This window comes from Bidens hawaiensis, unplaced genomic scaffold (genome assembly GCF_021521415.1).
Source record: "Bidens hawaiensis isolate Kalapana, Puna unplaced genomic scaffold, B.hawaiensis_p1.1 tig00020780_1, whole genome shotgun sequence".
In the NCBI taxonomy this organism is placed as follows: domain Eukaryota; kingdom Viridiplantae; phylum Streptophyta; class Magnoliopsida; order Asterales; family Asteraceae; genus Bidens; species Bidens hawaiensis.
The window spans coordinates 103,431-175,519 of record NW_027493197.1 but is presented as its reverse complement, the minus strand read 5'-3'; the positions used below and the strand labels follow the sequence as shown (position 1 = coordinate 175,519).

The following is a 72,089-nucleotide window of genomic DNA, read 5'->3' as shown; positions in this document are numbered from 1 at the left end:
GGACTCTTAACTAATCAGTCCGTGTAGCGAACCAGTCCAAGTAGCGAATTGGACCTTCTAATTCCTTATCTCCTTTAACGAACTGGTCATAACGAATCAAGGGTGATTCGTTACCCTTTTCCCTTAACGAATTGGATACGAACTACAGCTAGTTCGTTAATATTTCCTTAGCGAATCAGCTGGCGAATTACCTCTAATTCGCTAGTTATTCCTTAGCAAATTAGCTGGCGAATTACCTCTAATTCGCTAGTTATTCCTTAGCGAACTAGGGTTAGGTCAGATTTGTCAGAACATTCCCTGACAACCTCGTACACGTTTTTCCGGCGCCGCCATTGCCGGAAAACTCACCGGAAAAACGTATCTTCACCGTTTTACACCATTTTTCATCGTTTTTCGTCCCGTTCGATCCAGATCTGAGCTAGGGTGACCCCTAAGCTCATATTAGGTTCGGTTTATACCCGATTCCACCCGGATCTCATGACTTAAACGGTTTAACGATGTCGGCTCGTCGTTTCATGATTATATCTAATGGATTTAAGCTCATACGACAAGATACTATCATACCTTGGGTTGGGATCCGTTTCCTCCTCGATATTTCGGCTAGAGAGAGACTAGAGAGAGAGAGCTTAAGTGTGTGTGTTTTGGGAGGTGTATGGAATGTGTGAAATGAATGATTAAAGGTCATTTAATGACTTATATAATTATGGATCATGGGCTTAAGCCCATGGACCTTTCCTCTTTCTTTCAAAGCCCAAGTCCATAACCCATATCCATTTAACCCAACACTAATCCGACTCATAATAACTTGTATTTTAATTTATTAACCGAAAACCCGAAAAACGGGATGTTACACTTTGTACAGTATGTGTAAATCCCACCAATTTCCTTCCCTGAAACATTAATATGCTTCAATCTGTGGTAGACTTAGTTACCACTTATTGCTAAAACCTACCCAATCTCAACGCTATTCACCCATCTGCAAGACCTGTACCTAATCATTTGTCTCAATCACATGTTGACCTCATGCTTCAAGCCTACTATCATTGTGGTGACCCTAGCACACCCGTTATACTTTGGAAGGCCTAACTTGTTTCCGCCATGCAATACCCTAACCCCGCCTCCTTTGTCGACCTTATACAATTTTCCGGTTTCAATACTTAGATTTTTACAAAACTCATCAAACTCGTCTATATTTCTTTTGCATACTTTCCTACATTTTATTTCTTTTACTAGCGCCTCGCGCCTAATCCCAAATCCTCATATATTTTTTAATTTTCAGTCAAATGGATTTTCTTTAGAAAGAATTTATTATCTCAATTATTATTACTATTATTATTATTAATTAAGTTATTAATATTATCATTATTACTAATATTACAACTACTATTGTTATTAGTACCATCACCATCATCATTATTATTATCATTACTGTTATTATCAGTATTATTATTATTAAAAAGTATTATTATTATTGTTAATATTTTTATTATTATTGATATTAGTAATTTTATTATTACTAGTATCATCATCACTACTATTAATATAATAATATTTAAAGTAAAATATTTGCTTCAAACAAGTTTTGAGCCCTTTTGAAACTATTTTTTATTCAATAATATTTTTATTATTATTATGATTAGTAATATTATTATTACTAGTATTATTGTCCCCACTAATAATAATGTAATTATTATTTCAAACCACATTTAAAGTAAACCTTTTTGTGTCAAACAAATCTTAAGCCCTTTAAGGCTATTTTTCATTCGACAAGTCGGATAGCTTGACAATTATTTCTTTGCTTTCTACCTAGGTCGCGGGCCAAAAGAAAACATTTGTTTTTATGTGAAAGTTTCATAAAATTTGCAAGTCTTTGCGATAGCTAAAAAAAACATTTTGTTTAAATAAATTTTATTTCACAATTAGATTTAAAAGCATCACGATTTACAACCGATTTTCGTAAGATTAAAGTTCTCTTTTCATTCCCCTTCTGTAGCATCCTACTTTTGGTTATAATAATAAAATAAATTTCGTCTATTTTATAGTGGGTCGTTATCGGTTTAGGTAAATAGAATATGAGTTGGGCTAGTGTTGGGTTAAATGGATATGGGTTATGTACTTGGGTTATGAAAGAAAGAAGGAAAGACCATGGGCTTAAGCCCATGATCCCATAAATATATAAACCATAATCACCACTTAATCCTTCATTTCACATATTCCATACACCATCCAAAATACACACTTAAGCTTTCTCTCTAGTCCTCTCCTTACCTAAGCCGAAACCAAGAAGGAAACCGAGCACCGACCTGAGGTAATGATAGTATGATATTGTATAAACCATAACCCGTTAGTTATGGTCACGAAACGATGAGCCGACACCGTTAAACCGTTTGAGTCATGAGATCCGAATGGAATCGGGTATAAACCGAACCTAACATGGGCTTAGGGATCACCCTAGCTCAGATCTGGATTGAACGGGGAGAAAAACGGTGAAAAACGAGTCAAAACTCATTTTTCCAGCGAAACCGCGTTTTTCCAGCGACGACGCCGGAAAGGCGCGCCAGAAAAGATACGAGGTTAAGGTAATGTCAGAGAATGTTCTGACATTCTCTGACCTAACCCTAGTTCGTTAACGGAGGATTAACGAACTAGAGGCAATTCATCATCTAATTCGTTAAGGAAAGATTAACGAACTAGCTTTAGTTCGTATCCAATTCGTTAGGGGAAAAAGATAACGAATTACCCTTGATTCGTTATAGTCATTCGTTAACAAAGATAACGAATTAGAAGGCCCAATTCGTTACATAGACTGATTCGTTAAGAAGTCTAGTTCGTTATAGGGTTCAATTCGTTATAAGGACCAGTTCGTTATGAACCCAATTCATTAAGAACCAAGTAACGAACCAGACCTTGTTGAAAGATAACGAATTAGACAACGAATCAGGCTTAATTCGTTAGGGCAAATGAGTTAGCGAATTAGAAAATAATTTAAAATTCTAATGAAAAATGTGATAAGACAGTTAATGGAAATAAAATTTTTCCAAGCTGACCTGGCAGCTCGACCCCAGCCAGGGGCTCTGCCCCTTGGACCCTGCTAGGGGCGTTTCCCCCGGACCCCCGTTCGTTGAGGGTTATACTTAAGACTAGAAACGCGAGATGAGTAGTGATAGTTAATTGACGCATATAATTATTATACAGTTAGTCATGCCCAACTGAAGAAAGGAATAACTATTAACGGTGAACGTAACCGACTTAAGGTGAGTTTCTAGCCCCACTTCCTTGTTATGTTTTCGGGGTTGTGTGCATACTCGATGTGATAGTTAATACACATACCTTAAGTGGTAAGTGTAAGCCTTATATGAATTATGTATGATGATTGCTTGACGGTGCATGAACGATCTTCGGATTGGCATGGACCGTCAGGTGGTAACTAAAGGTATGAATGATATATATGGTGTATGATTGATGTTTGAATGGAGTATGTATGATGTATGAGTTATATATGTATGGTATGTAAATAGTACATGAACGATCTTCGGATATTGCATGTACTACCAGGTAAAGGTTTGATGATAAAATTATTATATATGAAGAATGAATGATGTATGTATGTATGAAACATACAATTATGTACATAGAAATGTATGGTATGAAGGTATGGAAGAAAGGGTGACCGGACCCTAATAATATCTGAAGATGGAGGCTACCGGACCCTAATAATATCCGAGGATGAAGGGAGACCGGACCCTAATAATATCCGAGGATGAAGGGAGACCGGACCCTAATAATATTCGAGGATGGAGGGTACCGTACCCTAATAATATCCGAGGTTTGTAGGGTGAAATGCCCTTTATAATATAAGGTTAGCTATAGATGTGTATGGACGAATGAAGTACAGGTTATGTATGTAATGCGTACCTTTGGGCACGTATATGTGTATGTAAAGTAAGTTATGTGATTAACTAGAACTCACTCAGCGTAGCTGACTTTTAGTATGCACGCAGGCAAATAGGTTGAGGCAGCTGGCGTGATTGAAGACACATGGCATGGAATCGAAGATACTGGCATCTCGAAGAAATGTTGTGATGTTTTAAAGACTATGTTTTGCTTTAAATGACTATGAATGTTTTATAAGACAAGATTTGATGGTTATGTAAAATGTTATGGTTGAAGTTTTATTATTCCGCGAAAGTTTTAATTAACTCTGATATTTAGAACTGCGTTTATGAGTAAATCCAACACTAAAGTAGGGCTACCGGTAACGGGGCCTTACACCTACATTAACGCCAATGAGTTTTGGCTAAGAAATCATGGCACCACCTCCCACGTCAACCTCTCATACCCAAAATAAACCGACATTCGAGAAGATAAGCGTCACAAGCAACATTTTCGTTTCTTTAACTTCTCCATAACGTATTTTATTTTTCGGACATACCCAAAGTGATTTTACATCCACGTCTTTAGAATATTGTTTACGAAGTTTATTTTGATTGTTCATTGATCTTCGATCCATATTCGTTTGTATTTTTACGAAACGTAAATTCGTACATTATTCTTATTCGCTTTATTAAATCCGTTTACGTTTGTTATTTCGAATTCTGTGATCTATGACCAATTTCCCATCAACATAACCGTTAAGTGGAAATTGGGACTACGAACATGTATGTGTACATACTTCCCTAATAGAAACCGTATTTTCATTTTATTTCGACATTTTACTATCGGTGACCGGTTCTCTCCTAACGAATTCGTTTACTTAGAACCGGGACTTGCCCCATGTACATTTTGAGTTTATTTGATGTTATATTTTTACACAAATTTTTTTTGTTTATTCGTGTACTTCTCTTTCATTCGATGTTTTAATTAAACCATTTTGTTGTTCTTGATTTCATTAGTCTGGAACAAATACTTTATTTGATTTCGAAATTTCAATTGTTTACTTTGACAAACTCAAGGTTACTACTGGAATTTTTCTTTTCACAAACTTAATATGTTTCAATATTTTAATATTAAATTTTTTTGTTTATCCATTTCATTTCAAGTTATTATCAACTTACATGTTTGTAAGATATAATTGTTTATTCATCTCAACGTTGCCATTTGTCACGTCGATGTTCTATTGGAGATTTTCATTTTTTTTAAACATTATGATATTTTGATACTTAAAAGTTTCGTTCATTTAAGCTATTCTCGAACCCAGTGCGTTATCAATTTACATGTTCATATTTCGTTGGTTAAATGCTACGTTTACTTACCACGTTATTCTCGACCCCAGTATTTAAATTACATATTACGATGATCATAGTTATAATGTTCTCATTCTTTAATTTCTTTACCTCGTTTATTTCGTTTTCAAACATCTTTTACTTGGTTTAGACACGATGATTTTATTTACTTGACTTAGTGTTTTCGCGTTGTCCTTGGCTGAATGGTCTATCATTGTGTTTTGTAATGTTTTTATCCATTAAATTCATTAATTTTTATTTTCAACGTTATGTATGAGAATTTTATTTCCTATTTGCGGTGTTATTTCGGGTCATTTAAATATCGGCGTTATCTTATTTTAATACATAAAATTGTTAGAACTTCTAACAACTCCGTATATTAGTTGTTCTCTTTTAAATTTTAATTTTATTTTAATTTCAGGACGAAATTTCTAAAAGTTGCAAGTCCTGTAACATTCGTTACTTTTCAAACCCGAAAACCCGACCCATTTTAAATTTTCGGTTTTATTTATAACTATATATATATATATATATATATATATATATATATTTCAAGTTTCATCTTACGTATTCCTTTTATGTTCGCCGACCGAGACGTTTTGATGCCTCGATGTGTTTGTAGTTTTTGTTACGTATTTATATAATATTTTCGATAATTATAATTTTGACATTTTATAATCATTATTCATTCACGTTCTATATCGTGTAATTCATTAACAAAATTTTAAGCTTTAACATGTTATTTAATCGAGTCCCGAACTATCCAAGTTTAATACGAGAATAATCCAAGTTATAAATATTTTATTACATTTACGTAGCATTGAAAAGTACAAGGTTCGAATTGTAAACATTCTTTAAATTCGATTTTAATATAAAATGAAAGTGTAGGGGCTAAAGGTGAAAATTTTCATTTAAATTAGATTATTATAATAAAAATAACCCAGCCCATCGCCCCCTTTCCCCTGTTCGTTTTTCCGACCGAAGTCCGGCCGCCGGAATTCCGGCGCCGGCAATCACTAATATACACATAATAACACTCGTTTGATCCGTTAATTCACCCCAAACGTCATCTCCATTAATTTTAAGCAATAATACGTGATTTATGCCGCCATTAATGATCCATTTAACTCGTTTTAATCTCCACCCGTCGGACTTTAATTAGAACTTCAATAACGCGAATTAATCATTAATCGTTCAAATTAGTAGTATAAATAGAACATCAATCATCAACTAAAGTTGTACTAACAATTTTTTTAACCTCAAACACTCTCTAAACCTCATAAATTGTTCGTCAAATCTGTTTCCGGTCACCTCGCCATTCACCGTCATTCCAAAGTTGTTACAGGTAATGATTATATGGAATTGATTCGTTTTTAGCAATTTAACAAAACCTCTAAATTAGTTTTAGCAAACATAGAGCCAATTTGCAGATTTGGATTCTAGGGTTTGTGAGGAAGAAGATGAACAAGAGAATATGTTTTTAAATAATAATTCCCATCTTTTAACAAGAAACTGATTTGGTCCAGTGGTTGTGTATGTTCACTGTGGTCATGAAGACCCGGGTTCGAACCTGGGTCACTGCAGATCCAGATTATATTTTTGCTACAAATTGGTTAAATAGTTTTAATAAATCAAGTATAGATTTATAAATAAATAAAATCATTTTCTTTTTTAAAATAACAATTGTTTATATTGTTTTTAATCATTTTATCCAAAAATACAACTTTTACAAACCCGAACCCTTTATTAAAACTCGTAAAATATGTATATATAATATAAAATCGTTATAACTTTATAGAAACTAAACCGCCAAATGTTATACTAAGTTATACTTATAACGCTAAAACCCCGTAAACATTATATACAATTTAATGGTAAACTTATAAATAATATTCATAGCGAATCGTTAAATCCGTTAACCTTAAACATTATTATACTTTAAAAGGTGTAAAAGTATATAAATATATATACAAATAATAATACATGAACTTTAAGACCGACATGTTAATTCCATTATTTAGTTAGTAATTATCATGTTTATTATTTTAGCTCACGAGATTCGATCCTTCGGTTTCATATAAACGCGCTTTCCGTTTATTTTCTAAGTTGTCATCCAATCTCAAAGGTGAGTTTCTCACACCCCCTTTTACTTCTTTTAACTATTTTGGGGGTAGCATATATATCCTATCCAAATTACAATTTCGTTTATACATTATTTACAAACTACAATTCGCTACATGGACTTGGGTGTTTACTTGTTACTTGCTACAAATTACTTGCTCATGGATTACTTCAAGATAGTATGATCATACGCCCCCCCTTTGCGCTCATTAAATTTGTTGTTATGAGTGGAAAAGGGCCTCATTATCCGAGTTCGTTGGTGCACAATCCCAACTGGGAAGGATCTTACTTGCGCTTATCTGAGTACGTTGGTGCACAATCCCAGTTGGAAAGGTCCTTACTTGCTCATTTACACTTGTTCATGGAATTGTATGATTTTTATGTACGTATATCAAAAATTTGTGTGAACTCACCAACTATTCAATTAGTTGACTTTATTTTATATATATGCTACAGGTACTTTCGTTAGAGGATGATGAATTGACGAAGACACTATAACTTAGGTTATATTAATAAATGGACAAGTTGTTAATTGTTCTTGTATTTTCCTTGTATTTTCCTTGTATTTCTTGTTACAAACTTGTGTACTTGATGTTTAAATTAATTAATGATAATATTGTCACTCAATAGTGTCACATGTGTTTTGGGCAATCTGTATGCCATACTCGGGCGTATTCCGCTTTAGCCGGGGTGTTACAAATGGGCCTAAGGTCCATGGGCTTAAGGGAGTATAAATAACCCTTAAAACCCTAATCATTTCAATTATCATACATCTCCACACCATAGCCTACACCATCAAAACACACACTTAACTCAATTCCCGTTTTTGAGAAAACCACCCACAAAGACACAAAGATCTAGCCGTCGGATTGGTCTCAAATTTTAACTGAGTGTTCATGGTATATTAATGAAGATTTCCAACGAACAGATTTTCGATCAGAGGTCGGGAAGTCCAGGTTTTATTAGCAAAACCGTAGCAGCTAAAAAATGAAGATTTCCGGTGACTGTTCAGCTTTTCCGGCGACTGTAGCAGCGATTTCCGGCAAAAGTGAGCTATTGGGTTTGTAGATCGGGCCAAGACGGTTCTGTGGCCGCTTGAATCACTCAAATCCGAGTTCGTTTGATATGGTTTTGGTCTATTCGAGTGATTCGAACAAAAACACCAAAGGTACATTTTTGTTAAAAATGTATACTTTTCGTGTACGGATTTACATGAAAATTGATATAATGATAGATCGGGTCATGATTATTTATAAAGTTATGAACTTGATTGTACACGGGTTAGTTGGCTCATTTCGGGTAAAACGAGTAGTGTTCGGTTTTCAAAAAGGACGGGTAAACGAAGTCGGTTTTTCATGAAACTTGGTAGGATAGTAAATCGGACCCTATTATGTGAGGAAGATGTAAACTTTAACATAAATAAGTAGTTTGGAATGACAAACGGGTAAATGGGGTAAGATCCCGGTTTTCCGGCGATGACGGCGCTGGAAAAGCGTACATAAGGATTAAAAGAATATTAAAACCCTAACCCTAATTCGTTATGTGAAACTAACGGACTAAAGTAATTCGTTAACGGACTAGCCTTAACTCGTGAACTGATTCGTTAATGAAGGAATGACGAACTAGCTCTGATTCGTTAAATAATTCGTTATGATGATTCGTTAAGGAAGAACAACGAACTAGCTTCAATTCAGTTAAGCCAGTTCGTTATAAAAGATCAGTTCGTTATAAAGAGTCCAGTTTGCTATAAGGGTTAATTCGTTATAAAGGCCAATTCGTTATGTGGCCGTTCGTTAAAGACTAGGATAACGAATCAGATAATGAATCAGGTGATTCGTTACTCACCCAGTTCGCTATTATGAATAACGAATTAGAAGTTTGAAAGAATGACAGAAAGGTCCTTGGACTTAGAATAAATGGTTTAATTACATATTAGCCCCTAGACTTTATTAATTTATGAAAAATACCTTTAAAGGTTAACGTGTAACGATTAACTAACCGGGTAATGACTCAATGGAGTAAAATCGGCTTGACGCTTAAGATTAGTTAAGTAAGCAGTAAGAAGGGCTAGAACAATATTTAATATTGTATCTATTAAACAGTTAGTCGCGCACAACAAAGGAAAGGAATAACCTTAAACGGCCGACACAACCGAGATCAGGTGAGTTTCTAGCCCCACTTCCTTGTTATGTTTTCGGGGCTGTGTGCATACTCGATGTGATAGTTAATACACTTACCTTAAGTGGTAAGCGTATGCCCTATATGAATTATGTATGATGATTGCTTGACGGTGCATGAACGATCTTCTGATATTGCATGGACCGTCAGGTGGTAGTTAATGATATGATTGATATATATGATGTATGAATATATATGATGTATAAATGATGTATGAATGATTAAGTATGATGTAAGTATGATATGTTGCTGGTACGTGAACGCTCTTCGGAGATTGCACGTATTGTAAAGGAAAGTATGTAAAGGACATGTATGTTATAGTAGTACGAAACAAATGGACCAGACCCTTTATAATATCTGTGATGTTGGGGATCAGACCCTTTATAATATCTGTGTTGTTGGGGGCCAGACCCTTTATAATATATGTGATGTTGGGGACCAGACCCTTTATAATATCTGTGATTTTGGGGACCAGACCCTTTATAATATCTGTGATGTTGGGGACCAAACCCTTTATAATATCTGTGAGATTGGGGACCAGCCCCTTTATAATATCTGTGATGTTGGGGATCAGACCCTTTATAATATCTGTGATGTTGGGGACCAAACCCTTTATAATATCTGTGATGTTAGGGACCAGATCTTTATAATATCTGTGAGGTTATAGGGCATAATGCTCATTAAATAGGATGGATAGTTATGTATGAAGAATAAGTATGATTAATGTACACCCCTTCGAGCATGTGTGCAAGTATGTGATAGATTATGTATTGTATGATTAACTAGAACTCACTCAGCGTAGCTGACTTTTAGTATGCACGCAGGTGAGTAGAATGAGACAGCTGGCTTGAGCGGGGACACATGGCAGAAGAATAAGAGTCTGGCATCTGAAAACCGATGATGTTTTATACTTATTGTTTAAATTTAAAAGGCAAGAATGTTTTAAGACAAGTTATGGTTTATTATTGTTATGTTTTTGAAAGTTTTATATTCCGCGTAAAGTTTTAATTAACTCTGATTAGTAGAACTGTGTTTATGATTAAATCCAACGTCCAAATGTGAGGCACCGGTAACGGGGCCTTACAAAAACAGGGGACGCTTTGTTAAAATTTCGTTCGCCCGTAGGGAAGTTCATTTCTATTTTACCCAAACTATCCATACTATATAAAAAGCCTTCCGCCCTATAACCTCACAGATATTATAAGGGTCTGGTCCCCAACATCACATATATTATTAGGGTCTGGTCTCTACCATCACAAATATTATAAGGGTTTGGTTCCTATCCTCACAGATATTATAAAGGTCTAGACCCTATCTTCACAGATATTATTAGGGTCTGGTCCATATCCTCACAGATATTATTGGGGTCTGGTCCCTATATATTGTGCTACTGTAACATACATGTCCCTTACATACTTTCCTTAATAACACGTGCAATATCCGAAGATCGTTCACGTACTATTTGCATACCCTACATATATCATTCATACATTATACATGCTTCATACATACATCATTCATACATAATATATATCATTCATATCTTTAACTACCACCTGACAGTCGATGCAATATCCGAAGATCGTTCATGCACCGTCAAGCAATCATCATACATAATTCATATAAGGCATACACTTACCACTTAAGGTAAGTGTATTAACTATCACATCGAGTATGCACACAGCCCCGAAAACATAACAAAGAAGTGGGGCTAGAAACTCACCTGAACGCGGTTACGTTCACCGTTAATGGTTATTCCCTTCTTTAGCTGTGCACGACTAAATGTATAACAATTACACGTATCAATTATCTATCACTATCCATATCGTATTTCTAGTTTAATTATAACCCACAGGCAGCGGGGCAGCGCCCCTGGCAGCGGGGTCTAAGGGCGGTAGCCCCTAGCAGGGTCCAAGGGGCAGAGCCCCTGGATGGGTTCGAGCTGCCAGGTCAGTTTGGAAAAATTTTATTTCCATTAACTGTCTTATCACATTTTTCATTAGAATTTCAAATTATTTTCTAATTCGCTAACTCATTTGCCCTAACGAATTACGCCTGATTCGTTAACTAATTCGTTATCTTTCAAGATCTAGTTCGTTAGCTGATTCGTTATTCTGGTTCGTTATCTCAACATGGTCTAGTTCGTTACTTGGTTCTTAACGAATTGGGTTCATAACGAACTGGTCCTTATAACGAATTGAACCCTATAACGAATGACCCCTCTGTAATGAATTGAACCTTCTAATTCGTTATCTCCTTTAACGAATGACTATAACGAATTGGGGCTAATTCGTTATCTTTTCCTTGACGAATCTGGATACGAACTAAGGCTAGTTCGTTAAGCTTCTTGTAACGAATCAACTGACGAATTGCCTCTAATTCGTTAACTCCCCGTTAACGAATTAGGGTTAGGTCAGAAAATGTCAGAAACATTCTCTGACATTCCCTTCCTCGTACCCGCCGCCTTTCCGGCGCCGTCGTCGCTGGAAAACCGCAGGTTCGCCAGAAAAATGTATTTTTGCACCATTTTAACCATTTTTCTCCCCGTTCAATCCAGATCTGAGCTAGGGTGATCCTTAAGCTCATCTTAGGCTCGGTTTATACCCGATTCCACCCGGATCTCGTGACTTTAACGGTTTAAAGGTGTCGGCTCGTCGTTTCGCAACTAGATCTAAAGGGTTTGAGCTCATACAATATCATACTAACATTACCTTGGATCGAGATCGGTTTTCCTTGGTGATTTCGGCTAGAGAGAGAGATCAAGATGAGAGAGAGCTAAGTGTGTGTTTTGGTGGTGTATGGAATATGTGTAAATGAATGAAAAATGGGTAATTAAGGTTTATATAATTATGGATCATGGGCTTAAGCCCATGGTCTTTTCCTTCTTACCTTCATGACCCAAGTCCATAACCCATATCCATTTTACCCAACACTAGCCCGACTCATAATAATCCATATTCTAATTTTATTAACCGAAACTAGAAAAACGGGGTGTTACATATTATTGTCACTTAATAGTGTCCACGTGTGTTTTGGGCAATCTGTACGTCACACTCGGGCGTATTCCGCTTTAGCCGGGGTGTTACAGATTGGTATCAGATCCGTGACAATAAGATAGGACATTAGACGTAGTGTTCTAATTGGTTATAGTTTATTTGCTTAATTGTTTAGGTTGCATGATTAGAAACTATGTGAGCCTAATTTGACTGTTCAATGCACATTATTTGGTTATTATTGATTTGTTTATGCTTCATGTACGCAAATACTATTAAACTGATGATTCATGTACTTCAATTACACAAGTCCAAGGCTTATGCGCCCTAAAAACAAAGAGTTTTCCAATATTTTCAATTATTAATTTTTATTATTGTGTTCCGATATTTATTCTTCTTAAAGATGGTTCTATATGGCGGGTATGTAGTAAACTCTAAGGGGGGCGTGTCTGTTTTCCGAAACTCTTGACACCAAGGTAATTAAAACCTAAGGATAAGCAATGCGCATAAATCCCAATCAGACGCGGGACCCGGTTGCTTACCTGGAGAGTTAGGAAAGAGCATGAACTCTATTAAGCCAAAGCATACCACTTTCAACGCCATATGAATCACAACTTTAAATTTTCAAACGCGACTATGTTCTCTTTGTGAAAAGAATATGGTTGCACTCCTATATGTTTTACAATGTTTTTTAACTGGAAGTTTGTACACGAATACCCAGCTTTCGGTTTGATTTAATTACGCATTTTTATACGAGAATAGTTAAGTTTTAAAAAAAAATTTGTGACACGTTTTCTTTATTTATACGCTAATTTACGGCTTAAACTTTTAAAAGTTGGAAAGTAATAACCGAATTTCAACCGATTCCATTGTTATTTTACTATTATGTTTTAGAATTGAAAATTCAAAAAGTTATGGTGATACTGTTGGGCCTAGTTTATGTGGTTTGTACTTAGTTTGTATTTAGTTTACTTGTATTGGGCTTGGGGTACGGGTTGTTTTGTGAACCGAGAACACCTTAATGTTCTCGGTGGGCTTTCGTTTGTATGGGCCAGTATGTTGGCATCCCTATATATAGTTGATATCATGTATAGGGTTAAGGTTGTTAGTTCACTTTTCATTTTGCAAGGATCGTGTATTGTAAGTGCTTAAGCACCCGACGTATTCTAATATACGTGTGTTTTGAAGCAATCCCGTGTTATCCTACTGTGTTAATTCGTGTTCTTGAATCACCAAGTATCGGTATTCCGCACCTATACTTGTTATATTGATATCATAATTGTAGTGATCTAGATTCGTGACTTACAATTGGTATGAAAGCCTTAGACCTTATTCAGACTCGTTATTGTGATATCAACGATTCGAGAATAGCTTTTACGGTGGTCATTGTGTTTTCCGATGAAACAGTGACCAGAGAAGAGGAAGAAAGTATTCTTGGGAAGGAATTGATTTTTCTTTGTAAACAAATCAAAATCCCACTTTTCTCGGGAGTTTGTTACGATTTGGTTGACAATCACTTAGTTTTCAGCCACTGGTAGTTCTCAGCAACCATTAGTTCTCGGCTTCCATTAGTTCTCCGTTCAGTGTTTTTTTCGGTCAAACAGTTTTCGGCCTAAAACAGTTCTCGGTCAAGATTTGGCCAGTCTCGTGGTTTTCGGTCAAAGATTGGTCAACGTTTAGGGTTCTCGGTCAACGCTCAGTGTTTTCGGTCAACGATTGGTCAAAGACTGTGTTCTCGGTCAACCTTTTTCAACGTGTTCTCAGCCCAGTCAGTTGTTTTGGGCTTGTTCTACTTGGACTTGGATTTCTTAAAAAATTGGACTTAATTTTATATTGGACTTAAAAATCAATCCCTAATTATATTGAAATGGCCCAATTAACTAATGGCAGCAATTCCGCCAACTCGTCACTTCACCAAGAACTTGATTCCATCATGGGCACTGCTACTCGTATACCCCGTTTATTGTCCCATGAGGGGTTCAGTGAATGGAAATTTCGTTTTGAACACTACGCCAAGATGAAATATTCAAAAATTTTGGAAAAGCATTGTGAGGGGACCTCAAAGGATCACCTATGAAAGGGATGGTTCTGACGAGGTTCTTGTGAAACCAGTTGCTCAGTATGATGATGATGATTTTGCTAAAGTTGAGGAAGATGAGAGAGCTCTTTCAACTCTAAGCATGGCACTCTCACCTGAGATTGCCCTTCAGTTTAGAGAACTTCAATCTGCTAAAGAGTTGTGGGCTGCACTGAAGAAGTCTATGAGGGAAATGAAGATATGAAGAGAAGTCTCCAAGATCTGCTGCGACAAAAGTTTAATATGTTTAATCATGTTTTTGGGAGAGACATTGGAATCCCAACTAAAAAGGTTCATATCTCTTGTGATTGAAATGAGAACTGCAAGAATTTATCTGCAAACCTCAGAAATTAACAACATGTTGGTGAACTCCCTGCCAAAAAATTGGTACATGAATGTTGCGGTTATCAAAAAGACTAAGGATCTCAACAGAATGGCTATGACTGAAATGATAGCCACTATTAAAGCCTGCGATATGGATGATAAACATCGGGCAATAAATCATGCTAGTTCTTACAGTGCTGCTGGATACAACGTTGCTTCTAACAGTGCTCTTATTTCTCAAGATAGTTGTAAGTCCCCCGGGGCGTCGCTGATCGATACGAGATCCGCACGATGTCTAGGAGTGCGGAATCCTCCTAGACTCGTTTATGGTGTTAGAGATGAAGAACATGATTACACGTAAACATATACACGAATGGAATAAACGAATCTGCAGATCCTTAATCTAATAACCAAACCATATTACATACCGAACAAAAACAAAAACACGGCCGACCTGAGGTGAGCTCTACCTCGGGCCGTCCCACACGACTCTTCCTCTCGGTTTCTCTCTAGACAATGACAGCTACACAAAACACTCTCACTTTTCTGGATACTAAACCCTAAACAAGACACACATATATATAGATAAACCAACTTTGCGGGCTTGGGCTTGGGCCTGTAGGCGAAGTTGTTCTAACTTCGCCTATGGTGAAGTTGTTCTAACTTCACCACTTCGTCTCCGATGGTCATAATTGCATAGCCCTGGTCAAAAAATGCAACAACAGGCTCCCCTTTGACCGTTCTCAATTCTAACAAACACAAAAGATCATCTGTTACAAAACATGCACCAAAAAACACCCCCTTAACTGATGATCTTCTGTTTTCTTCTTCTGGTAGGACTCGATTGCACTGTGATCTTCAAACTTGAACTTCACATATACATGCAACATCCATCCTGTCTTCAACTAGCCGTGTCTGAAACTGTCTTGTAGCTCCACAAATCTACCAATCACCCGGCGTCTTCCATATCAGATCTCCCCTTCAGTGTAAGCTCCTCCGAACTATATCGATCGAGATCTTTGACCTGCATCCCCGTGCCTAATCGATCATCTCAACCAACAAGTGAAGTTGTTCCTAACTTCACCAACACGTGAAGTTCTTCTAACTTCACCAACACGTGAAGTTGTGCTCCCTCCACAACTTCACCCAACTAGTCGGAAGTGCATAGTAAGATAAGGTTCAATCTTCAACTACTCAACATCAAGTGAACAGTTTCATCACAAAACCACCTTGACAGAATCTAACACACATGACCATTAATAAATTCTAAGCATCTTCAATCACCAGGGATAACGATCAAGAACTTAAACAATTTAATTCCCGATTAAATCCAACTTGTTCCAAAATTTTCACCTTAATAAATAAGCATCCCTGATGCTCGTATCCCACGTTTTCAGGATCCAATTCTCGAACGCCTTGAAAATAACATAAATAATATGCTCTGACCGCAATCCAGTAATGACGAAAACCTGAAAAAAATTTGACTTTCTTCAGTTGGTCAACCTCGAAAAACACTTATTTCTTGGCCCAAAAACACCCAAATATGTGTCAATATCCAGTTTCAATCAATATCCCATTCGCAACTTCAACCCCGAATTCAGAGTTGACCCGTATTTGTTCATACGTAAGACCAAGAAATATCAAGTTTTACTCGTTGTCGGAACAACGTTTTCGGTCTCACAATAATCGTGTAAACCTGGCCATTCGGATAAAAACTCCAAACAAATTTTTTTTTTTAATAATTTTTTTTTACTTCGCCAAAAGTCAACTTCGCCAAAAGTCAACTTCGCCAAAAAGTCAACTTCTCCAAAAGTCAACTTCGCCAAAAAGTCAACTTCGCCAAAACCCTTAAATTTCAGCGGCAACTTCGCCTAAACCCTATAACTTCGCCGACGACGGCTGTTCGGCCAAAAACACATCAGAAACGGGCCAAAAACACCAAAACACAGATCTCGAACCATAGCATAAGAGCCTAAGGCTCTGATACCACTTGTAAGTCCGCCCGGGGCGTCGCTGATCGATACGAGATCCGCACGATGTCTAGGAGTGCAGAATCCTCCTAGACTCGTTTATGGTGTTAGAGATGAAGAACACGATTACACATAAACAAATACACGAATGGGATTAACGAATCTGCAGATCTTTAATATAATAGCCAAATCATATTACATACCGAACAAAAACAAAAACACGGCCGACCCGAGGTGAGCTCTATCTCAGGCCGTCCCACACGACTCTTCCTCTCGGTTTCTCTCTAGACAATGAGAGCTACACAAAAAACTCTCACTTTTTTGGATACTAAACCCTAACCAAGACACACACACATATATATAAACCAACTTCGCGGGCTTGGGCTTGGGCCTGTAGGCGAAGTTGTTCTAACTTCGCCTATGGTGAAGTTGTTCTAACTTCACCACTTTGTCTCCGCTGGTCAGAATTGCATAGCGACGGTCACAAAATGCACCAACAGACCCCGCTGCCAGGGGCGCTGCCCCCGGAACCCCGCTCGTTGAGGGTTGTAAATAGACAAGAAACGTGATATGGATAGTAATAGTAATTGATATGTGTAATTGTTATACAGTTAGTCGCGCACAGCTAAAGAAAGAGTAACTTTAACCGAGTTCAAGTGAGTTTCTAGCCCCATTCCTTGTTATGTTTCCGGGGCTGTGTGCATACTCGATGTGAAGTGTGAATACACTTACCTTGAGTGGTAAGTGTATGTTATAATGTTTGATGTGATATATTTATGTATGTAATGAATGGATGTCTGTTGGTGCGTGAACGATCTTCGGATATTTCACGCGTAGACAGGGAAGGTTAGTTGGTGTGCGAACGATCTTCGGATATTGCGCGTACCGTCATTCGGGAATGATCCCCAAGTGGTTATTAATGTGTATATAGATGTTGTGATGTAACTTGATTATTATATGAATGACGTGATGATATAAAGTGTGTTGTAGACAAGTATAAGTAGGGTGATAGAAGTGGCAAGGTTCTAGTAAAAGTGTTAGTGGCATGACGATAGCACGTGGTAGGGTAAGCCTATACGTGACTTCGTTATTAAAGTGGCAAAGTAGCATAACGATATTCGTTATTAAAGTAGCATAAAGTGGCATAAGTGGCTAAGCTGTAGTGGCATAAATTTGGGTTAAAGTTCATTACCCACTGTTTCGGGAAAATACATTACCAAAATTTACACGAAGAGTCTCCAATACCATAGGAACATCCCAGAAAATTTTCGATAAAGAAAATTTTTCTCGATTTTCCCGCCAACAATTCACCGAAAATTTTTGAAAAACAAATTTTAACACCAAAATTTTCAAGAATGAAAACTCACTTACGAGGAGTATTCTGGAAAAAAATTTGCGCAAGAAAAATTTTCCCGCCATTTTTTTTAACGAATCACCTCTCTAATTCGTTATAAATATCCACCTCATTCGTTAACTTAGTTCGTGCTCTCCAATTCATTATAAATTAAACTCCAATTCGTTAACCAATCAGTTCGTTATACCTTACCAACTCTAATTCGTTATAACAGTTACACGAATGAACTCCCATTCGTTAAGAATTCCAATTCATCATACACATAACGAGTTACCTTAATTCGTTACCAATACCTTAGCGAATTAACTTAACGAAGTAACTTAACGAATTGCCTTAATTCGCTACCTTTAACTTAATGAATCTCTTTAACGAATTAACTAGATTCGTTATCTATAACTTAACGAATCTCTTTAACGAATTAACTTGATTCGTTATCTATAACTTAACGAATTACTTTGATTCGTTAGATTTTCCATTCGTTAAGTTTCCTCAACGAATTGCAACAGTAACTTAACGAATTAAGCTGTTGGATCTGAACTGCTTCGCCGGAAAAACGAATTTGGCCGGAAAAATCAGTTATCTCGCCGGAAAACTCAGATCTGGCCGGATTCTGCAAAAACCAAGCATCATCCATGGCAGAATCATCAAACCACCATAATTATCCACGAAAATCACCATGAAAACTCGGTTTTTCACCACGATTCCAAATCTAACATCCAAATAACTTAACAACCACTGAATCATCATAAACAGAATCAAACCATAACATACTCTTCCATGGTGAATCACTCCATTCACCATAAATTAATACCAAATTACACCAGTAGATTCGTATTCCCTTAACTAACACGAATCTACCATCAATTTAACTTAAAAATCATTGAATTGATCCAAATCTGATCAATCTGTGACCATGCTCTTCCATAGTATACCCTTCAATACACCATAACTTAACCTCAAATTACACAGGAAGTTCCCTCTTCCATCAATAAACACGAATTCACTCTCAAATCCACCAATAACACACTAATTTACTCCAGATCTGACCAAAACCCGAAGAACACGAAGAACACGAAAAACTCAGATTCATACCTTAATCGAAGTATCGAGAGCAGCTCTTGCTCTGATACCAATTATTGAAACCCGTTACGAATCTAGCTGCTATGATACATCGATTATACAATATGATATAGATACTTTATATACATAGTTTATTGATAAATAGTGTGAATAATTACATAATAAGTTATGGAGAGTATTAACTTAGCTCTAGATCTCTCTCTAAATATGTACACCTACAAATAAGCATGGATATGCCTATTTATAGGCCAAATCACCAATTCGTTAAGTTAACTCTAATTCGTTATGCCTCCATAACGAATTAGACTCCATTCGTCAACATTCCATGACAAATGGTAATAACTTAACGAATGAGCTTATAATCTTAACGAACTAGCCTAGATTACTAATGAATGGATCTCATTCGCTATACAAACCATAGCGAATGGGCTATTTACAATAAATAAACAATCTAGACTATGTATACATTATTCGAATGCTACGGACAACAATTTCGTGCACTAACAAAACCAAACTATTGGTTGAATGGGATGAAAAGGGATGTCGCTTCGCATGTTGCGAAATGCTTAACATGTTTGAAAGTCAATGTTGAACACCAAAAGCCTTCGGGATTGCTTCAGCAACCCGAACTTTCCGTATGAAAGTGGGAGTTAATTACTATGGATTTCATTACCAAACTCCCTAAAACGACTCGACAACATAATGCTATATGGGTGATTATGGACCGTTTAACAAAGTTCGCACATTTCATACCTATCAATGAGTCGTACTCAATTGACAAACTAGCTCGTATCTATGTTAACAACATCATCGCTTTGCACGGAGTACCACAATCCATAATTTCTGACCGACACAGTCGTTTCACGTCTCATTTTTGGAATAGCTTACAACAAGCGCTTGGTACGAAATTAAACCTTAGCACCGCCTATCACCCACAAACTGATGGGAAAAGCGAAAGGATAATTCAAACGTTGGAAGATATGCTCCGAGCTTGTGTGATAGACTTAGGTGGAAGCTAGGATGACCACTTACCCCTAATGGAATTTTCGTATAACAATAGTTATCACACGAGCATTCAAGCCGCACCATTCGAGGCGTTATATGGCCGAAAATGTAGGACGCCTGTGTGCTGGTCTGAAACCGGAGATAATCAATTATCTGGACCCGAAGTAGTCCAAGAAACCACCGACAAAGTCATTCAAATCCATGAACGACTTAAAACGGCACGTGATCGCCAAAAGAGTTACGCCGATGATCGTTGTAAGCCATTAGAGTTTAGTGTCGGTGACAAAGTTCTTTTGAAAGTTTCGCCATGGAAAGGCGTAGTTCGCTTCGGCAAGAAAGGAAAGTTAAGTCCTCGATTCGTTGGACCCTTTGAGGTACTTGAACGAATTGGTACTGTCGCATACCGATTGCGACTACCCGAGGAAATGCAAGGGATACACGACGTATTCCATATCTCGAATCTGCGTAAATGTTTAGCTGATGAATCTCTCTCGATGCCTTTAAAAGATGTGGAAATAAACGAGAATTTAAAATTCATTGAAAAACCAATTCAAATCGAAGATTCAAAACTAAACAAACTCAAAAGACGAACACTAAAAATAGTGAAAGTGAAATGGGATTCACGAAGAGGACTCGAGTATACTTGGGAACTCCAGTCGGAAATGAGAAGGAAATACCCCCACTTATTCTCGTGAAGCAATATCGAGGACGAGATTTATTTCAAGGTGGGGAGGATGTAGCATCACGGAAATTTTGAGCCAAAAATGTTAACTTTTCAAAGTTAAGGGACCGAATCTGCTAAAATCCAAACTCAAGGGACTAAAATGTAAAATTTGTTCTCTTGTCCTATAGCGATACGAGAAGGGACAAAAGACAAGCCCATCGCGTACCGTGATGGGGCTTAGTCAAAGCTTCTAGATAAGGTCAACAGTGATACGCGATCATTGTTGAGCCTACGTCATCGCGTACCGCGATGACGTTGCCTGACACGTATGACAGCTTTTCACCACGTGTCCACACGTGGCACACCGGTCTCCACGTGTCCCGACACGTGGCCACATGTGGCATGTCGTCCGCCACGTGCTAACACGTGGCACAGCGTCTGCCACGTGGCAACACGTGGCAGACCTACGTTGTGACTCATTTGGACTACGTCGCGCTACGCGACGGGGTCCTTGGTACCCGTCGCGTACCGCGATGGGATCCAAATTTTTGCCTATAAATAGCAGCATCCGGGATTTCATTTCCACTCACCAAATTCAGATTATAACTCCCTCTCTAAACATCTCACTACACCTCGAAAATCGTGCCTTCGATCCATCTCGATAAATGTGCCCAAATCCTCATTTTCCGTGCCATACCTCGATAAGAGTACCATTTTCCGACAACGTGTATATCAAGAAGGTGATCCCGTCCCGACGATCACTTCGAAGTACGTGCCGTGAAGTGTTGGTTCCTCAAGAAGCATGCCGAAGTGAAGTGGCGATCAAAGCGAGTGTTGAAAGACTAAGCGGCGTAGAAGTGCTGCTCGAATATCTAGAGATTTATAAGCCGAGTAAAGGTAAGTGTAATGCCCGACTAAAATATTATAAAGGCTTAATGCCCTAAGTCGGAATTATACTCGGTGATTATAAAAAGAAAATAAATAATAAAGAAAAGAAAAGAAAGAAAAATAAAAAGTATATACATATATATATATATGTGTGTGTGTGTATGATGATATATATATATATAATTCTTTGTTATAAATATTATTTAAGTTTAATGAGTATTCTTAAATAATAAAGAAAAGAATACGTTTCTTAAAAAAGAAGAAACGTAGGGTTTTTATAATAAACTAAAGGTTTATAAACAATACTTTTAAACTAAAGGTTTTCAAGTAATTGAGAAATGAACTAAAGGTTCATCGAGGTAAAATAAAGACAAAAGGTTTTTAGCCGGATTGTATATCCGACTAACAAAGGTTATACTCGTATTATAGGTGCGAGATAGCAAGAAAGAGAACTCAAGGACGGTGTTGGAAACCGATCCCAATCAAAGGTGAATACGCCCCACTTTTACAAACTTGTTTTCAAATAAATAAACGTGTTATGTGTAAAACTTTACATGAGACTAAGTGTCTCTAAAAACATTATGAATAAGAGTAAAAGCCTAGCCCTCAGGCTGTAGTATACGTTTGTCTGGATCCTTACATATGTGGTTAAATGCGGTGGGCACATCGCACCACGCCTGGTCACGAACTCCAGCCATGATGGGCCGAACCAAAGTATGTTCGAGTGAGAATGACCTTGTGTATATTTATGGTACCTAAGTACATCGAAACGCTGCGGTGTTTTGTTGGGGTGACCTAGTGTAGACACTCAAGTTTATAATGATGTTGTTTTAACTTTGTTATTCCTAAGCCAAGATGGGCCGAGGCTTGCGTAACCCTCGAGGGGTAACAAAGTAAAAGAAAATATTTTTGCGTCAGCATATTCACCAGCAATCATTGCTAACGTATTTTTATAACATTTTGTAGGTAACCAAGAATAGAGCTTGAAGGACGAAGGCTCAAGAATCCGATGGCTTGGATATTTTGTTGAATATTAAAATATGATGATTTTGTTAAACACTTATAAACAAGTAAATCTAAACGAGACTTTTGTCTCATTCTTTTGTAATGTAAATATTAAACTTTAAATCCACGTGTTTTATAAAGTCTTCCTCTAATAACCCGTAACTCTGATTTATTTACAAATGTGGTACCAACTGTCGAGTCTCACTCCTAGGCCCAAGATGGGGGTGTGACAGCATACTATCGTATTCTCCTATTTTTCAATCAAGAAACATGCGTAACCAATATTACATCGGAATCTTAAATTTATTATTAGTAATTATATTGTTTAATTCAAGATTTTATGTATACAATTATAAAATAATGATAATTCCAGAGTTATGGTATTATGGTGCACTTCTTTTATGATATAAGTGTCTAACATTTGTATATGCATCATAATATATTGTTGTAATTTTGTATTAAGATTGTTTGACCTTTATTTAATATACTATGGTTTTTAATTAGTTAGTCAAATTGAAGATTACATAATGGTTTTTAATAAACTATTATTTGTTATGGCAGGTTTTGAATGAAATTGTCTTATTTTGGTTGATAGTTATCGAGCCCGTGAAGTTGATCAGCAACCTGGTGAAGTTTTTGGATAATATGTTACTTTTGATGCGGCTTGTAAAGTTTTTATTATCATGGTTATGTTTAGAATGGTTTGAAACTAGATGTATATGTTTTAGAATTATAAATACTGTAAGGCCCCGTTACCGGTAGCCCTACTTTGGTCATTGGATTTACTCATAAACACAGTTCATAATATCAGAGTTAATAAAAACATTCGCGGAACAATTAAAACATTCATACCGTTATGTTACATAACCATTCTTTGTTATCTTAAAAAGCATTCAAATTATTTAAACATAAAACATTGTCTTATAAAACATCATAACATAACACTTCATTGAGATGCCAGTGTCTTCAAGTCCATGCCATGTGCTTCCTCTTATGCAAGCTGCCTCAATCTACTCACCTGCGTGCATACTAAAAGTCAGCTACGCTGAGTGAGTTCTAGTTAATCATACAACATACAATCTGTTCTCATGCTTGCACACGTGCCCGAAAGGGTGTACATTAATCAAACTTACTCTTCATATATAACTATCAATCCTATTTAAAGAGCCTTCCGCCCTATAACCTCACAGATGTTTTAAGGGTCTGGTCCCTAACATCACAGATATTATAAAGAGTCTGGTCCCCAACATCACAGATATTATTAGGGTCTGGTCCCTACAATCACAGATATTATTAGGGTCTGGTCCCCACCATCACATATATTTTTAGGGTCTGGTCCCTTTGTTTCATGCAACTGTACCATACCTGTTCTTAGATACTTTCCTTGACAATACGTGCAATCTCCGAAGAGCGTTCATGTACCATCAACATATCATACATCATATATATTCATACATACATCATATCTTACATCATACGTGTCAATCATATCCTTAACTACCACCTGACGGTACATGCAATATCCGAAGATCGTTAACGCACCGTCAAGCAATCATCATACATAAATCATACAAGGCATACACTTATCATTTAAGGTAAGTGTATTAACTATCACATCGAATATGCACACAGCCCCGAAAACATAACAAGGAAGTGGGGCTAGAAACTCACCTGAAGTCGGTTACGTTCACCGTTAATAGTTATTCCTTTCTTCAATTGGGCTAACTGTATAATAATTATCTGCATCAATTAACTATCACTACACATCTCACGTTTTTAGTCTAATTATATCCCTCAACGAACGAGGGTCCGGGGGCAGCGCCCCTAGAAACGGGGTCTAGGGGCGGCAGCCCCTAGCAGGGTCCAAGGGGCGGAGCCCCTGGCAGGATCCAGGGACCATTATGTAATTCTGTTAAACTTCTAGTTCGTTACTTATCCTTAACGAATTGTCTTGTCATAACAAACTGGTCCTTGTAACGAATTGAACCTTTTAACAAACTGAACCCTTAATGAATCAGTTCATAACGAAGCGGTCCATCTAACGAATCACTCCATCTAATTCGTCATCTTCCCTAACGAATTGGTCATAACGAATCAAGGGTAATTCGTTAACCTTTTCCCTTAACGAATCTGAGACGAACTAGTGTTAGTTCGTTGTGCTCCCTTATGCGAATTAACTAACGAATCACCCTCCAATTCGTTAAGTTTCCATAGCGAACTAGGGTTAGGCCAGGGAATGTCAGAACATTCCCTGACATTCCTTACCTCGTATTAACTTTTCCAGCGCCGCCTTTCCAGCGCCGCTGCCGGAAGGCCGCCGGAAAACCGCGGATTCACCGGAAAAACGAGCACCGTTTTTCGTCCCGTTCGATCCAGATCTGAGCTATGGTGACCCCTAAGCTCATCATAGGTTCGGTTTATACCCGATTCCACCCGGATCTCGTGACTTAAATGGTTTAACGGTGTCGGCTCGTCGTTTTGTGACTATATATAGCGGGTTTAACATCATACAATATCATACTATCATTACCTTGGGTCAGGATCGGTTTCCTTCTATGTTTCGGCTAGAGAGAGACTAGAGAGAGAGAGAGAGATATCTTAAGTGTGTGTTTTGGGAGGTGTATGGAATATGTGAGAAATGAAATTAAATGGGTATTAATGGTTTATATAATTATGGATCATGGGCTTAAGCCCATGATCTTTTCCTCTTTCCTTCATAACCCATGTCCATAACCCAATTCCATTTAGCCCCAGCACTAGCCCAACTCACACTAACTCATACTTTCGTTTATTAACTGAGACGCGAAAAACGGGATGTTACAAATACTTTTGGAACATTGTTTGGGTTTCTGAAGTTGTATTAATGTTATGATGGTTAGTAGGATATCTTATGGGTGTGTTAATGTATGTATAATCCTTTTTTTTTCATTTTCGGTCTCATGTATGTTATATTTAACATTAAAATAATTAATAGTTTTCAATTATATAAATCATCATTTGAATAGTTATTCGTAAAATAATATTATACAAATTGTCCATAATTTATATTTACTAACAATAATTTTACTTGACCCCCCCCCCCTCGTTGTGTGTTTAATTAGCATTGTTTATATTTCCATCTGTGGCGTCCCTGATCAATAACCTTGAGTACAATAAACAAACAAAGAATATTAGTCCCCAAATAAAAAAAATAAACATAAAAATCAAATTCTTCAAATATTAAAACATAACAATGAAAACATACATTCATTTATTAATCAATAAATTCTAATCATAATTTGAATTTGAGAATGTGTAAAATCCTGCTTTTGAAAATAATAAATAAAATAAATTCCTTTTATTCAATAACGTGTCGTGTATCAGTTTAGATAGATAAACTATTAAAGGTGAGCTTGGACATTAAAAGATGGAATGTGGGATGGAATATGTCTTAGGTCTATGGGCTTAAAAGAGTATAAATTCCCCTTAACTCTAATCCTTTTCATTTTTATCCATCTCTACACCATAGACTACACCTTCAAAAACACACACAAACATCTCCTATATCCCGAACCAAGATCCAGAGGAAAAGACTCGAGCTCGTTAATGCTAGAACGTAGTGACGAACAAAACCTACATCAAGACTAGATCACGTTCGTAAACCGATTCATTTAAAGGTATGTTTATATCGAAAACTCGTTCGGCTCATTTAGCATTCCTAAATCTATATGTAAATGGTAAAAACGAATCAAATGCAACGATTCTCGTTGAAATTCGTTAACATTTGATGGGTTAATGATGGTATAAAGAACCAGTTATATGTATTAATCAAACGCACCATTTAAACTCGATGTTTAGAGGCTAGGATGATTTGGTGTTGTAGGCGATGTAATTACGAGCAGACCGATGCCTATTTGGTGTTGTTTCATCGCGAATTGAGGGCTAATCACAGATCTGGTGTACGTTGACTATGTTATGTTCTTGACGATTTTGACTTTGACAATCAGAGTCAAAGATTGGATAAGAACAGATATTCATTAAATATGAATAGCGAATGACTGATCATTCGCTAAGCAGCAGTAACAAATAAGATCCATTCGTGCGCTCTCATGACGAATGAGCATTTCATTCCTCTCCTAGAATTCACGAATGATCTTACTCATTCGTTATCCATCCATTCGTCATGATGAGACCACGAATCAACCCAGTCGTTATAGATACATTAGTGTGCTCCTGTAACGAATGAGCCTTTCCTTCGTCTCAAAGAAATCACGAATGGCCTAATTCATTCGTTACTCATGCAGTTTTCCCAGATCAACCAATCGTTATAACGAATGGGATAACGAATAAGGCTTAACCAGAGACCATTCGTTATAATGAATGGGATAGCGAATTTAAATAATAATTTTAGAATTCTAATGAAATTTGTGTTAAGGCGGTTAATGAAAATAAAATTTTATTTTCTTGGACCCCGCCAGGGGCTATGCCCCTTGGACCTTGCTAGGGGCTGCCGCCCCTAGACCTCGCTACCAGGGGCGATGCCCCCGACCGCCCCTAGACCTCGCTACCAGGGGCGATGCCCCCGACCCCTGTACGTTGAGGGTCATATAAAAGTAGAAGTACAATATGGGTGGTGATAGTTAATTGATACGTGTAATTGTTATACAGTTAGCCGCGCCCGGTTAAAGAGAGGAATTACCATTAACTCGAAAAAGAACCGAGCTCAGGTGAGTTTCTAGCCCCACTTCCTTGTTTGTTTTCGGAGCTGTGTGCATACTCAATTTGAATGTTAATACACTTACCTTAAATGCTAAGTGTATGCTATGATGATTGATGTGACAATATGGTATGAATGTTATGAATGAATGTTTGTCGGTGCGTGAACGATCTTCGTATATTGCACGTATCTTCTGGGAAAGTAATGTGTAGTATGCCTAACACGAGATATGTATGTATGATAGTACGTAATGAAATGAGTATGTATGAAAGTATGTTTATATATATATATAAAGAAAGGTATGTACGGTTAAAAAGGGAACAAACCCTAATAATATCTGAGAATGTAGGGAACAGACCCTAATAATATATGCAAACGAAGGGAACAAACCCTAATAATATCTGCAAATGTAGGGAACAAACCCTAATAATATCTGCAAATGTAGGGAAAGACCCTAATAATATCTGCGAATGTAGGGAACAGACCCTAATAATATCCGCGAAGGTTATAGGGCGAAATGCTCTTTAAAACGTATATGGATGAATGAGGGTATGTATGTATGTACGTAAGTACGAAAGAAAGAATGAGAGTATGTAAATGTGAAGAAAGAATGAATGTATGTATGTAAGTCCCCCCGGGGCGTCGCCGATCGATACGAGATCCGCACGATGTCTAGGAGTGCGGAATCCTCCTAGACTCGTTTATTGGTGTATAAGACGAAGAACACAATTACACACAAACACATACACGAACAAACACACGAACGGGATAAACACATCTGCAGATCATTTATATAATAACCGAAACACATTACATACCGAACATAAACAGAAACACGGCCGACCCGAGGTGAGCTCTACCTCGGGCCGTCCCACACGACTCTCCCTCTCGGTTTCTCTCTAGACAAATAAACTGATCACTCAAAACTCTAACTTTATGGATACTCAAACCTAACCAAGACACATATATATATAAACAACTTCACGGGCTTGGGCCTGTAGGCGAAGTTGTTACAACTTCGCCTAAGGCGAAGTTGTTCTAACTTCGCCTATGGCGAAGTTGTTCTAACTTCGTACTTAGTTTCCGCTGAACAGAATTGTATAGCGACGGTCACAAAATGCACCAACAGACTCCCCTTTGACCGTTGCTCTCAATTCTAACAAACATAAAAGATCATCTGTTACAAAACATGCACCAACAGACTCCCTCTTAACTGATGATCTTCTGTTTGCCCTTCAACCAGCCGTGTCTGAAACTGTCTTGTAGCTTCACAAATCTACCAATCACCCAGCGTCTTCCATATCAGATCTCCTCTTCAGTGTAAGCTTCTCCGAATATATAGATTGAGGTCTTTGAAATGCATGCATCCCCGTGCCTAATTGATCATCTCAACCAATCACGTGAGTCCTTCTGACTTCACCAACACGTGAAGTTCTTCTAACTTCACCAACACGTGAAGTTGGGCTCCCTCCACAACTTCACCAACACGTCGGCATACGATAAGGTTAAATCTTCAACTACTCAACATCAGGTGATCAATTTCATCACAATACCACCTTGACAGAATCTAACACACATGACCATTACTTAATCCGAAGCATCTTCAATCACCAGGGATAACGATCAAGAACATAAACACTTTAATTCCCGATTAAATCCAACTTGTTCCAGAATTTTCACTTTAATAAATAAGCATCACGTTTCAGGATCCAATTCTCGAACGCCTTGAAAATAACATAAATAATATGCTCTGATCGCAATCCAGTAATGACGAAAACCTTCAGTTCAATTTGACTTTCTTCAGTTGGTCAACCTCGAACAACAACAATTTCATTGCCCACAAACACCCAAATATGTGTCAATATCCAGTTTCAATCAATATCCCATTCACAAACTCAACTCCATATCCAGAGTTGACACGTATTTGTTCACACGTAAGACCAAGAGATAACAAGTTTCACTCGTTGACGGAACAACGTCTTCGGTCTCACAATAATCGTGTACACCTGGCCATACAGACGAAAACTCGCCTGTATCCAGAGTTGACATGTATTTTTTTTTTTTTTTTTTAACTTCGCCTAAAAGTCAACTTCGCCCCTCCTTAACTTCGCCTGTCCATAACTTCGCCTGACAGATAACTTCGCCTGAGATAAGCGAACTTGTGAGGTAGGCGAAGTTGTGAATAACTTCGCTTAACCTTATATCTTCGCCTAAACCCTAAAATTTAAGCGACAACTTCGCCTGAACCCCATAACTTCGCCTGCGGCGGCTGTTCGGCCAGAAACGCATCAGAAACGTGCCAGAAACACCAAAACGCAGATCTCAAACCATAGCATAAGAGCCTAAGGCTCTGATACCACTTGTAACTCCCCCCGGGGCGTCGCCGATCGATACGAGATCCGCACGATGTCTAGGAGTGTGGAATCCTCCTAGACTAGTTTATTGGTGTATAAGACGAAGAACACAATTACACACAAACACATACACGAACAAACACACGAACGGGATAAACACATCTGCAGATCATTTATATAATAACCGAAACACATTACATACCGAACATAAACAGAAACACGGCCGACCCGAGGTGAGCTCTACCTCGGGCCGTCCCACACGACTCTCCCTCTCGGTTTCTCTCTAGACAAATAAACTGATCACTCAAAACTCTAACTTTCTGGATACTCAAACCTAACAAAGACACATATATATATATATAAACAACTTCACGGGCTTGGGCCTGTAGGCGAAGTTGTTACAACTTCGCCTAAGGCGAAGTTGTTCTAACTTCGCCTATGGCAGAAGTTGTTACAACTTCGCCTATGGCGAAGTTGTTCTAACTTCGTACTTCGTTTCCGCTGAACAGAATTGCATAGCGACGGTCACAAAATGCACCAACAATGTTTGTATGTATGTAAGAATGAATAAAAGGATGAAAATATGTATCTTCGGATATGTATTTATGTAAGTATGTGAATGTATTTTATGTTACCTGTATTGACTAGAACTCACTCAGCGTAGCTGACTTTTAGTATGCACGCAGGTGAATAGGTTGAGGCAGCTCGCCTGAATAAGAACACATGACATTGGACTGAAGACACTGGCATCTTGAGGAAATGTTATGATGTTATTATGGTTTCTGTTTTAATTCGAAAGTTAAAAGATGTTTAATTTGAAAAGATTTGAACGATTCTGTAATATATGTTTGAAGTTTATTATTCCGCGAAAAGTTTTAATTAACTCTGATGTAAGGCCCCGTTACCGGTAGCCTTACCTTGTACGTTGGATTTACTCATAAACGCAGTTCTAAATATCAGAGTTAATAAAAACTTTCGCGGAATAATAAAACTTCAACCATAACATTTTACATAACCATCAAATCATGTCTTATAAAACATTCGTAGTCAATTAAAACAAAACATAGTCTTTAAAACATCACAACATTTCTCCGAGATGCCAGTATCTTCGATTCCATGCCATGTGTCTTCAGTCACGCGAACTGCCTCAACCTATTTGCCTGCGTGCATACTAAAAGTCAGCTACGCTGAGTGAGTTCAAGTTAATCACATAACTTACTTTTCATACACATATACGTGCCCGAAGGTACGCATTACATACATATCAAGATCAGCATTCGTCCATACACATTCATATCTAACCATACATTATAAAGGGCGTTTCACCCTACATTCCTCGGATATTATTAGGGTCCGGTCACCCTTCATCCTCGGATATTACTAGGGTCCGGTCACCCTTCATCCTCGGATATTAGTAGGGTCCGGTACCATTCATCCTCGGATATTAGTAGGGTCCGGTACCCTTCATCCTCGGATATTATTACGGTCCGGTACCCTTCATCCTCGAATATTATTAATTAAATACTCTTCCTGACAATACGTGCAATCTCCGAAGAGCGTTCACGTACCATTAACATGTCATACGTTCATTACGCATACATCATATATATTATACCTGTTCTGAGATACTTTTTCTGACAATACGTGCAATCTCCGAAGAGCGTTCACGTACCATTAACATGTCATGCGTACATTACGCATACATCATATATATTATACCTGTTCTTAGATACTTTTCCTGACAATACGTGCAATCTCCGAAAAGCGTTCACGTACCATTAACATATCATACGTACATTATGCATACATCATATATATGCATACATGCATTTTATCTTACATCATACATAGCAATCACATCTTTAGCTACCACCTGATGGTACATGCAATATCCGAAGATCGTTCACGCACTGTCAAGCAATCATCATACATACATCATACAAGGCATACACTTACCACTTGAGGTAAGTGTATTAACTATCACATCGAGTATGCACACAGTCCCGAAAACATAACAAGGAAGTGGGGCTAAAAACTCACCTCAATGCGGTTGTTCCCTTCTTGAGCTGTGCACGACTAACTGTATAATAATTATACGTTTTAGTAAACTATCACTACACATATCGCCTTTCTAGTTTAATTATTACCCTCAACGAACGGGGGTCCGGGGGCAGCGCCCCTGGCAGCGGGGCTCTAGGGGCGGCAGCCTCTAGCGGGGTCCAAGGGGCAGAGCCCCTGGCTGGGGATCATTAAATAATTTACTTAAAATCCAAGGGCTTCTTTGTAATTAAATCATTCTTTTCTAAGTCCAGGGACTGTTCTTGTCATTCTGCCAAACTCCTAGTTCGTTACTTATCCTTAACGAACTGACTTGTCATGACGAACTGGTTATTTAACGAATTGAACCCTTCTAACGAACTGGACCCTTAACGAATCAGTCCATAGCGAACCAGTCTATGTAACGAATTGGACCTTTCAATTCGTTATCTTTTAACTATAGCGAATCAAGGGTAATTCGCTATCCTTTCCCCTTACCGAACTGAAGTTAGTTCATTATGTTTACTTAGGCGAATCTGCTAGCGAATCACTTTAATTCGTTGATTATTCCTTAGCAAACTAGGGTTAGGTTAGGGAATGTCAGAACATTCCCTGACATCCCTTAACCTCGTACATACTTTTCCGGCGCCGCCTTTGCCGGAAGGCCGCCGGAAAACCGCGAACACATCGGAAAAACGAGTTTTAACTCGTTTTTCACGGTTTTTCGTCCCGTTCGATCCAGATCTGAGCTAGGGTAACCCCTAAGCTCATCATAGGTTCGGTTTATACCCGATTCCACCCGGATCTCGTGACTTAAACGGTTTAACGGTGTCGGCTCGTCGTTTCGTGTTTATATCTAACGGGTTTAACTCATACAATAAAATACTATCATACCTTGGGTCGGGATCAGTTTCCTTCTTGGTTTCGGTCTAGAGAGAGAGCTTAAGTGTGTGTTTTGGGAGGTGTATGGAATGTGTGAAATGAATGATTAAAGGTCATTTAATGACTTATATAATTATGGATCATGGGCTTAAGCCCATGGTCCTTTCCTCTTTTTTTCATAGCCCAAGTCCATAACCCATATCCATTTAACCCAACACTAGCCCGACTCATAATAACTTGTATTTTAATTTATTAACCGAAACCCAAAAAACGGGATGTTACATATAATATTTAGAACTGTGTTTATGAGTAAATCCAACGTCAAAGTAGGGCACCGGGACCGAGGCCTTACAGAATGAAAATAATTTGAAAAGGTCATCAATTGCATCATTTGATGATAAACTGAAGAGGAAACTAGTGGATGTGTTTGACGTTAATGATGAATCTAGCATGACAGCAATTAAGTGTAAACATCATATTTTGAAGAGAAAACCAATGTGTTTAGTGGTGTTGTTAAAGATGGAGTTGATGACAAAATGACATGTGGTGTTAAACTTGTAACTCTTAAGTTGGAGAATGTTTCAGATCGAATGGTTATGATTACCATTTATTGATTAATAAATAAAGATAATGATGTGTTTTTATTGTTAAGTTTTAAGATTTGAAGATTTTTTTTTATATAGAAATTAATTACCTTTGTTTGCTTATTGTACTCATGGTATAAGTTATAAAATATTTTAACTTTTCATTATGTCATTTATTTTTGTTAGTTTTCATATGTTTTTGTATTTGAACTAAAATAAGTTATGATGCCTTTTAATTCATGTGAAATTATTATTTATATATCAATACAACATTTGTATTTCATTTAATTTATATGATTTTACATATATATTACGTTTTATATATGTTCTCCATCCGTGTGTTAGGGGTGAGCAATTCCTGAATCAATAACCGAAAACCGACGAAACAGAATTGAAAAAACTGAATTAACCGAACCGCACCTAACTCTTCATTTTTTTTCATATTTTCAAGCTTTTTTTTTCTCTATTTCATGTATTATATGTATTAATTGTTTAATACTATCATTTTCATGTATTTATATCTTCATTTCATGCACTAATATCTCAATTTTATATATTTATACTTTCATTTCAAGTAGTTATACCTTTCATGTATTTAAGCATTCATTTTATGTATTTTTAAGCAAAATTTTAGCCCAAGTTTGATATTGGTTATTAACCGAAATTAACTGAATCGAACCGTTCACACCCCTACCGTGTGCAACATGGGTACTATCCTAGTATCCGTATATTATAATTGTAATAAATGTGTACACCTAGTAAAATAATATAGTTGCAGGCCGTGTATTTACTATGTAGGTTCCTTGATGGGAGTAACCACGTTAAAATTCTTGTGTCGTATTGTTTATTTTTTGTACTGCGTGATTATCATGTTGTTAGACCATTGAGTTCGATGGTGTTGTATTATGTACATGCTCGTGTGATCGACATAATTTTGTCCACATGGTACCATGATAGAATACATCATGCTAACATGTAAGAAAGGACCCGCCGAGCTTATAATGGACATGATTTAGGGGATTTTGGTTCAGCTTGACATTTTCTTGAGAATTAAGAACAGGTGGACACTTTCTTGACAACTAAGAGTGAAATGTGTACATTTTGAGGATTGTCTAATTAAACTAAGGGTGATATATAAGCAGAAAAGTGCATATATGGTGATGTTTGAATGCATGTTAATTAATTCACTTGTTGGTATTTAATCAAAAGGTGTCTATCTTCTTTATAACCAATCGTCATCATCATTGTTTATAATCATGGATCACAAGTTATATTTAAAGAGCACCAATCAAGAATACTCTCTCTGAATTCTCCAACCCTGATGGAAACCATTGACTTTATCATCTTATCAAAGATGTTCACGATTAATTTTACATGATTATGGTTCTTATTTCAACTTGTGCCTCTAGAATATAACCAACAGATTAGGGAAGGAGGGCGTCTTAAGAAGTAAACATAGCAACTGTGTTTAACCTTTTCCAATATTTAGAAAAGAAGTCATGTAACGAAGTGCCTTATTTGTACAATTGGTAGTTTGGTACTTCGAACTTGGAAGGAGCATAAGTTTTTGCAGTGTTAATAAACTGAAGATACAAATCTGTAGTATTACAAATCAAACAAACATTCACAAATTTGTATAAATGAGTATATTTTTTAAAAAGTAGCCAGGGAATTGAAGTGATATTGAGTTGAATCCAGTATTATCTAGCAAATTAAAACTGATAAACATATAATCATAAATGAAACATGAGTGTTTGGTGACTTAATAAAGAACAAAATAGCCTTTTTTGAGGACAAAACGAAAACTAATCTCCTTACAGAACAAAGAAAAAAAAAAAAAAACGGAAACTAATCAATCCTTAAACCACTTTATTTTCTTGATCATCATCCTTGTTTGCATTCTTTTCTTGATCATCATCCTTGTTTGCATTCTTAACATCCCCCATCTCTTCATCAGCCACCGGAACAAATCTTTTCCAATACGGGTGTTCCTTCCATATTCCGGCCATCTCTTCAATCGGAATTCCCTTCGTCTCTGGCAAGAAAAAGTAAACCACAGTCGTCATTATCACCACCCACACCAAAACGAATATAAACAATCCAAACCTAAAAACAAACACATGAAAATACATAAGATAATATATGAATATACATATATATATATATATGTACAATAATATAAATTTATATAAGTGTAGATTATAACAAAATTTGTTTTACCTAAAGGCACATAACATTGGGAGGAAGATTTGTGCAATGAAGAAGGTGAAGAACATGTTCACCGAAACATTAACACTTTGCGCAGCCGATCGGATCTCCAAAGGAAAGATTTCACTAGGCACGAGCCAACCCAACGGACCCCAAGACCACGCAAACCCCGCAATGTATATGCAAATGGCTAAAACAACGAGCGCCGAATACCACATCTCAAGCTCCCCAGGGTTCCCATTCAATCCAAACTTGATACCTATTGCAATGGTAATTACAACCTACAATAATAACACAAAAGCTTATAGTAAGAACTTACATTAACAACAATATAAGACGTATTAATAATTCAAATTCTTTACCTGACACACCAACATTTGAATGCCACCTTCAATAAACCTAAACCTTCTTCCATACTTATCAACCAAGAGGATTGAAACGATTGTTGCTAACATGTTAACAAAACCGGTGATGAGAGCAGAAAAGAGCGACGCGTTGTCTCCAAACCCCATGGTTTTAAACAAAACCGGAGCGTAAAACATGAAAACATTCATGCCGGTTAGTTGTTGGAAAAACGGAATAGCAACTGCGAAAACCACTTGTGGTCTATACTTTCGCTTTAAAAGATTAAGCCACGGGTTTGTAATCTTTTTAGATTGTTCACTTGCTTCAACGAGATCGTTGTACTCTTCATCGACATTATCAACACCGCGGATTCTAAGTAGTCTTTCTTTGGCTTCTTCAAGCTTTCCACGTTGAATAAGCGAGTTTGGGGTGTCCGTGAGTGTTAGTGACCCGATGATAAAGATTATAGCGGGGACGATAGCACCACCCAAACTCAAACGCCAGCCCCAGCCGCCCTTGATCTGGGCAAACCCAAAGTTTACGGCATTCGCCGCGAGAATCCCGACGGTGATCGAGAGTTGAAACAGCACGTTGCATGCGCCACGCCACTTGTATGGAGCCACCTCCGAAAGATATAGAGGCACAGACATTATATACAAGTATATAAACAATAAACATAAGAACATAAAGTTGATAATATTGAGAAAAAAAATTCTAATAAAATAAATACAACAAAATGTTTTTCTGTTTTTAAAATTAAAAATAACATTAGTAAACTATACTTGTGTTAAAAGTAATAAAAAATAATAACGATATCAATAATAATAATAAAAATATATTCATCATATGTATCTTTTTCAAATAACCATAATAATAATTATAAATAAAAATATAATTACACTTACAATGTTTTCCAACAATTTTTCAACAAAAGTAGATAATATATTTAATAAATGTATTATTTGTTTTAAAATTTTATTGTTAATTTAGCGACGTGTTTCAACAAAAAAGATCATATTGTCCCAAAGGAAATTGGTGGTGAATAGTCACAGGTTGTTCTCTAACCAGATGCAGTCGTATGGAACAGAAAAAAGAGATCCTCGTCGGCAACTGGTGGCGAATAGTCACAGGTTGTTTGAGAGCTCACCGGTCACCGTTGATGTGCCACTTTTGTGGCTCCGATTTTGTCTTTTACAGCTTCGATTTTTCTTAATACTTTTTTCTATTTGTTCAAAACCTCACCCAAATTGTAGAGAATTTAGATTCTTAATACTTATTTCTATTTGTTCAATTTAGCTTTCCTTATATATATGTATGCACTATAGTTAAATAATAATTTTTTTTTTCAACAATATCCTTCATTATATGCTTTAACTTTGAATTATTTTGTAATTTCAAAGCCATGATGATCAAAATCAAGAAGATTCGATTGATTCTTGATCATAAAGATGGTGATCTGATCTTTGGCTATGGTTTCACAACCCCCGCAAAGCGGGGGTCGAAATACTAGTTTTTTCTTTAATTTGCTTCATTCAAATACACCCTAATACTTTCAAATTGCACTTCATTATTAAATTTTTCACCATGGTCTTCAAATAGAACAAAACAAAAAAATTTACACAAGCTTTGTTGATTTTGAATCTTTCTACTTAAAATTTTGAATTTTTTAAAAGCTTCATTTTTGTTTTAATAAAGTATACACCATGTTCTTAGCTTTATAAGACTCATGGACTTGTGTATCCTTTTTGCATGCATCATAAAAATAACAATCAAATTTCAATTAGGCACATCTCCCACATCTCTGACAAGATTTTTATTTGATAACTTTTGAAGTAATTTCATATTAGCAAGTCCTAATCTTCTACGCCACAAAGTAGAATTTTTAACTATAGATGCTATACTCACCAAGTTGATAAGTATATAAACCATTTTTCCTATGACCATTAACAAGTATTTCATCATCTTTCCCTATGATGAATTTTCTCTTATTAAATGTCACATTTGAATCATTATCACATAGTCACATTCAGATCATGATCATCTTTCCATATTATGCATTTTCTCTTGTTAAATGCCCTCCACTGAAAATGCCAGACAATATAAAGCTCTCTTCGTTCAAACAGATTAATAATAGAGCCAAGAGTTGTGAATTCTCTTGGTTAAATTCGTATTGATTCTTTTAACTAGAAGTGGAAATGTACTTTAGTGGCGCCATGCTAGTCATATTATAATGTTACTTTCGCCGTTCAGAAACAAAAATAACTTGCTTCCAACAACTCTTTGAATTTTTAAAATAAAAATTATTTTCCTATCTTTGAGTTACATATTTAACAACTATTGTTGTTACTATTTTTATGTAAAACATAAGAGATAATAACACAATCATATATATATTTGAATATACTTAGTGTTATGAGATATGTGAACCCTAAACCGTGATTATTTACTTTGGCTACGATATCATAACTTACTCCTAATCATTTCTATAGAGGTAAGGTACCAAAAAAACCCAAATACCCTTAAGAAATACCCGCGGGTCAATCAGAAGTCCCTCATAAGGCACCCGCGGGGCATATAAACCATCCGCACAACCATTTGAGGAAAAAACACCCTCATAGCACATGCGGAAGCATCACAACATCCTCAAAAGTCATCCGCAAGAAGGGATATCCTTCCGTGTAAATAACCACGAGGTAATGCTCTGGGACAGCTGTCAATAACCAATTACCTTCTAGAAGACTTGCCAAGATGCTTTCTTGGGCAATACATGACCTTTCAGCCAATCAGCCAGTGACACCTGGCAAGGTCGTTATAACCGTGGACATGGCCAATACTGCTCCATTAACCAATGATAGAGAGACACGTGTCCAGGTTGTTATACATGCACATGCAACGTATAAGCTAAACCTATCGTATAAGGACACACGTCCAGACGGTTATGAGACATCTTCTAAAGGGACAGCTGGCCCAATCACTTCCCCACACCCTTCGGCTTTAAATACCCTCTCAATCATCATGAGGTATTCATTCACTCCCACTGAACTCTCTCAATTTACTTAAGTACTTTACTCTCATCAGAATTGTACTTATTCTCACACCGGAGGGTGATTACGGAAAGACCCCCCTCTTGTCATTCCCGTAACGAGCTCACGGTGTCTGTTTTGCAGGTTCACGTCACTGGACTTTGGGCAAATATGTTCATATCGTATTAGCAGTCAACCGTATTCTACCCTGTGGACACATTGGATCCAGGACCCGTAATCGGGGAGCGGATCCGTGTTTCTTCATTGGCGCCATCCGTGTCTTTGTTAGAACAGCAGAAAAACTTTTTCTCCTCGTTTTCTTTACGATATGAATCAGTTACCTAAAGGGCCGACGGAGAATCAAGCACAACCTCCACGTGATCTCAACCTTGAAACACGTAAAGGAGCAACATCTGTGTTTGCTCGAATTTCGACCCCTGTTGCATTAACTAACACCGTCAACCCAGGAAATTTTTCCTTGGGTGGTTCGACAGCTCGGGGGTTGTTTGCTCAACAAGAAGGTGTCACTTTGGTAGACGCCGGAAATGTTGTTACACAAACTACTGACTTGGGGCATGTCACAGCCCCAGGGGGTTCTAACTTGAGGAATTTAGAACGAGTTGCAAGAGAAGTTCACCGAACTCAATCGGAGTTAGGTTTGGCAGAAGATTCTAGTGATTCTAACCCAAGAAGAGCTCACCGTCATAATTTCAGAACTGAAGAGACTTTGTCTCCGGACGAATGGCTTCGTGTTCAACAGGATAGTTTGAAAGCAGAGTATGAACTTCGGGTCCAGAATGAACGTTTCCATGGCCGTACCCTGACGTACGATGAGCCTCCCAGGAGATCTATATCTCCTCCCATAAGGGGAAGCCACATTCAGTACAGTCAACCACCGGAGCGGAATTTGAGCGAGACCCGGAGGTTACGTCCTCGTCCCCGTATAGAAATGCGAGTACCATCCTATGAAGACGAACTGGAGAGGTATGACTCAACTTATTTCCCGGAAGGTAGTTTTTACAGCGGGGATAACCGTCTTCCTTCGTACGGAAGGACTAGATATCCTTGCCCAGTTGTTCGCCATGCGGAGTATCATAGCAATGCTGAGTATGATTTTTCCAAACCATATCGCCCGGAATCTTTCGCAGAGAAATCAAAATTTATTCCGAGCATCGCGACAGCTCCATTCCCTATTAATGTAAAGATTCCAACATCCGTTGGAACATATAATGGAATGACTGATCCTAGTGATCATGTGTTAAGGTTTGAAGCAGTTTGAGGAGTCAGTGGTTGGACTCTTTCATATTGGTGTCACATGTTCGCGCTAACATTCACCGGGGCGGCGCGGGAGTGGTTTGAGAAATTGCCATGTGGAAAGATTACAAGTTGGAAAGACTTTGTAGCAAAATTCTCTCAGCACTTTAGTCAACAAAAGAAACATACTCGTGACCCTTCGGAAATACTAGATGTTACAAGGCGGAATAATGAGTCTATTGAAGACTTCATTACTCGTTTTACTAACGAGAGCCTTAACATCGGAGGAGTAAGCGAAGATATGCTACGGGGAGCATTCTGTAAGAACGTCCATAGTGATGCCTTGATCCGTACTCTCACAGGAAGAGATGGAATGCCCGAATCATGGGACGGAATCATGAAGGCATCAAAGTTGTTTGCAAGAACTGAGAAAACTCTAAGTTCCAGTAGTAAAAAACAATCACCAAATATTAAGTTTCAAACTCCGAGACCGAACAGGCAAGCTAAGGGACCAATATGGTCAAGACTTCAGCCAAGTGCGGAAACATCTAAGCCTTTTGATGCAAGGTCTTTGATCGGTAACAAAGGTAAACGTAATTTTTCAGCTCGTTCCCCTAACAGTTGGACCCAGTTATCAAAGACTCCCTCAGAAATTCTCACTACGGAGAATTTTACTTTCCGGAAGCCTCAACCAATACCACGGAAGTCATTCCTTGATAACAAGAAACACTGCACATATCATAATGATATTGGGCACAACACGAATGAATGTGTAGCCCTCAAAAATGAAATTGAAGCAGCTGTTAAAAATGGTAAACTCGAACATTTGGTTAAGGGCGTACGAGCAGGGACTGGAAAACCTCCCGCAAAGGACAGCCAAGGCCCAGCTAAAAGGCAAGTCAAAGATCTGAATGTCCACATGATTCAGGGGAGACATTCGAGTAAAGGAAAAAGGAGAGACTATTCAGACGAAGAATGGAAGAACGAGCCCGTTATTTTTCCTCGGATCAAAGGGGGCCCATGTAACAAAACCCCGCTAATAATTACTGCCGAATTAGGCCATTACCGGTCACAATATGTGTTCTTTGACACAGGCAGTACGTCTGATATTATGTAAGAACAGTGTTTCGAACAATTGGACGAAGAAGACAAAGAAAAACTACAACCAATTCATGCCCCTGTTTCTGGTTTCGAGGGAGAGATAATGCACCCGCGCGGTGTTATTACTTTCCTGGTCACACTAAGTGACGGAGTACGTTCAAGAACAGAAGAAGTTGAATTTTTTGTCCTACCAGCAACTTCTAAACATGACATTATTTTGGGACGAGAGGCGATCGGAGACTTCAATGCCCATCAGTCCACAGCCCATGGTGCAGTAGGAGTTCCAACTCGCACTGATGTAGCGATAATTCATGTAAACCGACATTGTTTTACAACCGAGAGTTCAAGACCAAGCAAGGTCCCAAGACAGGCTCAGAGGACCGAACCTGAGAAATGGGTTTTGAATAAGAAGTTTCCGGACCAGACAATTACAATAGGACCTGCTATTTCGGAGATAGTGAGAAACTTTTTAAAGAAATTATTGACCAAGAACATTAACATTTTCGCGTGGCAGCCCGCGGACATGACTGGTGTCCCGCGGAGCATTTCAGAACACAAGTTAAAGGTAAATCCGTTGATCACCCCAATTGTGCAAAAGAAATGAAAGATGGGCCCGGAACAAACAAAGGCCATGAATGAGCAAGTGCAAGATCTTCTTCACGCTGGAATTATATGAGAAATTAAGTACCAAACATGGGTGGCAAACCCAGTAATGGTTCCAAAAAGCAACGGAACGTGGAGAATGTGCATAGATTATAAAGATCTAAACAAAGCATGTCCGAAAGATTGTTACCCACTTCCGGAGATCGACTTAAAGGTGGATGTTGTGGCCCCATTCAAATTCAAATGCTTTCTTGATGCCTACAAAGGGTACCACCAGATTCATATGGCAGCTGGTGACGAGGACAAGACAGCGTTCCGCACTGACCAAGGAACATTCTGCTACAGAATGATGCCTTTCGGATTAAAGAACGCGGAGGGGGGGGGGGGCACATATCAACGACTAATGGATCAGGCTTTCAAAGGTCAAATAAGTCGAAATCTCGAAGTCTATATGGACGATTTAGTAATCAAAAGCACAGAAGAAGATCAAATGTTGAGGGATATAGAGGAGACTTTTGAAACCTTGAGAAGCATCAATATGAAGCTGAATCCAGCAAAATGTTCCTTCGGGATTGAGGAAGGAAAGTTCCTCGGGGTAATCGTTACAGGCGCGGGTTTCAAGGCTAACCCGGACAAGGTTCAAACAATAGCCCCTATGCCGTCTCCCGATTCCCTCAAGCAAGTTCAAACACTTAACGGGAGATTGGTGGCATTAAACAGGTTTCTGGCAAACCATGCTGCTAAATCTTACCCGTTCATCTCAACACTAAGGAACTGCCTTAAAAAGGCACAATTCAGATGGACTCTGGAAGCCGAACAAGCATTTCAGGAAGTCAAGAGTGTTTAATGGAATTTCCCACGTTAACGGCTCCTCACGCGGGTGAATCATTAACACTATATTTATCAGCATCCGCATTGCTGTGGGGGCTGTCCTGTTGACAGATAGGAAGAATATTCAAACTCCAATATATTACGTCAGCAGAACATTATCGGACCCTGAAACAAGATATTCGATGTTGGAAAAGTTGGTTTTGGCACTGGTTTACGCCGCCAGACGGCTCGCAGATATTTTCATGGTCACCCCATCAATGTGTTAACCGGGTACAAACTCAAGAACGTGTTGAGTAAGCCTGAGTTGTCCGGTCGACTGGCAAAATGGGTCATCGAATTGGGCGAACACTCGATCGAGTATAAGCCAAGACCGGCAATCAAAGGGCAAGTGCTAGCGGACTTCGTCACAGAAGTCCCGCAACACAAAGAACAAGAATGTTTGATCGAACAACAACCCCAAGCACCTCCGGAACAAGGACAAGTCTGGTCACTGTTCACGGACGGAGCTTCAAGCAGTGAAGGGTCAGGTGCAGGTTTAAGGCTAGTCAACCCTGAGGGACATGAATTTACATACGCCATCAACTTGGACTTCAAAAGTACCAACAATGAGGCGGAATACGAAGCCTTCCTGGCAGGACCGCGGATAGCGAAAAAGCTTGGGGTGAAACATTTGGAAGCTCGGGTGGATTCTATGCTAATTGCGGGACAAATAAACGGAACATACAAAGCCAAAAACGATGTCATGGCTTCTTATTTGTCACAAGCAACGGTCTTGATTCGCCAATTTTCCTCCTTCAAAATTGTCCACAATAAGAGGAGCGAGAATAAATAGGCGGACACTCTTAGCAAGCTAGCTTCAACGAATTTTGAGCATTTCTCCAAAGATATTCGTGTAAAAGTTCTAGACCATCCATCCGTTCCACAAAACCAAGTCCTGGTAATTCAAACTGGTGTTGAGTCTTGGATGTCACCTATTATAGCTTACTTATCTTCCGGAGCACTTCCAACAGGAAAGGCTGAGGCTCGGAAAATTAAGCACAAAGCTCTGAATTACCAGTTGACTGATGGTATCTTATACCGGAGATCATTTATTGGTTCGTTGCTACGTTGTGTAGACGCAAAAGATGCAAATTATTTGATCCGAGTAATTCACGAAGGCATTTGTGGGTTACATGCGGGACCAAGAATGACAGTTGCAAAGATTATGAATGCAGGGTATTATTGGCCAGGCATGCACCTAGATGCCGTACAAGAAATCAGAAAGTGTGACTCATGCCAGCGTCATGCCCCCAACACCCTGCGTCCAAAGAACGAACTGATTCCAGTTACATCTGCCTGGCCGTTCCAAAAATGGGCTATTGATATTATGGGACCTTTCCCAGAAGCCCCGGGACGAGTCAAGTTCCTGATATTGGCCATTGATTACTTTACCAGATGGGTAGAAGCCAAACCGGTTGCATCAATTACGGCTTCAAGCGTGAAAAAATTCCTTTGGGAATTCATCATTTGCAGGTTTGGTCTCCCGCAGGAATTGGTAAGTAACAATTGGACCGAATTTGCTGATAGCGGATTGCAAGGATGGTTGAAAGAAATTCAAGTCATTCAGCCTTTACATCCGTAGCTCACCCGCAAGCAAATGGTCAGGTCGAAAGGACCAACCGAGCTATCAAGGAGGGGATCAAGGCAAGGCTAGGGACGAAACGAACGGGCTGGGTGGATGAACTGCCTCACGTACTCTGGGCATTCCGCACCCAAAAGAACTCCAGTAATTTGGAGACACCCTTTAGCCTAACTTATGGCACTGAAGCCATGATCCCCGTAGAGATCGGGATTCCATCCGCGAGGGTTCTGTTAATTGATGACAACGATCACAAACTCAGGATGAATCTAGATCTATTGGAAGAAAGAAGAGAACTAGCATTGATTCGCGAGCACAATTATAAGCGGCAGCTTGAGAAATATTACAACTCGCGAGTTCAAAATTGCAAGTTCGATGCGGGAGACTTTGTCTTCCGCAATAATGAGGCTTCCGGCCATGAGCCTCCGGGCAAGCTAGCCTTAACTTGGGAAGGACCTTATAAAATCAAACAAGTACTATCCAAATGTGCCTACAAGTTGGAGAAGTTGGATGGGACAGAAATCCCTCGAACATGGAACGCAGCACAGTTAAAGAAATTCTATATGTAACAGTTTTATTTGCTTTTTCATTTTTCGGTCTGCGCGCCCATATAGACTGGAAAGTGATGCAGTTTCTTTTATTGTAAGAAGGCTTATGCCTAATGTATGAGAATGTCCAGTTAACTTCATACTATTTTGATAAGTTGTAACCTTTTATTGACAAAAACGAATTTCCGGACAGACACTTATATTATAGTACATAAGACAAAGTGCACCGGAAGGAACGCAAAAGACTTCTTATTCATAGTCAAAAGAGATTACAAGCAAAAGAAAAATTTACAACAAAGACATGTATTTACGGAGCGACATCCTCATCCTCCACGGTAGTGTCAGCTTCTTCTTCTTCCTCCTCATCAAGATCCAGCAGCTCCATTAACCGCTCTATGGCATCTTCCTTATCTGTGAACTCTGATATATGGTCAGAAAGGGAAAACTTCAAGGTGTCAAACTTCTTAGTTTTCTCAAGAAGGATAGCAGCAGTGTCCTTGCCGGTCAGAACGTACTCCTCCGGAACCGACCCTCAGAACCAAACTTATATCCTTCCTCAAAGCCCATCTGTCGGCCTGCTTGCTCGGAAGCACGGAGGAGTATCGCAACACAGTTACCAAGATCGTCACTATTTCGAACGTCAGTGATAACCTGTTAAGTCAAATAACCATGCATGAGTACAAACAAACACATTATGTTAATAAAAAACTTGGTACCTTGGGAATCGCTGTTGACAGAAGCCATTTTTTATCCGCCTGAGACCGGATAAGATCCATCTTATGTCCAGCACACTCCAAGGCTTGGTCTCGACTCTTAGCATTAAGGTCAGACAAGCATTTGTCCTTGGCTGCTGAGTCAGCCTGAAGGGTCTTTATCAGCTCAGCTTGGTCATCCAATTATTTCTGGAGAGTAGCCTTAGCTTCCTCAGCAGCAAGTTGATCGGCTTTCGCCGCCTCCATGGCACGACGGCTATCTTGGGCATCAGTTAACGCCTTAAGGGCCTCTTTCTTGGCGTCGAGCAAGTTTTGCTCGGTTTCCTCTAGCTCGTCGTTCATGGCCAGCCAATCACGACGTATCTCCTGATTGGTGGAAACAGTGTTCGCCATATGATAAGAGTTGGACTCTAGGAGTTCCCGGCGGATACGACGGCGTTGCCGCTCCTTCTCTGCTGGAGGAAGACTTTCGTCGAGATATTCTTGGCAAACGTCTGCATCATTCAACACTGAGTTCCGGTGCAATGACCAGCGATGTCTATGTGGAGCAGTATCTTCCTCCACTTGAGATGAGGAAGCTTGTTCCCCATAATGAAAAACACTAACCCCACCTTGATCCCGGAAGAAATGCTCAGTATGAGGTGGGGATGTGGGAAGTTGATCGTATGCACCAACCTCTTCCTCCTTGACAGGGGAATTATCCGATAAATCGATCGGATCTTGAGCAGTGTTTAGTGGTGAGGTTGGTGGAGTTGGGAGTTTGGTAGTAACCAAATCCTTTAAACCTTAAACATTCCCAAAATAAAACTTTTTAAATCACCAAGGAGTGATAAATTGAAAAATAATCGTGAAAGGTCAAATTTTACCTTTAGAAACGTCTTGGGCAGAAAGCTCCCGAAGACGAGCTCCCAGTTCCGGGACTTCAACCTTATTCTTCTTCTTGGGCGCGGCATCGGAAGCCTGTGCCTTCCGCTTTCCAGCCGCCTTCGAAGCTCCCGCCTCAATAGCCTGAGGTTCGCCCTCAACGGGTTGAGGACCACCCTCCTCACCTGTCGTGTGGTCGGCGGTGGTTCTTGAATCTTGTTTACGGGTTAAACCTACAGTCGAAGGCGAAGGGTTAACAACACCAATCGATAACCCTTTTTCGCAGAATGAAGACTTTTCGCTAGGCGAGAAGAGTACTATCACTCCGCTCGAAGTAACGGCGGTTATAGGTCGAGGTTGGGAAATACCTTCACACTTGGTGACAAACTCCTCACCTTGTGCGTACATCGCCTCATAGACAATAGGCTCTGGCGTGAGGGTAGTGGAAAAAACGAAGTTACTCCGTGTGCGTTCCAAAAAAGGAACATCATGCTGAGTAATAGCAAGGCGAACCATAACGCCTCCCCATCTTGTCCACAAGAGTGGAAAGGATCGTACCTTCGCCTACAGTTGAAGAACGTTAAAGAAAATAAACTGGAAACCTAAAATATTACAAGTAAAAACTTACTTCCATCAGGATTCTCATAGTAAGGTTCCAAGGTAGGGAATGGCCACAGTCGACTCATCTTGGCATACACCATCGCCCCTTCGTGGATGGGACGCATGGGTGTCGACGTCTTAGTCAAAGTGCTAAACCATTTGTGACCTTCGTACTCAATGACAGGAATATCAGGAAGTGGATCTTCCGGTTTCCGTCGGGTCATCGTAAACGGGATGACATCTTCCTGGATCCAAAAGAATTTGGATTTCCAACCATGGATACTGCGAATCCATTCAAAACTAATGTACCTTTTCCGGTAGTAGCAAAGCCATACCACCCGTCACGATATGTCATTTTATAAAAAATAGCAAACATATTAACAGATGGCTCGTAACTATGAGATTGGCAACAGAATTCGAAATGCCGAATCCGCAGCATCCCGAAGGGGTGGATTTGGGATAAATGGAGCCCATACTTTTTTAATACAGACCGAACGAACTTGGTCACGGGCAATCGGAAGTTCCCGGTGGTAAAATGATCCAACTAAACAGCCATCTTCTTCGGTGGAGGTGCGGTTGCGATGGCTCCTTTCGACGGACGTTCGGCTTCCAATTCCGGAGGGAAGCCATATACGTTCTTAACATCCTCAAAATCTTTCTCCTTGATTTCACATCCAACTTCATCAATAGCAGGGGGATTTTTCTTTTGGGCAGCCATTCTGTATAAAATATGGAAACAGATGTATGAAAGCAAAAATTCTCTGATAAGATCGAACGAGAAGATATGTAAGTGATAAGAATGGATTGAAGACATCAAAGCTTATTTATACTCATCACAATTAATGCGACCATCTGACTGACTGAAGAAAGAGAAAACGCGGACCACGGGATGACTGACACGTCAGGCGGGAGATTCGAAAACGTGTTCACAGGCTGTCAAAAAGGCGTTTAACACGTCCTGTCAGCCACCGCCTGAAATTCTCTCTCCGCCACATCATCAATACTATCTATTCAACTTGCACAAGTTCAAAATTTAAAGAAAAGATATTTCACAATGATATTATCAACACATGGAGTTCTTTTCATTAATATTCAAAATGGTGATTACAAAAAACATGAAAGAAATTACAAGCCCAAATTTTAACGACTACACCTATTCTAGGGGTTAAGGGGCGTCGTATCTTCCGGAGCATTCTGGGCCACATCTTCCGCCTTGTCATCATCAGAATGGTCATCATCAGACTCGTCATCATCAGATTCATCATCAATGTATACCCGCAACTGCTTCACGCCATCTTCAGACAAGGAAAACTCTGGAAGCATATGTTGCAGCGGAAAGATCAGACTATCATATTCTTGGACCCGCATGCCAAGCTCTTGCTCCGCATCAAGTCCGTGAAGGGGATGGCTCTCAATAGGTTGTCCGGACTCGGCGAACGCCAACCCTTCATTGAAGCCCTTCACCCGGCCAACCCCTTCGGAAGCGTTCGTCAAGTTCACGAAGCAATCAGTAAGCTCCGTACTCCTCTTGATATGACGGATGACCTGTGAGCAAAATTTTGTCAACATCATGAAATTAAAAACACAACAAATAAACAACATACGAGAAAGACTTACAGAATCAAGGCCACGATTGAAGAAATATCGCCTTTCCTGCTCGGCACGCTCCGCCCTACCACAAAGTTCTTGCAACTCGGCGGAGGCGCGTTTGCCAGCTTCAGTCTGGGATTGCAAGAGGGAGTCATATGCAGACTGCATTTCGACAATAGTCTTGTCTTTCATTTCAGACTGTTCCCCCTGCAATCTTAAAGCTTCCTCGAGTTCTTGGATCCGGGTGTTTTGTTGAGACACTTCATCCTGTGCCTTCGCTAATTCCTCCTTTTTCCTTTGAGTTTCAGCTCGGGAAGCTTCAAGGGTGGCATTAGACCTTTCACAGGCCTCTTTCCACCGCTTAGCAGCATCAGCGTTTCGCTCTTTTTCCTTCTTGAGTGCAGCTTCAGCATCAGTCTGTTTCCACCTAGCTGCACTCGCTGCTTTACGGTGCTCCTCAGCTTCCTCTTCGCGACTCTAACGTCCTCGGAATCCGCACCAAGCTTCCCGCCCATCGTCCACCACTCCCGCAAGATTTCCTGACTACAGGCTAAGTTGTTAGTCAAAGAAATAGCCAGATCATTATGCAGTTCCTGGCGGGAGCGAGTTCGTTGATATGCCATTTCAGCAGGCGGCATACAGTGCTCAACGAAACTCATACAGGCCTTGGGATTAGAAACCCGTGACCCGTTGACAATGTCCCAAGACGGAACAAACAAATCATAGTCTCCCCCCAACTGAACGTTCTCGAAATATTGGGATCTGGATGTCCAGAGACGAACAGGAGTGGAGGAAGATTGTTGAAGCCCACCTTGCGAGGAGCCCCCTCCAGCCTCATGGACATATGGTCCAGAAAAGAGATCATCTTCTCTGCCCGATGCGAAGGGCAAGGAAGTATGATTGAATTGAAGACCGGATTGTGGAGGAGGTTCATTAACCCTAAAGCCTTCCGCAATGGCTTCAGGATTCTCCTGTTGAAAACCGGTGGCGTCAACATCCTGGAATAAATGATCCAGAGATCCGGAAGTCACTGACTGAACGTTAGACCCCTCCAAAATCGTTTCAACAGGAGGGGTAACTGGCATATCCGTCTCCTTCTCTGGAGGAGGTGACAGTTGTTTTCCAACAGTTGGTGTCGGCGTTGATAGCCTACCAGCAACTGGACGATCAACAATGGACGGATCTACATAAGAATATCATAATCAAATCCCATTCTTAAAAAACAACAAAAGTTAACAAGTAAAAACTCACCATTCACCGTTCCCAAATGCTCTGCAAGGTTAGGGGGTACTGGTTTCCTCGGACGATGTGTCCGGCGTTTCTTTGCTTTCGGTTCCTTCCCAGCATCTGCAGCGCTGGTACATGCGTCACTCGCCTGAGATACGCGAAGAGATCTCTTCCGTTAAAGCTCTGCCAACAAATTAGAGACAGATGAAACTTCAGAAGCATCATCTGAGCTTTCCTCCTCAAGAATGGCAGAATCGTCACTTGGAATGACGATTGTCCCGTCCGAGGTCAGCGCATTAAGAGGAGGAGGATTTAGAATGTACGCACCTGTTTCAAAGATAGCTTCCGACACAACTGGTTCGGCGCGCACTTTGACAGGAAAGAGGAAATATTGAGCAGTCCTCTCAAGGATAGGCGCATTCTTTACGTCACGGATAGCCTTTCCCACACAACCTTATCATCATCCAGGGCATTCAACATTGGCCCAAAACCTGAAACATATGCAAGCGTTAACAATAAATACACAAACATGGAAGAGTAGAAGAACAAGACACTTAAACTTACGGCCATCTAGCCCAATAAAAACAGGCTCCATGAAAGGAGAAGGCCACAAACGGCTCATGCCTGCCCACACAAGGGCTTCCTTAGGAAGCACCTGCATTGATGTGGGTGGAGTAGTAAGCTTGCGAAACCAGTCACGCTTCTCATGAGCGGCTGGAGTAATATCAATAAGGGCGTCGTTAGGAGAATGACGAGTCATAGCCTCGGGCACCACATCCTCAGAAACCCAGAAAAATCTTTTCTTCCAATCCTTGGAAATTTCTTCAATCATGTTGCCGATAATTCTATCCGACAAGCTATGGCAGGTATACCATCCATTCTGATTCGCCATCTTGTAAAATACAGCGAACCAATCCAACCGGGGAACTAAGTCATGTGCCATGCACACGAACTCGAAATGTCGAATTCGCATGACAGCACGTGGGTGAAGTTGAGATAAGTGAATCCCAAACGCCTTAATCACCCGTTGGAAGAACTTTGTAACGGGAAGGCGGAAATTTCCGTGGTCAAAGTAATCAGCATATAAAACCATCTTTCCTGGAGGTGGAAAACTGGCTATGGAACCAGCAGAGGGGAATTCCGGTCCCCACTCCGGTGGAATACCATAAGTCGTAATAAGCTTCTGATATTCCCCTTGGTCCCAACAGACCTCTATCTCATCGACTTCAGATTGGGCAGGCGCCATTTAAAACACTTGGTAAAAATATTTGGATTAGTTCAAAAGATTGAAGAAAGAGAGCAAGTTGGTATTCAGAATTCAAAGGCGATAAAACTTCAAAAAGAAGTTAACTCCCTCTATTTATACCCACCGCAATTAATGCGATGGGATGCGAACAGTAGAGAGAGAAAAAACCGTCGAGTAACAGATAAACACGTCACGCGGGAAATTCGAAAAAGGGAAAAAGTTGTACAGTCGGGTACAGTAACAGCCGTAAAAAACGTCTTGTCGCCTGCACACGCGCCTGCGAGTGGTCAACCTTGTCCTTTTTTCATGATTATCCACAACAACAAAAGATATTTCTCACCAACTTAAAAATTCAAAAATCCCCAAATTACATTAAGTCCAGAATTTCATCCGCATAAAATACTTCACACGGAAGAAACACTGGACTGGGGGGCCTTATAGAGGTAGGGTACTAAAAAGACCCAAATACCCTTAAGAAATACCCGTGGGTCAATCAGAAGTCCCTCATAAGGCACCCGCGGGGCATATAAACCATCCGCACAACCATTTGAGGAAGAAACACCCTCATAGCACATGCGGAAGCATCACAACATCCTTAAAAGTCATCCGCAAGAAGGGATATCCTTCCGCGTAAATAACCACGAGGTAATGCTCTGGGACAGCTGTCAATAACCAATTACCTTCTATAAGACTTGCCAAGATGCTTTCTTGGGCAATACGTGACCTTTCAGCCAATCAGCCAGTGACACTTGGCAAGGTCGTTATAACCGTGGACATGGCCAATACTGCTCCATTAACCAATGATAGAGAGACACGTGTCCAGGTTGTTATACATGCACATGCAACATGTAAGCTAAACCTATCGTATAAGGACACACGTCCAGACGGTTATGAGGCATCTTCTAAAGGGACAGCTGGCCCAATCACTTCCCCACACCCTTCGGCTTTAAATACCCTCTCAATCATCATGAGGTATTCATTCACTCCCACTGAACTCTCTCAATTTACTTAAGTACTTTACTCTCATCAGAATTGTACTTATTCTCACACCGGAGGGTGATTACGGAAAGACCCCCCCTTTTGTCATTCCCGTAACGAGCTCACGGTGTCTGTTTTGCAGGTTCACGTCACTGGACTTTGGGCAATTGTGTTTATATCGTATTAGCAGTTAACCGTATCCTACCATGTGGACACATTGGATCCAGTTTCCGTAATCGGGGAGCGGATCCGTGTTTCTTCAATTCCTATAAACATCGAATTAAATGCATGTGATAACCACAATTCTTGTATAAATCTTGCACTCGCATATAATCATCAAAATGTCTTGTTGTGACAAAACTTTGTAATACGTAACCACAACTCACATTTTTTCTTCGTTTTAGTTAGATTTAATGTTATTTTTGCTTAACATGTCTTTCTTGGTAGGGAACCAGTTGTTTAAAGTTTTGAATTGTAATAAACAAGCTTGATAATACGGATAAATCAAATACTAAACGCAAAGATAAATCAAATTGAATAAAGATAAAACCGTTGAATAACACTGTCTGCATGAGAAGTTGGTGCATACAGTGACGGACCCATGAATTTTCGTTAATGGGCTCACCTTTTTTCGGTTTTCAAATTTCTCAAAACTGACTATTAAAACTTCTAGTCCGGTGGTCCCATTGGGTCGGATCAGGTTATAAACACAATACAGTACGATATCATAACAAAATATAACAAGAAAACACGATTCTAATCTAAGAATCAACTATTCAAGTATAAAAAATACAATATAAACAAAAGGTTTAAGCCTTTTAGGTTTACTTTTAGGATTTGTTGAAGGATTGAGATAGAATTAAGACTTTTGAAGGACTATTGGAAATGAACAGATGTTACGGGGTGGTCACGCGGTGGTCGCCGGATTTATGGTGACAAAGGATGGAAGAAAAGGATGATGGTAAGATCTTAGGGAAGGCTTGAAGAAAAGAGGTCGATGAATGAGTAAAGCTGTAAAGGGGTATTTTTTAATGATAAAACCCTAGTAAAAGTGAAAAGGAAAAGGAAAAAAAAAGTGGAAGAAAAACGTAACAGGGGAGATTCGAACCCGGGTTCTTTCAGAACGAATAGACAAAGGAAGTTAAAGGAATAATGATTTACCACTAGACCAACTCTTAACTTGTTAATATGGGTTCACCTCTAAAACTCTTATGGGCTCACTAAAATTTTTTTTATATCGTCTCTACGAAATTTTCGAAAACCGTTGGGTGCCCGTGCACCCGAGGGTTCCTTAGTAGGTCCACCGCTGGGTGCATACATTATGAACCAACCACGAATATCGATTGGTTTTATGATTCTAAAAGCATTCGATATATTTTGATCACCACTTTAGTTAAGAAGCATTCAATACACTGTAGTCTTCTCGCTATGTATGTGTTTAAATGATTAAATAGAAAAATGGTGTACGGTACTTTGTATATATGCGAAGAAAATGGATAATATGCTACTCTAGTCCAAGTCATTATATATCAAAATTTTTATCAACCAATAACCACTGAAAGTAAGTTTGATGACCATACTCGAGCTAAAAGTCGAGACAAGACCGTTGAAGCGGTTGGCGTGTGTCAGAATAACACTTAGAGCATCCACAACAACAAACCTCTACAAACCTATTAAAAACAATCAAATTTACATACATAGAATGTGTTTATGTGTGTGTGTGAGGGAGTGTGTGTGTGTGTGCGCCACGTAATGTTTGTTTCAAGTTTATATATGGTTTGGGTTATACATACACCATGTTGGTTATTCACACACCAGGGTAGCCTATACGAGTCGTATAGGCTCTATACGGCTCGTATAGGTGCATAGTCAAGTCATTCGTATAGGCTCTATACGGCTCGTATAGGTGCATAGTCAAGTCATTTTCAAGTAGAAGTGTCAGGTTTTATTCTTTTGTATCGTATAGCCCCTATACGGCTCATATAGGGCTATATGACTCGTATAGGGTCTATTTGACTCGTATAGTTTTTTTTTCAATTTTAAAATTACAAAATATTAAATATAACACCCGAGTTGGTTACAAAATAAAACTCACACCCAAATGTACAATAAGACATACAACTTTTGGTATTATCTTACAAAGCAACACACAAATCTTACATGGTTTGAGAAAGAAAATCTGATACATGGTTTATACGGGCCGTATACCACCTATACGAGTCGTATAGACCATAAAAGTAATTAAAAATCTCTGGTTAAAGTACATGCTGACATGCTGTATATATGAGTCGTATAGACCCTATACGGGTTGTATAGGTCAGACGAGTTACGTAGGCTATACGAGCTGGAAAATCTATACGGCTCGTATAGACTGCAAAAAGCTGCCACACTGACACGTTCGTACGTAGGTCAATAAGTTAGGGCTATACGACTCGTATAGGTCCTATACGAGCCGTATAGCCTTATTTCCACACCAGGGGGCTGTTGTATGCATAGCATGACCCTATATATAGGGACAAACTTCCCACCCAAGGACTTCTCTCAATAAGGCTATGTGTAGTGAAGGGGCTACAAAATAAAGCGATTTGCATCATGTGGCGTCAAGTCAGCGAAGAGTGAATTTTCATTTTAGGGTGTAATGGTGTTGAAGCCCCATACACACACACACTATATTATAATGTATACAGGAAGGACAAAATAGTAATTTAACAAAAACTTTTAAAATTATACAAGTATAGTGTACAAAATGTTTTAGGCACAAGAAGTTTTAGGTTGAAAACAAGCGGGCTATGTCCAAAGTATAAAATTCAAAACGTGAAGCCAGCTATCAAAACCCTATTCCATTTCAAAATTCAAACACTCATTCTCTCAAATTTTAGATTTGGGGAACACCATCGCCGCCGTCATCGATTGTCGCCTCCACTCAATGGTCGTCACATCCCTTCCCTCCATCGCCGGTCTGATGTCTTAAAACCAATTTCTGTTCAGAAAACTACAAGTGACGTTAATTCTGCAACTATATATTGTTAGCATTGATGCTCTATAACTGAAAGTTATGGTCTTCTATTTCTTAATTTCACCAGGAATCTTTCAGTATTGTTACAATTTTGTTGATCTATCTTATCATTCCATTCATGCTAGGATCTCAATTTTAGGCATTATACAATCTGGGCTCATACACGGCTGCGTTGGGGCAACACAAATGGTGAAGCGTCGTCAAAGATAACGTATGAGGTAAACTGACATCCACCAAACCCTACTTTGGGTTTAGTTTGATGTTTAAAGCTTCTGTGTCAATTTGATTTGTCTGACGGTTCTGGTTGTGAAGTTTGAGTTACTCATTTTGTTTCTCCAGGTTTATTCTATTCAGTGTCCTTTCCGCCTTTTAGATTGAATTGTTTGGGCAAAGGGGTACATATATATTGAAAACCAGTTCACTGGAGTCTTTCATCCCACACTACTCTCGCAGGGGCTGAGTTAGAGGTAAACTAATCAGCAGTCTTTTCTTTTTTCAATATTAAATCTCCATGTATAAATAACAAATAAGGTTTGCTTGCTCTTTTAATGCAGTATCCTGAAGGCTATGTTTCAAATAGCATGTATGCAAATTTCAAATTATTGAATACTCCAACTAAAGATGCTTGGTTTGGTTTAGGTATATTAGTTACCGATTAAACACGAGTCATTTTTGTACATTTTATGACTTTGGACATTAAAAATGAGCTATATTTGCAGGTTTTTCATGAGCTGCGGCTTTGGAGAATAAAAATAGCCTTAGTTTTCTTACAAATTTCTATGTTGAAGGTACATCTCTGCATTGGGATAGGTTCCAAAGTTTCTAGATTTTATTTGTTTGACAATCTAGTGAGTTTAAGTTTAACTTCTTTGAACAATTTAGAATCTGCACTTCATACCAAAACTAGGGCATATTTGGTATTTTGAATATTTTGATTATGGGTTAAATTGGTGTCGATAGTTCATTCGGGTCAAATGTCACTGTTTTGGTCAGGTTCAATATTGGTCTTTGTCAAATTTTTTAAAAGGTGTCGTTTCGGATTATCATGGGTTGTTAGATAACAAGCCAAGAGGGGTTTTTTAGATTTTTACAAAAAAGGGACTGATTAATTTAAGGTATTTGACTTTTTAATAGTTGAAGTGTGTAATGTGATCAACTGTTTTCTCTGGGCTGATTCAGGTTAATTCAAAAGAAGATCTATTTGTTTATATATAACGGGTTACGTGTTCGCCTCGGATCAAAAATTCATTACGGGCTTGTTTGGTTGAAAATGTGTTATATTGCAATCGGACATAAAGGGAAATTTTGAAATTTTTTATTAACTAAAATCTCAAGTGCTGCGCCAGTTGCATAGTTAGCTCATTTTCTAGGGAGGCCACGAATTCCGTATTGGCAAGGTTCCTACCAAAATGATCATGCCCCCTCGTACCGATTACGTCCCCTCTAGGGAAGCGCGTACCCCAACCTATTTACTTGTATGATGTTATTTCCTTTAAAGTTTTTTCCAGTTAGCTAATAAAAAAAGCGCATGCACATATGATCTGAAAAAGTCCTATTAAGTTTTTCACAATTGGTATGCAAAGGCAGGCGTTAGTTTAAATGGGATACTTGAGATTGTTGGGCGGACAGTTAAGGTTAAATATAATGCTTAAGTTGTGTTTCTTGACTAGCAATATGTAAAATTTGACTTGTTGAGCTTATACAAGCTTTCCATCTAATTATTTAGTATCACTGATATAGTTTGTTGTTTCTTTCCTTTTCTTTTTTTGTAGCTATCTTCAGTTACAGACCACGTTGTGAGTTGTGACACAAGACTTACGATCTAAATCATTAGATTTTGATGAAGATGATGGTAGTTATTTGGTGAGTCCACTGTATTTATGTGTGTATAGTGTGTGTATGCAATATATATAAATCATGCAATTTGTATATTGTTTATTAAGGATTTCATATTTTTTGTGGGTCTATTTCTAGGCCAAAACACTCAAAAGTTTAGAGTTAAATGAAACAGGGTTGGTTGATCAACCATCACTTGATGTATAAGTACATTTATGGCACGTTATTACCTGTATTCATATTGAAATTTTTATAAAATGGTACATTTTGACCTGAACTGAATTATGGTGTGTTAAAATGGTTTAAGAAGCAACAACCTGCAATTAAAATTAGGGCTTAAATCAGTTGTGTTATAAACTATCTTATAAATGGTTAATAAAAGGTTATGCTCCGCCTATTTGGCGAGTTCGGTTGGATTATAACATAGTTTTCTTCATACACAACTTTATTATTTTATTTTTTATTTAATCTCTTTTGTAAACTTTCTAATGTATATTATAAATCCGTTAATAAATTGCATATTTTGTGCAGGAAGCACCTGCACATATCGAAAATGGGTATTTTTCTGGTTGTTTGAGTTCAAGCGCACTTGAAACCGCTGAACCGTTTTGATTATATACCATTTGGTGAGCAAAAACATATTCATTTTGATCTTTTTAACTCATTTATTTGCAATTTGAGTGTTTGATTTTCAGTTGTACCGACCGTTATAGGTGCTGGAATGTTTAATTACAAGATGATGATAAGAAGAAAGCTAGGGGAGCATGAACTACAACAGGTGATCTAATTCTAAGATAGAAGATTGATGAATCTGCGACTAACCGACATTAAAAGGCTCAATTTATTTGATAAATTAAAGTACTATAATGTTTAATTGGTTTGGTACTTGTATGTTCAATTACTATTGTCTTTTCTCTCTTTTATGATGGATTAATGGTAGATAAAAATCTATATTTTATGAAAGTTTTATTAATCGGTGGAACCGATCCAACCAACCAGGTTTAATGGTTGGGTTCTCATTTAGAACTTACAACCGGCTGTGATTGTTTACCTTTTATTAAATTATTACTTGTTTTTTGAAATATACAATAATGATATTATCCAGTGTTGCACGCTTTTGAAATTGGTGATGCTCGTAGCTTATGTTTTTTCTCAACTTGTAAAGGTCTTGAACAACAGGTGATGCAAAACTAGGAGTCACTTTAATTACTCATATCAGTTTTAAAAAACTTAATAAAGAAATTTATAGAAGCATTCAGAAGTAAACAAAATGTATTTTAGGTACAACTTGACCTAGCCTATATCCATATTAATGCTCTAATCGATGCATGTTATTAAGATTCATGATCTTTGACTTATGCAGTGGGCTTTGACCGTTAAATACTTGGTAGCGAGCGGGCCAGAATGCTTGATCAGAGATATTAGAGAACATGCATACCAAAATCGTTATAAAAAATACAATAATACCCTTTTGTATAATTGTAAAATTACTATAATACCCCTTGAAAGGAAGGAGCGATTCTAAGAAAGAAACAAGCCAATCAAAATAAGTTTATTGAAAGTTATATTTACTTATATTAATCTTTTAATTCGATGAATTAGTGTTGGACTTTTTTTTTCCCTTTTGAGGTAATTGAGATGATGTAAAACTTATGATTGAAAATTAAGGATAGTGATCGAACCATATTGGTAACACCTGGATTTTTATTTTTAAATTACTATGTTTATGATTGATATTTTCTTATATATGAGTTTGTTATTATCCAATTGATATTCATAAGGATCATGACATAAATAAACCATACTATGCTATGGAAAATAACTAACAAATGTACTATGCAATATATAAGGGGAGCATTGATAAACTAATAGAATAAGAGTATCGGGTTGTAAATGTCGTCATCGCCGCATCGCGCGAGTTTTTATTGTATGTATGTATATCACACACAAAACCTATTATAATAATATTATAACAACAGATGACAAAAACTAGTCACCCCCCCCCCCCCCAAAAAAAAAACAAATAGCCCGAATATCACCCGGGGGAGGGAGTGGTGTTCCACCTTTTTGTCACCCCTTTTCGCCCTCATTGTCGCCCCACACATACTCTAATAGTGGACTTTGTTGTCTTGAGTTTGTCGTTTACCATATAGATTAGAATCTAAAAATACAATGATTGTTGTGAATGCTCTTATATAATTAAAGTCTAATATATGATAAAAGGTAAACACATGACAAAATAGAATGATGTATCACGTAACTATAAACATAACTATTTTTTAAAACAGCTATAAAAGTGTAAGAATTTTAGAAAATATTTATTAGCTAACAGATGATATAAAAGTGTATGTCATTTTTTATTTTGTGATTGGGGCTTCAAATAATACAGATATGTGTGACAGATATATCCTCTAAGGCCAAACGTAGTGGGCGAATTTGGAGGAGCGAATGGGGCGATTTTTTTTGGGGGGGGGGACAACACCCCCCTTCCGAGCGATATTGGGGATAAAAGGGGCGGGGGCGGGAGGGTTTTGTCGTCGGAAGAAGGAAAAGAATATTATTATTTTATTAATATGTAAGTGTTACACACACACACACATATATATATATTATAGGGGATGGATCTTGCGAGAAGTGCGAGAAGTGAATGTGCAACTCCATTAATCCATAATTTTTCACTCCCTTGCTTATGATGTGTAGGTTGGTTGTATTTATGTCTTAATACACATTCAAACCTACCTATACACATACAAATGTACCGAGCCACATTGAAACCTACGTACCTACACACATAAAAACATACATACACATATACAAACATACGTACCTACACACGTACATACGCACCTACACATAAGAAATAGAGTGAAATTAGGAATTAATGGAGTTACACATTCACTTCTCGCTGTAAAAAAACTTTTGAAATCATCCAATACCTATATATTATATTACTATTTGTAGCCCTTACACCATTACACCCAAAAAACAAATTTCCAACCCTTGTTGACTGGGCATCACGTGTTACAATTCGTCCCAATTTATAGTTCATCCATTACGCATAGCCTAATGACACATAATAGTAGTGTTATTTGATTGTTATTTTTAAATATACTTATAATTTATTCAAATTTATAATACTTATCATGTCTTTTCTTCGACACTAACAAATGAAATACGACAACCTATTGGTAAAAATAATGTCGCTCCCACCATACAATTGTATGGTCGGCAAATTTAATAATCCAAAGCCTCCACTTATATATATTAATTAGTTCTACTTTGTATGCCTTTATAAAACATATGTAACCCTTTTTGACTTATTATAATACTAAGTAACATATTTAATTAGTTAAAACTTTTGAAATATTTAGAGTTTTTAAGTAGGGTGTGGATGAAAAAATTATTTACTATTTGGTGTTAACTTAAAATTATTTACTAAAATGATGTTCTTAAATATTTTTTTTTTAATTTTCACTCAATCACTCACAATCTTAGTGGGTAACTTACATTTTAATACTTTAAACCTATTTCTTATAATTTCTTGTCTTATTGGTGACTTATATTTTAATACCATTAAACCTATTTTTCTATGATCGGTCGACCAAATGTGTTTTTGCATGAATAATAAAAGTTAGTATACATGTAAATAAATAGGATGTTATTTTGTTTATTCTTTTTCTTTTATATCTTGTCAATCAAAATTTATCCAAAATAACATTTATGCATCTCAAAAATAAATTAAAACTTCACTGTAATTATATAAATTTTAAGAATAAAAATTGATGTGTACGTAATAGATCCTTTTAGCAAAACATACAAACATGATTCTTTTTCTCAAAAACATTCGTTAATTTTTAGCGAATGATGATTAAACTTTTTTTATACATTTTCTTTCAGGAAGCTTTCTTTTTTTTTTAATCACTATACGATGTTTATATCTTTTTCAGTTTTCACATACACATGCGAAGTAAAGAAAAAAATGGTGTGATGCTATTTTTGTAATATATAAAAGTTAAATAGTTAGTAAATAAATAAATAAAAACATAAATAATGTGCGAGTAAAAGATACGAACATCGCATCGCAATTTGATATAAACATAAAAAAATAAGCTTACACAAGAAAATGTATAAAAAAAGTTTAATCATTTTTCGTAAAAAATTTAGTGAAAGTTTTTGAAAAAGAAAACATTTTTTATGTTATGCTACGAAATCTATAGCATAACTATTTTTATGTTTAATATTTTTATATAGCTTGTGAATGAATTTTTTTTTTCTTTTTCATAATCATAAAAATATTATTATGGACAATTTTTGATTTTCCGACTCTCATTACCCATATAAATTTTTTTATTATTCGTGTAAAAATTATATTTGGTTAAGTATAAATAACAAGTTAATGGTATTAAAATATATGATATCCAATAAGAATTAGCGAAAAACAAACGTTTTTTTTAACACTCTGTAGATAGTTTTAAATCAATATCAAACTGATAAATAACTTTCCCACAAACACACTTTTAAAAGTTGGAATATTTATGCTACCTTACCGTCCTTACTAATTTAAAATAATTAAAAGGAAAAAGATAATTAAATACTAACTACTAATTGTACGCGCGCGTTGCGGCGGACCGAGTTAATGCCATGTTCTGCGTGTATCAGCATGTATCAGACATGTTCATAAGATCATTTACATGCCATGTTCTGCGTGTATCAGCATGTATCAGACATGTTCATAAGATCATTTACATTGCAGGGCATCGGTATTGTTTAGGCAATAGAACTATATATCCACTAAATTATGTTAAATGTCACCAAATAAAACGACGTTACATTCACTGCAATCTATTCAAAACATTGATGTTACGATGTGCACTTTCTTTCCGGCACGAATTCAAGAAGCAACCAAGTTCTTTTTGCAACAACAGCACCACCTTTTCTCCTTACAAACAGAGTCATGAAATAGAATTTCTTCGCAAAGCTAAAAATGAAACATAATAAAAATATAAACAACAAAAGCAACTATTAAATATTAAGTAGAACATGTATAGAAGATTAACATGCTAAAATTTATATCACAAATGCTGCTAACAGAGAAGTAAAAATTTCAGCAATAACCATGAAAGTCTTTTAACAATTTAGTCAACTATGATGTTTTTTAATATTAAATTAGTTTGTTCAGAACTGCTTCTGGGCTATGTTTCCATTCAAAGTCCATATGGTGATATATGTTCGCAGGGGGGCATTTGGTCTTTCAGTTAAAGGATGATTGAAAATGGATTGCAAAGAAAAGCATGGGTATTTTTTAAGAAAATTAATTTTTTTCTTTGCAAAAATAAAGGGCGGCTACAAAGATCTTCCAGTTAAACGTTTTTATTATGAAGCCACTTAGAACAAACACGAACCAACTGTTCTTGAACTACTTAACACACAAACAGATTGTGAGATAATTTTCTTTTTAAAACAAACAGGCCCTTTTGAACATTTTGAAGACCAATCAGTTCAAAGTAACTGTTTCAGACCCAATACTGCAAAATAACCAATCCTGCAAAATCTGACCCTAGCTTTTATCAAGTTCGCTCCAGACTCATTTACAAACTACCTAACTACCATAACAGACCAGAAATGACAACCTAATTCGAAACCGTTGTAAAAAGTAAAAACCAAAGACCATAACTAAGAAAAAAAATTGTTTTCAAAAACCCTTAACACCACTAATGGCCATTATTCACATAATTGAATTTAAAACTTGACAGCTAAGAATATTAATAAAATGAACTGTTGTTTAGAGTCAAAAGAGTTGGTCGAATCCACCTTTTTAGTGCATTTAACGAAAACCAAGTGATTAACGCAACTTAACACCTTAGAGAATTCGTTGACTGTTAATCTAAATAGATACTATGTTTACATATGGATCCCTACGTCGCTACATTCCATTTATGATTAAGTGCACGTTCCCACATGGCAGACAACGATACAAAGCTTGTGTGTGCAGCTTGTGAATATATTATGCACATGTGTATTTCATCAATTATCACCTAATTTGGCTAACACAAAATTTTACCTAAGAAGTCGACTTAGGGTGTCTAAAAAAACTAAAGTGAGCACTAATATTATTGCATCAAGGAAGAAAAAGCTAAAGCGAGCACTAAAAATATTGCATCAAGGAAGGTTATATGTCGATTCGATATAATAGTTATGTCAACTCATTTTAACTAACCATTAACAGGCTGAGGAAAAATAAAAAAAAATTCCAGAGATTCGTTCTTTAGTTCCTCATCAACAGCAGCAACATAATCATCCTACAATTTTAAGAACAGGTTCAATTACAATCGACTTATCACGATCAATTGGCTGATAAGAGTAAAAACTTTATAAATAAAAGAATTTGATTTGGCCCATATGAAAATAATTTGGTATTTACAAAGTCATTGCTCACCAAATCAATTTTTATTACCCTTTTCATATGGTGTTTTAGCTTCCTCAATAATTGCCTTCAAACATAAACAAATCAATGTTCAACAACGATAAAAGAATCTAAGTGAAGTTAGAAAAAGAGAAATTAATCATACGTATAAATTATTAGGAAGAAGTCTGCACCATAGTGAAACCTTCTCTTCACCACAATCATCAGCGGCTCCAAAATCACCTTCCTCGTAGACAATCTCTGCCACACCAAAACGAAAAGACATCTGATCAAAACAGCAACAAATGTTGTATCCTCATATGCTCACGGAGAGCAAGAGAGCCACCTCGCAGACGGTCGCAATCGATTTCTTATACCACAGACCCTCCGCCGACAAAGCCGGTGGCGGATGATGAAACTGTGACAGATATTTTTGCATCAGGTATGGGAATATGGGAAGAACCCCACGTGTAAAGATAGACATACGGCTCCCAAATGATGATAAGTACGATAATTAACCACGTGTTCATGACAGAACTATGTGTGTAATGTATGTATGTATTGATTATATGTATCGGTGTGTATTGAAAGTAAGTACTCAAAGCATTATAACTTGTAAAAGGAATAAACAGTGACAAATGTGAGGTAACCGAAAGTTACCTTTTAAATATATATATGTAATAACATACTAACATTTTTTTAACAATATTTGAAACTACCCCAAATACATGAATGAACACTTAGAAGACGTGATGTCCAGGGCCGTCTCCGAGGATTTAAACACCTCGGCCGAGCCGAAATGAAAAGGCCCATATCCCTAACGAGTAATGAAATATATATGCTAATTTTTAAACAACACTTAATGTTATAACAATAAACATAGAAAATTATGTTATTAAAATCAAATACCGTAATAGCTAACGACTAACTGATGATTTCTGAAGCTCTCCTTGTAAGGCCGAAAATGTGACTTACGATATCAAAAGAATGAAACCCGTTAAATATACTATGGTCAAGTTAATAATTAAAGTGGGTTAAATTCGAATACGAGACGAGAGCTTCGGTGCACGAGTTTAGCTTCAACAGGGAGGAGGTCTTCTAGAATATTTTTGTTTGGCTATAAATAGAGAATACTAGTCATATATATGTGTGTGTTTCAATGAGTAAATCACTCACCTAAGTTATAAACCTTTTAACTGATTACGGAGTCGTTCACTCTTCTTATTATCTTTAAATTTGTGTTCGATTATTTGATTAACTGCACCCATCTCAAACACTTATCAAGAACAAAATCCGTTTGTTTTTCGTATGCAGTTTCGGGAACTAAACTTGGTATCATAGCAGGTTTGAACTCAACTTTATTCTTGATATTCAGGTTCTATTCCCGCGATTACCCGAGCCGAGACGTTTATTCTTGAAGAGCCGTTGAAGTTTACAAAACAAAGTTTGAAGATCTTAGAAATAAAGTTGGTAATAGTCGTGCTAGAAGTTAGTCTTTGTAGATATGGTATTTCGGGACCGTTCCGCCATTAGGTTCTTCTCTGGCGACAATTCCAAATATTGGAAATGTACAAATCAAACTCCGATATTTAGTTTGGTGAGTGTCGGTTGTCTCTAATTGTTGCAACTGTGGGATGAAGACAGTGGTTGTGGTTTTGGTGGCCGGAAATTAGGTTCTGGTGACTGCAGATCCGTAATCGTTATTAAGGCAGGGGATAAAACGAATCGAATCGAGTTCTGAAACGAATTGAATCGAGCTCTGAAATGAATCTATTTTCAAAACTCGGCTCGATTCATTCAAAATTCGACTCGATTCATTTTAGTACTCGATTCGATTCATTTCGAGACTCGACAGGTCACTGGTAGATTTTTTATGAGGGATGGTGGCCGGAATGAGTTTTGGTGTCCGGAAATTGGAGTTCTGGTGGCTGAAATTGTTGCGGCTCGTATTTTTGGCGAAAAAGTCGGTCACCGGTGGCTGTTGATGAGAGTGGTGGCGGTTATGGAGGTGGTTATGGTGTGTTGTGTTAACGAAGGTGACAATGAAGTAGAGTAAATGGTTGGGGTCGTTTTTCCAGTGGGGGAGAAGATCTTGGCGGCTGTGGTGGCCTGAATGATGAAATACGTCAGCGGCAGTGGCTATGGTGGCCGGAATTAATGGAAGACGGCGACGGCAGCATTGTGATGGCTGGAATCTGGTTTTCCGGCGCCGGTCATCAGAGACCGCATTTCTAGCCGGACCCAACATCGTGGCGGCTGAGATGATGATGGCTGATGACTTTGTTTTCTCTTCCTGTGCCCTAAATTGATAAAAGGAAGTGGGCTTAAGCTGTACTGAACTTAGGAAAATATTAATACTTGGGCCAAAGCCTTCTAGTCTACATTATTATTTGTTTTTGGGCTATTATTTAGGGATTGTTATATTTTTCTTTGGCTCAGAAGCAAATTAAAGTTTTAACTAGATTTTCAGGCCGAGAAATAATTATTTGTTGATTGGCCAAACTGAAGAAAGTCAAAACTGATCGGGTTTTCGTCATAGTTTCGTCATGTTCAAAGCTTGTTATTTTTATACATTTTGTGGATATTCGAGCTCTTTTCAACCTATATTGCGTCATAGTTTCGTCATGTTCAAAGCTTGAACAAATTGGATATGGATTTGGATTTAAAGAAGAAACAATAAGTTTTGTCATTTGACGTTGAATTTGGTAATTCGAAATTGATTTGTGGATATTCGAGCTCTTCTCAACCTATATTGCGTAAGATCCGAGAGAATGGATAAAGAATCGAGAAATCCTTCATGAATGAAATTAGATGGGTCACACCTTGAGGAGGCGAATTGAAACAAAGAGGCTTCGGTTTATCGGGTGATTTGTGAATATGCGAGACATGGTTTGACAATGTTTTGATATCACAAGTCAAGGGGGAGATTGTAAGGCCAAAAATGTGACTTACGATATCAAAAGAACGAAACCTGTTAAATATACTATGGCCAAGATAATAATTAAAGTGGGCGAGAATCCAGATACGAGACGAAAGCTTCGGTGCACGAGTTTAGCTTCAACGAGGAGGAGGTCTTCTAGAATATTTGTGTTTGGCAATAAATAGGGAATACTAGTCATATGTATGTGTGTGTTTCAATGGTGTAAATCACCAAACCAATGGGAGTTCACCTTGGGTGGGTTCGGTACGTTCTTAATATTATAAATCTTTTAATCGATTACGTAGTCGTTCACTATACTTATTATCTTTATATTTGTGTTCGATCGTTTGATTTATCGCACTCGTCTCGAACACTATCAAGAACAAAATCCGTTCGTTTGTCGGATCCGGTTTCGGGACCTACACACCTACATTTGATTTGATTAAATGGACTATGAATAAAAAAGGCTTTTGGCCCAATAATTATATGATAGTAAAGATCAAATCATATTTTATAAGTTATATATATATATATACACACACATACACATATATGAAAAAAATTTGGCCCCCAAAAATTACATGCCCCGATCGAGGGTTTGACCGACACCACCCCCCGCCGGCCCTGGTGTTGTCAATCGTCCACATTGATTTTGACGTTTCAAGTTTAACTCATTCAGCAACACCATTAAGGAGGAAATCCATCTTTATGAAAAACCCATCTTGAGTCAAATTTCAAACTTAACACCATAAGATTCTGGTCTTCATCATAACCGTCATATCATTGGATCAAAATGTCAATGACAACATACAAACTAATAGTTAGCACAAAATCTATATTTAGGGAAGCATAAAATATACAAGATATTTAAATCTTCAATAAATGTGTCATGTTAAAATATTAGGTCTTCAATAAGCCAATAATATATATTTTTTATACTATTAAAACACGGTTAATGTATTCTAATAATTTATTACTAATAAAATAATTCAAAATTAAATATAATTACATTCAACTTCTATAATTTCTCCTTAATATAATAAATCAAACTAAAATTAAAATAATCACCCTCATCGATTCGATCGATTCCAAATATATTCCATACCAATTTCAAGCCAAACCCTAATTTTCACAAAAACACTATAGTTGGCTCGCTGCCTTCTTTAATTTTCACATATATTCCCGAAATTTCTATGAATAATATTAGTATATTATTTACGCCGGAAGAATTAATTTAAGTTAGAATAATAATAATAATAATAATAATAATAATAATAATAATAATAATAATAATAATAATAATATAGATGAAAGGATGGTGGACCTAAGATGAAGATCGGCCTAAGGTCCATGAGCTTATGGAGTATAAATACCCCTTAAACCCTAAATCCTTTCCACCTCCATCATTTTACACCTTAGCCTCCACCATCTAAAACACACATTTAAGCCAAACATTCTTTACTCTATTCTATTCAACGATCCAAGATCAACCGAAGGTAAGAAATCATTATCTCAATTGACCCAACATATTAGTACCCGACACCGCAGCCCCGGGATGCCGAATGATCCATTTGTATCTAGATCTAGCTTCATACGGTTGTTTAATCAACCAAAAACAAGCTTAAGGGCCACCTTAGCTCAGATTTGGACGCCCCAAAGCTACCTAAGTCATAAATGATCAAACCCCGGCCAACCATGGTGGTTAACGGCGGCTGACGGCACCGGAATCGAAGAATAACTCCAAAAACGCGAATAAAGAAGCTGAACTGGACTTATACGGGCGTATAAGTATATACGTCGTATAAGTAAGCGTAGCGCATAAGTATTTGTGTCGTATAAGATGAATAGGCCGTATAAGCATGTATAGAACGTATAAGTATAAGCAACGTATAAGCATATACGTCGTGTATGTATATGTAGAGTGTATGTATATGTAACGTATATGTATATGCAGCGTATATATATATGTAACGTATATGTATGTCGTATATGTACGACTTACACGCTGGAAGTACTTATACGCTAGAGTGACTTATACGCTAGAAGTACTTATGAGCGAGAACAACTTACACGCCCTAAACTTATACGGGTTTAAATGATTTTCCAAAATATACGAAAGATAAACGGCGTATACGTTCGTAAGCGATATATATGGACTTATATGATGGTTAAGATAAGAATAAGTAAAGAATTTATAAGGAAATGTAACGTTTAAAACGGGAAATGACCTAGAAAGAAAGACAGAACTTCAGTTTTCTAATGAGGTTTTTAGTGAAAAGACTTGTTAATTAAAATAAAATTTTTTCAAGCTGACATGGCAGCTTAACCCCAGCCAGGGGCTCTGCCCCTTGGACCCTACTAGGGGATGCCGCCCCTAGAACCCCGCTGCCAGGGGCGCTACCCCCGGACCCTCGTAGCTAAGGGTTACAATAACTTAGAAGTACGGTATGGCTAGAAGTAGTTAATTGATACTATGATTATTACACAGTTAGCCGTACACATCTCAAGAAGGGCGTTACCGTAAGTTCAGAAAGGAATCATTTGCAGGTAAATTTCTAGCCCAATTTCCTTGTTATGTTTTCGGGGTTATGTGCATACTCGATGTGATTAGTTAATACACTTACCTTAAGTGGTAAGGGTATGCCTTATATGATTTATGTGATAGTTATTGAGGTTATGAATGAATGCTTGTCGGTACGTAAAGGATCTTCGGATATTGCACGTGTCATCAGGAAAGGTGATCGTTAGAAGATGGGAGTGTTATATATATGATGCACGAATGACATATATATGTTATATGAAAGATTGAGAGTATGTATGAAAGTTTATAAAAATAAATATAATGAAAAGTATGGTATGGTTGTATGGAAATAAAGGAACCGTGCCCTAATAATACTCGATGAAGAAGGGACCGAACCCTAATAATATCCGAGGTAGAAGGGGACCGAGCCCTAATAATATTCGAAGCAGAAGGGACCGGGCCCTAATAAAATCCGAGGAAGAAAGGGAACCGGGCCCTAATAGTACTCGAGGAAGTATGGCGTAATGCTCTTTAAAACGTATAACTATGTAAAGTAAGATTAAATATAAAGGTATGAAAGAAAGAAAGAATGAAAGAAAGAAAGAAAGAAAGAAAGACGGTATATACTTATGTATGTACGAAAGAAAGACAAACAAGTTAAATAAGTAATATGTATCTTCGGATATGTATAAGTATGTGAATGTATTGTATGTTGCCTAATTAACTAGAACTCACTCAGCGTAGCTGACTTTTAGTATGCACGCAGGTAAATAGATTGAACCAGTTGGCTTGAGAGAGACACATGGCATGATCTGAAGAGACTGACATCTGAAGAAAGAATTGTCATGATGTTATGATACAAAATTTTATGTTATGTTTAAAAGACAACATTTGAATGTTTTGTAATGAATGGTTGACTTTTATTATTCCGCGAAAGTTTTAATTAACTCTAATATTTAGAACTGTGTTTATAAGTAAATCCAACGCTAAAGTAGGGCACCGGAACCGGGGGCCTTACATCTCTCCATTGGAAAATCAACAATCATCATTGATTCCTTCTTCGCAACATGTATTTTCTATTGTAACAAATCCGTCTTCTAATTCGACGAGAAAAACTTCAATTGATAAGGTAACTTTCTAATTCGATGATTTTAGATTAAAAGTTAATATGAAATTGGCTAAATTAAACCGGTAAATGGTCATTTTTTTTGTTTATTGTCTGGCCAACTTTGTATACTTAACTAAAAAAAGGTTATTGCTAACAGATGAATATTTGATTTCTTTTAACATAAGTATTGATAAATTCAATTTTAAAGAAACACAATATGTTTCAGCCTACAAAGAAACTAAAAGATTGCTAGGAGGTTGATGAGTAAACTAAATGAAGTAGGTATGTACATATATGAAGTTCTAATATGTATTGCATCTAAAATAAATTACTTTAACGTGTTTAGTACATGTATTTTAGATCTACTTTCATGTAATTTTAGGTCAAGAAGAGTGCACTACTGTATCATCATATTTCATTTGGTTAGGAATGAGATTTTTTTCCCCGAATTCCCATATCCATTCCGATTTAGCTATTCGATGCGAGTATAGATACACTACTAATCTCATCCCTACATGAGGTCCATTTGATTTGGATTTTTGGTTGTGTTTTTTTTGTTATGTTCATGTTTTTGTTAATGAAGTTAATTGAATAGGCAACATGTTAGTGTTTTGTAACTTGACATGTTAGTGTTTTGTAACTTGACAGTCATTTTCATGTATTCTTAACTTTTATGTGAATTTAATTGGGCGGCATATTCATTTTTAGTTCAAAACAAGTTAATATGAATGGGTTTTTGAGTAAATGAGTTTGGTTTGACCTGGGTTATGATTGGAATGAGTTTGGGTTCAAACAAGTTGTTTTAAAATAGTATCAAATTTGTTTAGAAGTTATAAATATTTTTTTCAAAAGTTATAAATGTAATTTAATTTTATGAAATAACGAATGCAACAATTGGAAGATGAGAAAGTAAAGAAAAAATGTAACAAAAGTTTGAGGAGTTTACAAGAAAATTTTACATTAGATGATTAGTAATTAAAAAATATTATGACTTTTGCTATACTGTAAAAAGTTTTAAATTAATGTTATTGCATTCGTGTTTGAATTTTTTAAACTAGAGAATAACTAAAACTATTAGTATTAGATAAGAACTATGAAGTCACAAATAGGACTATAAACGTTGTATGTAAAGATATATTCAGATAATTGTATTTTGTATGTTCATTTAAAGTTATATAATTATTTATATATTTTATTATTTGTGTTATTAAACTATTTTTTATTAGTTGTCATTTTTTTCATTCTAACAACTTTATGTAAAATAATTCGTTAAATTGGTAATTATAATACAAATCTAAAAGGTATGTTACTAAAATGTTATTATCATTCTTTTTATTATATTTTTTAACCAGCTACATTACACGGATTTCAATCCTAGTTAATTATAAAACGAATATACAGTCATTTTCAGCCTGATCAGAATTGCCATCTTCTCAATCATATCATGTTCAACATGTTTAGAAAATGATTTTTTTAAAACAAATAATCTCTTTTAAACGACTACCTCTAATCCATTTCATTTAATAATCGTTTTTTCTAATTCTATATGATTTACGTATCCCGATATATATAAGAAACATTTTTATCCTTACAAAGAGTTCAACTGTTAAAAGGATATCTTTAAAATAAATTATTAATGTTTTACTTTTGTATAATCTTATTAAAAGTAAAAAATAACACAAGGTTAAAAAAACAAACTTCCTAGTTTAGTTTGAATCTTATTTTAACATATTATATAAATATCGTAGGGCCTTCCTGAGTGTCACTAAAAAATTAACCAAAGACGAGAAAAAAATTAGGCTAATAAAACAATATATTTTTATTGAGCTTAAACAATAAAATTTTTAAAGAGACTTACCGGTGATGAAGTGCAAATTATTTTTAACAAAATGGGCTTAAGTGAATTAAATAATATATTAATCTTTCTTACTATTTTCATATATACTTTCATCTCTTAATTTTCATATTTACAGGATTCCATGAGAATGAGGAATAATCAATGTAATCCAATCAAGAAAGCCACACAAAATTATTCAACGTATTTTTAACAATAACTATTCACATAACTAAGTATACGACACAATTTTAAAAGATTTTTTTGG

General features: G+C 37.5%; 1 protein-coding gene and 2 pseudogenes across 1 annotated transcript; 1 reads left to right on the top strand and 2 right to left on the bottom strand.

The window, feature by feature from the left end:
* Positions 1-35,293: 35,293 nt before the first annotated feature.
* On the bottom strand, positions 35,294-35,860 carry LOC143561707 (sugar carrier protein C pseudogene; annotated as a pseudogene).
* A 123-nt stretch (positions 35,861-35,983) lies between these two features.
* LOC143561705 (sugar carrier protein C pseudogene) lies at positions 35,984-36,637 on the bottom strand (annotated as a pseudogene).
* Positions 36,638-40,325: 3,688 nt separating this feature from the next.
* Positions 40,326-41,381, top strand: LOC143561704 (uncharacterized). The gene has a single exon (XM_077049704.1). The coding sequence runs from the start codon at positions 40,326-40,328 to the stop codon at positions 41,379-41,381; it is 1,056 nt and encodes a 351-aa protein (XP_076905819.1).
* The last annotated feature ends 30,708 nt before the right edge of the window (positions 41,382-72,089 follow it).

Bases quoted from the DNA above. Each gene is read 5' to 3' on its own strand.
- LOC143561704 (XM_077049704.1), top strand. From the start codon at position 40,326: ATGTTCGCGCTAACATTCACCGGGGCGGCGCGGGAGTGGTTTGAGAAA.